The sequence below is a fragment of the Mya arenaria genome, chromosome 7 (genome assembly GCF_026914265.1).
Source record: "Mya arenaria isolate MELC-2E11 chromosome 7, ASM2691426v1".
NCBI lineage: Eukaryota > Metazoa > Mollusca > Bivalvia > Myida > Myidae > Mya > Mya arenaria.
This window is the reverse complement of record NC_069128.1, coordinates 44151356-44223444: the sequence shown is the minus strand read 5'-3', so window position 1 is coordinate 44223444 and position 72089 is coordinate 44151356. Positions and strand designations below refer to the sequence as shown.

The 72089-nt window shown below is 32.9% G+C and overlaps 2 long non-coding RNA genes across 2 annotated transcripts in view; one reads left to right on the top strand and one right to left on the bottom strand.

Moving 5' to 3' along the window:
- Positions 1–4478, top strand: part of LOC128240557 (uncharacterized) — a 9392-nt gene extending 4914 nt beyond the window's left edge. Inside the window, exon 3 of the long non-coding RNA XR_008262191.1 lies at positions 4362–4478. This is a non-coding gene — a long non-coding RNA (uncharacterized LOC128240557). The remainder of the gene's footprint in view (positions 1–4361) is intronic.
- A 53261-nt stretch (positions 4479–57739) lies between these two features.
- Positions 57740–67445, bottom strand: LOC128240556 (uncharacterized). The gene is made up of 6 exons (XR_008262190.1): positions 67399–67445; positions 63110–63253; positions 62753–62863; positions 61671–61748; positions 60681–60783; positions 57740–59779 (listed from the first exon to the last, which is right to left on the bottom strand). It is a non-coding gene; the product is annotated as an uncharacterized LOC128240556 (long non-coding RNA).
- Between the last annotated feature and the right edge of the window lie 4644 nt (positions 67446–72089).

The following is a 72089-nucleotide window of genomic DNA, read 5'->3' as shown; positions in this document are numbered from 1 at the left end:
TGTTTTACTCGATAGAAAGTAGGCCCAGTATCTTTTGCATTGCAACACTAAGAAAGTAAATATTTATTTTTTGTCTTTTACCAATTCCATCAAAGTCTGTGAGTGGCTCATGATGCTTAGGCCTGCCAATTTAATGGTTTTCGAAATCATAAATTGAGACAACTTATAACTTTTGTATAAAATCTTCAAAGCTTTCAATAACTTAACATGTCATCCACCTTTAATATTGTCTCAATTTAAAAATAGTTTTCACTCAACAACTTACTTATTAATCAGGATAATAATTTGATAATGACTATCACTATCATTCTGTAAGATAATGTACTGGTACATAAATTTAATCCCCAATATATCAGATGAGTGTGATAGTATATGTATATGCTCTTAATAGTTGTAGCCCGGAATTATACTTAGGAAACAATAGAGTCATTGGACTGTTACACGAATTTCAATAGCTCGAAATTCGCCTTTTATTTGTACCAGCATGGGAAAACCCTGTTATGTGAATACATATAGCCCGGAATTAACATTGGGTTTTCCCATGCCGGTAACTAATAAAAGGTGAATTTCGAGCTATTAAAAGGAGGATTAGGTCGGAAAAACCAGAATAGCTATAATTCCGGGCTACAACTATTCCGGGCTATATGTATTAATATATATATATATATATATATATATATATATATATATATATATATATATATAAATGCATGAAATCAATGTGGGATTTTCATTAAGTTTTGGTTAAACCATCTTTGTAACAAATTACAGTTACTTCCAAATTACATCTTATTCTACATAATACAAACTGGAGGACAGTTCTTTTTATTTGGTAATGTTAAGAGACTTGAAGACAAAAAAAAATGTTTAAATTCAGAAAACCTTACACAAAGTAGAAACCTTCTATTAATGTCATTATCTTGAAAAAATGAACATGCCCTTTAGCAATTGTATCAATCTGTGAAAATCTACATTTTGCCTTCGACATGTTATACAATTTAAGGATATTTACATGGAAATTAAGTTCAATTCTAAATTGACAGTCATGTATTTCTTCCAAAATTTTCATAGTATAAGGAACATGAATTTTTTATGAATTTAAGTGCATAACTGCAGATAATGATCATTATCTTAAATCAATTACAAGCCAATTCATAGTCATGCATATAGCCCCCTTTTCAAAATATGATAGTGATTGTCTCAAATGACCAGTCTTTCTCTGTGGAGGATGGGGGCTGTCAGTCATAAGGAAACCTTTAAAAGGCAAATCATTCAGCCAATCAGATGTCAGGTTCAGTGAAAGGGGCGATGCCAGGTCAAGTAAAAGGGGTGGAGCTAAAATAAATACTGACATTCAATGAAGATAGATCCCCCTTTGGCCTCACAAATATGTTTCAGTCACACTAGGGGGTGTGACAGGGTCAAGCCATAATGGAGCCATAGGCAAGCAGACTTTTATTAACCCAACAACAACAACAGGTGTAATTCTTACCAACTGAGGAAAAAACTTTAGAGGTTTTATTATTGCTCATTTTTTTTATACAAATTAAATATCTAACAATGACAAATATAAAATATGATAATTCAAGCATAATATTGACACCAAACATGACACATCTTGCAAATGGTCTTGAATAAAATTCCTACACTTTTTATAATGATAATACATGGGACCAATATCAAAACCATTATCCTGTTAAATAGGACAATGGATTTGATATTGGTAATTCGCAGACAATACAATGTAATTAAGTAAAAAAAATACACAGTATGCACATCTGGCTTCAAACAAAAATTGTTGCTTAGGCCAAAAAAAAGTATTCATAGTTTCCATTTAAATATCAAAAAAGGTAGGCATACGGTAACTGTTGTTTTTTTTAGGACCACGTTTCTTTGGCAAACTGACCTATATCAGGGAATTATTAAGGTCTTTACTAAAAAAGCACATATTGATCAAAACACCAAAAACAAAAAAGGATCAGAAGGATAAAAATAGGGTCAGTTGGGCGGAAACAAAGATTTTTGAATCCTTATTTTGTCAATGATGTCATGTCAGTGATCAAAATGATAACACAATTTAAGCCCTGCATTCTGGAATGTGGGGCTAAATTCTTGATTGTGTTATAGTAGGGCCAAAAATAAAATGATTTGGTTAGGGTTACATCCTTTTTAAAAACAGAAAGAGTAAAAAGTATAAAGGATTACATTTATAAAATACATAATATATATGCGTTTTCACTTTAAAATACATGCATTGTTACAGTCTTGTTTTCAGTAAGTAACTTTTCCTTAAATGCATTCTTTGGAAAGTAATTTAAGGTTTATTATTCAAAATATATGTTAGTCAACTTGTGTATGTATTGATTTCCAACTTTTTTATTTTTTGTTTCAACTTTATGGTTTAGAATTTTTTTGCGTAAATACCTGCTTATGTGATAAAAGACTGCTGACTAAAGATTAGATTTCAGATTTTGATATTTCCATTCCAAATTTAATGTTTTACAGCTTAAACTGCTACTAACAGTTTAAGAAAAATGCATAAAACATAAATTTTGGATGGAAGTATGAAAAGCTGCAATCTGATATTTTGTCAGCAGTCTTTTATCACTGGTTGGCAGATATTTACGCAAAAATTTGCTTGTTCGAAGACAAAAATTCAAAAAAAAGTTGTCAAAACGTTCAATCTGTGAGGTTGCAGCTTTAATATAAGACTAACGTAAATATTAAAAACACATGAGGCCCCTTTAATATTAACATGTCAATATCAAAAAGAAGATGAAAACTGAAAACTATGAGAAAGTGTTTTTATAATTAAAAATAAATTGCTTAAAGCAAATATCTGAAATTAATAATTGTCATGCAAAGCAGCCTTTAATGAATATGAATATTAGATTTTGGCCTTGAACACCTTTTTAAGAAGAGTGTTTTGAAGTAAGGATTATCATAATGCTGAACATAATATTGTACTGTAGCTTTGTAGCAAATCCTTATGATTAAAGTCACTGTGTCTTCCTTATGCTGTGATAAAGATCTCCATAGTAACATTTCTAAACCTAATAAATTAAGTGAAAAGGGTGTTTATTGGGGGTAATAAAACACATCTTGATAATGGCCAATTAGTTTTAATCTTTCAAGTGTTGGTAGGATGGGAGGGGGGTCTTAACTTTTTGAACTGCCAATATTTTCCTGGTTATTTTGTCCACCATGTCAAAATGATCTGGGTTGTTTTGTCAACCCTGTCTAAATGGGTTGGACGTGTTTTGTCCCCTTAGTCAAAAATGACATGGGATGTTTTGTCCTACATTTTTATAAAGGAGTTTAGAATAAATAACACATTAGTTTTCGTGCTTATATAAAATAAATGCAAATGACTTTCATTATAAGTTTAAAAAATACTCTTAACGCTGCATTCTCACAGATTTACCATTTTTACAACTTTTTTTATTTTTGTCTTGGAAAGAGCAAATTTTTGCGTAAATATCTGCAACCCATTGATGTAAGATTGTTGATAAAAAAACAGATCTTTGATTTTCATATTTTCGAAAATGTTTTAGAGCTTAAACCCTTACTAACGGTTTAAGAAAAATGCATAAAACATCAATTTATGAACTTAAATATAAAAATCCGCGATCTAATTTTTTGTCAGCAGTCTTATTAACTGGTTTCCATGGATTGTAGCAAAAATTGGCTTGTTCCAAGAAAAAAATTAAAAAGTTGTCGAAATGTTTAATCTGTGATAGTGCAGCTTTAATTATGGTAGCTTTTCAGTCATTTGCCTATATATGTCTATTTGATTCAGTAAATACTTCATATAAAGCTAGGCTTATTAGGATATGCTTATTTTTCATTGGGTTCTATTTTTAGCACATAACAGCTTCATTACAAGAATATATTAATTATTATTAAAGCTGCATGCACTCTCACAAATTTACCGTTTTCACAACTTTTTTATTTTTTTTGTCTTGGAAAGAGCAAATTTTTGGGTTTAATAGTATCTGCAAACCAATGATAAAAGACTGCTGACATAGATCATATATATCGCAGATTTGCATATTTTCGTTTGAAAGCCAATATTTTGTGGGTTAAACTATTACTAACAGTTAAAGAAAAATGCATGATCTAATTTTTTGTCAGCAGTTTTATATCACTGGTTTTCATGGATTCTTGAGAAAAAAAATACTTCCTCTGTTGGCCAATTGAGAACAAAATCAAGAGGTTTTGGGTTTTGCTGTTTATACGTTAGATGGAATTTTTCAAAAGCATTTATTTATAGGACTTATGAATTTATGTACAGCATTCTGTATATTGTCAAGTGTCCTTTTTTTAAATTATATACAACATGTATAAATTTAATGTTTCAGGAAATAACCACCATCTCTCTCAGAGGTCATCTTTCTCATTATTGTGGGGAAACCTCAAAGGGCATCAGGAAAACCTTCATCAACCTCTTTGTGCCCAGTGGCTTGTGCAACAGTGTTCCAGAAGTATAAATACCTTTTTAATTTGTGTATATCAATTGTATAATGACTTGTTTTTATATATTAAATATATATATATGATTTATTATATATATATAGATGGTTAATCTTATGACTTCCTGATAGTATTTAAGTTGTGAAATATTAAATAATCTAATCATAAAAAATGCTTGGAAATGACAATAAAAAAAATATATTTGTCGAATAGGAAGTTTCACCTGTCCTGTTTATATTACAAATCATTTTAAATCAGACAGAAAATTCAATATACTTGTTGTATCTCACTGTTTATTTGTCTTCACATTTTGTATTGTCACATCAAGCCTGTTTGAACATCCTAGAAAAGATAAGTGTATAGAAGCGGATATGATATAATAAATATGCATATAAATGTGCTTGGGATTATTTTCAGATTATCATTAAAATGGGGATAATGGATGACTGGCCACACATATGGGGCTATGGACAAGCTTCAGAGCAGGCTGCCAGGTGGTGGTGTTAGAAATTATACTCCGGGTCCCGGCGTAAGCACATTGAAGGGTCCCAGAGTGACAGTTCAACCACCGCACACCTATCCTTTGGCAGAACCAGTACTAGGTGCCTTCACCTCTGCAAGGAACTGACAACTTCTGTACATGCCAGGTGCAGTGGTACAGTGCGAATGGTCGTAGAAAGGATTTCATAACCAATCACAACAGAGGTGACCTGGTCCGCCCGGGAATCGAACCCGGGTTGTCCAATTCAGAGTCCAACGCTCTACCGATTGAGCTGACCGGGCGGACATATTAGCTACATTAGATGACAAGCCATCTATGCTGGACATTCTTCACAATAAAATGTGATGTCACAGGAGCTGTCTATCTCAACAGCTCACACTGTCCGTATTTGACTAAAGGAATGAATGAAGTCACTGCAGAAGTTAGATTGAGGAATGTCCATGTCACTACCCATCATTTGGAAGGAGTTGGATAAAAAAAGTGTGGCCTATGTATTGAAACAGGTCCGATTTCCGCTTACGGACCGTCTTGATTACATTTTTGACCAACATGATGGTCTAAAAGAACACTTACTGGTAACTGGTAAAATCATGGCCCAGTTGTTCCAAGAGACAGGCGAGTGGGAAGTTACTAGACTCCATTTCTTTATGGGTTGATCTGAGGTTCCAGTTCAGTTAAAGTACTGATAAACACCAAGTGTTTGCCATAATACAGCAACATTTGATTTGTAACTATGTATTTGTTTGAATTGTTGAAACAGTACTGTTTACTAAATAATGTGTATGTATATGAAGAATAATATTATAAATACTTTGTAAGAACCTTTTGATATTAAGTAAAATGTCGATAAGTCTAAATATGTATCTGCGAATCATTTTTGTATATCTGTAAAGATTACATTGCCTATATTCCTCAATTTATATTTTTCTTTTAGCCAGTCAATAACTTTTCTTAAGTTCTATCTTCAAAATTGTCGGGACAGGGATTATAGCCCTTAATTAACCCAAATATGTAACATTCAATGCAAAATTTCTAATTGGCTGCATTTAGGCAGTTCAGATGCAGGAACAAACATCACTTGGGTCTTTAATAATAGCTTTCCATCTGACATTGAAGATCCAATAAAAGGAATTTGTCATGTGACTGTTTATTAACTCTCAATTTATTGAAAGTGAAATTACTTACATGATTTGTAAGAACTAGATTATAATGATATCAATTGATTGTTTAAATTAAATAAAATAGATGATTACAGACATGAACTATTTTTATTTCTTGTTTGTCAATATGAAGAGTAATGCAATGGCTTTTGAATTTCATAAAAAAGGATGGAAAATGTATGTTTATTGTTTAAGCAATTAATTAAGTAATAAAAGTATTTTTTTTTAATTTTTTTTCAAATTGTGCTATCTTATAATACAGATCGTTATTTGTTTAATTTTGGTACAAATGAAGTATATAAGGTATGTCTAATGTTACAAATAGCAAAAATTCAAATGCAAATCATGGTGACTTGACTAAATGTGAATGCTAATTGAATCAAAATAGTTAATAAATAATAATGTTCATTTGAAACAATTGAGAGTATAAGTTTGGTTTGTGTATGCCATATATTCCCGGGGGGGAAGGGGGGGGAATGAAAAAATAAAAAGTATATTACTATGCGCAGTGCTATAATAATTAATAAGTAAATGTTTTTAGCTCACCTGTCACATAGTGACAAGGTGAGCTTTTGTGATCACAATTTGTCCGGCGTCCGTCTGTCGTCCGTCCGTCTGTACACTTTTACTTTAAACGACATCTCCTCATAAACCGCTTAGCCAATTTCTTCCAAACTTTACAGGAATGTTCCTTGGGTGGTCCCCTTTGAAAATTGTTCAAAGAATTGAATTCCATGCAGAACTCTGGTTGCCATGGCAACGGAAAGGAAAAACTTTAAAAATCTTATTTTTCAAAACCACAAGGCCTAGAGCCTTAATATTTGGTATATAGCATCATCTAGTGGTCCTCTACCAAAATTGTTAAAACTATCCCCCTGGGGTCAAAAATGGCCCTGCCCCGGGGGTCAATTGTTTTACATAGACTTATATAGGGAAAACTTTAAAAAATCTTCTTCTCAAAAACCACAAGGCCTAGAACCTTGAAAATTGGTATGTGTCATCATGTAGTGGTCCTCTACAAAATTTGTTCAAATTATTTTCCTGGGGTCAAAAATGGCCCCGCCCCAGGGGTCACTAGTTTCATTACATAGTGTTATATAGTAAATCTTTAAAAATCTTCTCCGAAACTGTAAGGCCCAGGGCTTAGATATTTGGTATACAGCATCATCTAGTGGACCTCTACCAGATTTGTTCAAATTATTGCCACAGGGTCAGAATTGACCCCGCCTAGGGGGTCCTTGTTTTTACGTAGTGTTATATAGTAAATCTTTAAAAATATTCTTCTCCAGAACCGTAAGGCCAGGAGATTAGATATTTGGTATACAACATCATCTTGTGGACCTCTATCAAAGTTGTTCAAATTATTGCCACAGGGTCAAAATTGGCCCCGCCCTGAAAGTTATTTGTTTTTATATAGTCTTATATAATAAAACTTTAAAAATCCTCTTCTCCAAAATATAAGACCTAGAGCTTTCATATTTGGTATATAGTGTTACCTAGTGGACCTACACCAAAGGTATTCAAATTATTGTCCCGGGGTCAAATTGGCCTTGCTCAGGGGTCATTGGTTTTACATTGTCTTGTCACTGAACATCTTTTCCTCTGAAAGTAAAGGTCAGAATGACTCCATACTTGATATGTAGCATCCTTACATGGTCCTTTCTCAACTTTGTTCAAATGGTTTTGTTTGGCCCCTTTTAGGGGTCACCAGAGCAAAAAATAGAAAAACCTTTAAACAACTTGATCTTATTAACTGCTTGATGGATCTTCAAGTCTGAAGCATCCTAGCATGGGCCTCTGTCAGGTCTTTTCAAATAATTTTGTTTGGCCCCTTTTAAGGGCCACCAGAGCTAAAATTAGTAAAAAAACTTGACAATTGGTTATAATCATCTTCTTCTCCTGAACCGCTTTGACAATTTTGATGAAACTTCATAGGAATGATCCTTGGTTGGTGCTTTTTCAAAATTGTTCAAAGAAATTAATTCCATTTAGAACTCTGGTTGACATGGCAACCTAAAGGAAAAGTGTCAACAATTGGTTACAATCATCTTCTCCTAAACCGCTTGGACAATTTTGATGAAACTTCATAGGAAGGATCCTTGGTTGGTGCTTTTTCAAAATTGTTAAAAAAAATTAATTCCTTGCAGAACTCTGGTTGCCATGGCAACCTGAAGGAAAATATAGGCTGTCGTGTCCGCGCTGTGACTTTCTCTTATATGGACAGATTTTAAAATGAAAATGCCATATGTTTTCAACATACCAAGACAATGTGTCGTGTGCAAGACCCATGTCCCTACCTCTAAGGTGAAAGATACACTAAGTGTTTATTCACAATGGAATGCTTAATATGAGGACATAAAGAGTGTTGGCTGTCATTTAGTATGATTGTGTTTTTTTTGCTCAGAGGCAATTTAATATAACTTGCAATATGTATTTGACACATAAAGGCAAGATAAACTTTTTATACGCCCGAAGGGTCGTATTATGTTATGGCCTCCATCGTCTGTCCGTCTGTCTGTCCGTCTGTCCGTTAGCAATTCCGTGTCCGGGCCATAACTTGGTAACTAATAAAGCGATTTTCAAATAACTTTATACAAATCATCACTACATTAAAAGGATGTGTCGCGCGCAATTTCCAGGTCCATACCTTAAAGACTAGAATCACCATGGGGGGGCGTTAGCAATTCCGTGTCCGGGCCACAACTTTGTCACTAATAAAGTCATTTTCAAATAACTTTATACAAAGCATCATTACATTAAAAGGATGTGTCGCGCGCAATTTCCAGGTCCATACCTCAAAGACTAGAATCACCATGGGGGGGCGTTACAACTTTGTCACTAATAAAGTCATTTTCAAATAACTTTATACAAAGCATCATTACATTAAAAGGATGTGTCGCGCGCAATTTCCAGGTCCATACCTCAAAGACTAGAATCACCATGGGGGGGCATTAGCAATTCTGTTTCCGGGCCATAACTTGGTAACTAATAAAGCGATTTTCAAATAACTTTATACAAATCATCACTACATTAAAAGGATGTGTCGCGCGCAATTTCCAGGTCCATACCTCAAAGACTAGAATCACCATGGGGGTGCATTAGAAAATCCGTGTCCGGGCCATAACTTGGTAACTAATAAAGCGATTTTCAAATAACTTTATACAAATCATCACTACATTAAAAGGATGTGTCGCGCGCAATTTCCAGGTCCATACCTCAAACACTAGAATCACCATGGGGGGCGTTAGCAATTCTGTGTCTGGGCCACATCTTTGTTACTAATAAAGTGATTTTCAAATAACTTTATACAAATCATCACTACATTAAAAGGATGTCACATGCAATTTCCAGGTCCATACCTCAAAGTCTAGAATCACCATGGGGGGACGTTAGCAATTCCATGTCCAGGCCATAACTCAAAGACTAGAATCACCATGGGGGGGCGTTAGCAATTCTGTGTCCGGGCCACATCTTTGTAACTCGTCCGTTAGCAATTCCGTGTCCGGGCCATAACTTGGTAACTAAAAAGCGATTTTCAAATAACTTTATACAAATCATCACTACATTAAAAGGATGTGTTGCGCGCAATTTCCAGGTCCATACCTCAAAGACTAGAATCACCATGGGGGGCATTAGCAATTCTGTGTCCGGGCCACATCTTTGTTACTCGTCCGTTAGCAATTCCGTGTCCGGGCCATAACTTGGTAACTAATAAAGCGATTTTCAAATAACTTTATACAAATCATCACTACATTAAAAGGACCTCAAGCCGAATCTTCTTCAGGCGTATAATGCTCCGTTTCGCGGTGCTCTTGTTATGTACTTGTTCATAGATCAATGTCACATTGGGGGGCATTTGTCACATACTTTGACAGCTCTCGTTCAATATTCTTTGAGAAACAAGCTATATTAATAACAAAGGTTAAACTCTTTTACTCAGGTGAGCGATTTAGGGCCATCATGGCCCTCTTGTTTTATGTATTATTTATTTATCATATGCATTGACAATTGATTATAATTTCATAATATATTATTTATTCTTTTATTGTATGTTTTCAAGATCATTAAATAAATATAAGTAAATATGCATTCAAATTTCTGTATTTAGTCTTAAATAATAAATGTTGATATTGTTAAAACCAAAATCCGCTGGACTTTAGACCAATATTCCCTGGAATTCAGACTAAAATCCACTGCAAAGCCTCTCAAAAGTATGGCATGCACGTATTTGTGTCTGTCTTTTACCTTAAAGGTTGTACCCACCAGGAATACTTTTTGTATCCTCTCAAAATTCAGACTAGGAAACTGACTTGAGGTTGAATATATAAGATTATGTTTTTCATCATCTTCAGACAAATAGAAAATAGCTATCAGCTAAAATCTTATTCAACAATAAATGTTTGAGAATGCTAAATATTAGCAGTACACAGGGTATAAATCTTGTGAAACACATAGCAATAACGTGCTAAATAATGCACGTGAATCTAGGTAACTTGTAGTAGTACAAGTCAAGTATCATCTTGGTTTATTACAGCAGAAGCAGTGATTACGAACTTCGTAATCACAGCCCCAGAAACAGAAGCGTTTTTATTAAATCTCCCAGGTTGCGGAAACATGGCACATCGCAGGTGCGGATCCAGGAATTGATGTTAGAGGGGTAGTAACTTAGGGGCGCAACTTTTGACATGTGCTCCTCCCTCAGAACCGAAAGTATATGGCATAAACTGTTTTACGGGAATTTGGGGTTACTCCCTCATGTATGTAGTCGGAAATGGTGCATTATGAGCTTATTTTATTACCTTTGTTTCTCCGATATTGATGAAAACAGTAAACTTCGATTATTTTAGAGGTGGCGCACGCCGGGCGCTTAAACCGCTAGTGCTTCGACCAAATTCCTTGAGCTACACAGTCGGTCCAAGGCCAATTCCCCGCTATTTTGGCGCGAACACAAAACCACCGACTGTCCCCCCGGACCTGGGGTGGGGGGGGGATGCTTACCATTGACTGGTGCATTACTTTAGCGACAGCGATAGGTTTTTATATTACTTTTTCCCTGTTTGAATGTAATATCTTAATTGTCTGTTAATATGTTCACTGATAAAACTTTTGCGGCCTGGCACATTGCATCTCATTAGTCATGGCAGTATTCTTCAAGTTCAGGCTTCTTTTTTTTCAAAATTCAAAATGTTTATTTTCTAAACCATTCATTGATTTATCAACACCATATTCACACATTCTCATATACAAGAGGTTTGATAGTGATAAATCAAATGTGTAACGCATGGCACCATCACTCTGGTGAACGAGAATAATTTCATATAGCACAATGTACATGAAATAATGACAGTATGGCGAGTCGTTCCTTCACTATTTTTACCCATAAATACCATAAATTAAGCCTTTTCATACAATAGATCTCCATCACCTCCCCGACTCCTTTATAATTTGTGTAAGTATATGAACATAATCATGTGGTCTTTAACAAAGATAGAAGTGTAAAAAAGTTTATATCTTCGACTTCAAAGAACTTCATTAATGCTAATTCTTGACCAAATTTTAGTTGCCTTTAACCTTGAAAATAATCGGTTAAATGGCAAGATGTTTGTTATCAAGCTTAACGACAGCGTTTTTGTGACATTGATGAAAGATGGATTTTTTTTGTTTGTCTTTTTTTTCAATCGGATAAAAAATTGTACTAGTATCTGATACAGGGTTAATGAAGCAATACGATGGTTAGACGTCATGCTAACCATTGTATAGTATAACAGCGATGAGGAATATGGATAAGTCGACAGTTGACAGGTAAGGACATTGTAAGAAGTGTCATTTTGCTAATTTTTGCTTTAAATATGGCAATATTTTTCTTTATTCCCATTTCCTACATGTTCCCATTACAAAATCTTACCTGTCCTTCCAATTGGAAATTTCCCATTTTAAAACTGAACTTTATTCTCCAATTGGAATTTTCCCATTAACCAAATATTCCAATTGGAATTTTCCAATGTTCATACTTTCCCACTTTGAATGTGGGAATCCTCCAATTGGAAAGATTCACTCATGGGAAGGATTCGCAAACAAATGCCTTAAATGAATCTATCGGTTCTTCATTTTTAATGAATATATTATTTTTCATGTAGTGAGTGTAAAATATTCTTAATTAAACAGTCAATTTCAATTTTAAAAATTATGTTCCAAATTCTCCCACAATTTTAATAGAGCCAGTTTTCCAATTGGAAAAGCTTGAAAAAGCCATTTTCCAATGGGAAGGCCATTTTCCAATGGGACTCCCATTGGAAAAGTTGACTTTAAATGCCAAAAAAACATATTTCTAAATTAAATTTCAGGAAACAAAAAATATCTCTTATTAGTATTACCTAACACATTTTAAAAATACAAAAATAAAAAACATTGGGTGAAAAATAAAAAAAATAAGTTTGCAAAAATTCCGGATTTGCAAACTTAATCCGGATGCTGTTTATGTATGTTTGATATACATACAACCCTACGTACATGATGCTGCATTAGACAGAGATGTATATGTATGGTTTATATACATACAACCCTACGTACATAATTCTGCATTAGACAGAGATGTATATGTATGTTTGATATACATACAACCCTACGTACATGATGCTGCATTAGACAGAGATGTATATGTATGGTTTATATACATACAACCCTGCTTACATGATGCTGCATTAGACAGAGATGTTTATGTATATTCTATACATACAACCCTTCGTACATGATGATGCATTAGACATAGATGTATATGTATGTTATATACATACAACCCCGTGAACATGATGATATCTACGTTTATATCAATAAAATCATGATTGCCACCGAATATTTTGAACTGGGCATAATGCAATCGCGGAATCCATTCGTTTATCATATTCTATATAAAAATACAACTATTTTAACTCGTATTTCAACATGGTATAAGACCTTTTTATGTATGTCAAAAATGTCCAGTGGCAAAAAAAGTCTTATTGCATGTCAAATTATCAATGTATACCCCCCAAGATCTTTAAATGCTCATTGACATCAACGAATATTCGGAACGGTGCAAAATTGTATACTTTTGACATATATTATACTTAATGTCTTGTGTCTTCTAGTGTCTTTTAGTGTAATTGTCCACATTTCCCTAATTATCTTGATTTAAGACAATTGAATCAAAATTAGTTAATTGTAACACAAGTATCACCTTTATGCTTTCAATATAAACATATACTCAATTTATTATAAAATGCTAATAGACAGCCCTTTAAGCTTGTGATTGACATAAACCATTTTAAAAATAATAATGATGTATAATGTTTGTTATAAAAGCTTATGATTTAAAACAATGTTCTGTATGTTAAGCCATTATATTACGTAATTTTGCGTTCAGTGCACTGTATAATGTATATATTCATGATTTTAATGCAATAAATGAATCTAATGAAAAAACAAACATTAAACAACTATATTGCCAACAAGTTATATAATTTTCTACATTTGAGAAAAACGAATAAGAAGAAAATTATTTCCTTTGTTTATAATGGAATATCAGCCAGGTAGTTTAATTTGAGGTCGTACAGGACAGTAGGCAGAAGTCCGTCTTTACTGAAGTGACCGGACAAAGCATGGTTTTAATCCTTCTACAGAAGGTAAGTCGTATTGAAAATATGATGGTTGTATTTATTTGAAATAACGAATACTTGTATTATTATGATGATTCAAAATATGGAAATATGGCACATGTAGAAATAATGAGTTAATTCAGTTTATACATAATTTGTAACGGCATCAAAAATATGTGTTAGATGAATTTATGTTCGCTATTTTAACATAAAGTTTCCCTAGTTTTAGTTTTTAGTTTAATTATGGATTGTTTGGCTTAAAAGATATTGAATTCAGAATGTTGGCATAAGTTTTTCTTAAAGAATACTTATTTAATTATTTCATAGTTCAGTTGTTAAGAAACTGAGAGATAAGTAAGAATGTTTAATGTAAATTTCAGTGATTTGTTCTGTATTCGCTAAAAAATACAGATATGTAAAAGATTCTTTAAAACATAGATTAGCTGTGTCATTATCATTAGAATTGTAAATTGCTTATCATTCTGTAATACAATTTTGTTTATTTGTGTTTTTAAGCAAGTCTTTATTTAATTTATTCTTAAATATTGAAACAAATATTCAATTAGCGTTTTTGCCTGTTCTTTCATCAGTTCTCCCAAGTGCTTTCTCTACAATGAGATTTCCAAATTACAAATTTGAAATGATGTTATGTGTGGTCATTTATTTGAAAGTGTTATGGAATGGTATTCAGGGAAATATAATTTTCTACGTTTGAGTGAATTTCCCTTGGATTGTAATGCAATAATCGCTAGGTGGCGTTGTATGTATGCACGAAATGTTCCATGTTCTATATTAACGAGATTATGATTCTAATCTTGGTCTCTTAAAGTTAGGGACATGGCATTCTTTTATTTTGGGTCTTAAAGGGTTGAGGCTAAAATGTGACTTAATGTTTTCCAATAATCACTCGATGTTTTAGCTCGAGTCCCAGCGTCTTTGAACGATCGTAGTTTTACTGTGTCTGGTTTACGTGAATATTATCAAGGATTTTTTTGTTTTGATTGTATACTGTTCTTTTAATGGCAACCCAATCCTTTCAAACAACATGCTTTTTGTTTTAACATTGATATCAGTAATAAAAGAACAACACGTACCAGCTTTTACATTTAGCTTAATATTAAAAACTTTTTATTACCACTTTAAGTATAATAAAGCAATGCACTTATATTTATTTTGCAATAATAAAGATTGATATGTTACAATTCGTTTTAAAATTACTGATGTTGATGTACTTGTATAGAACGTAGTCATTTAAGGGTAACTTACATTTGAAGACATCTTTGGTTTGTGGAAAGTTCGCCTGAATTATTGCTCTTTCCTTAAAGAAACGAAAACATACTGCAATGATATATAACGTATCTCTATTTTTGTCTTTTTGAGATATCGAGGACCCCTTTTATTTGCCCCGTAATAGGGACCATGGGGTCGGGGCCATCCCCATGGGCCCTTACAACATTCAAAAACAGTAATATTCAAAGTGCATACAGTTATCAAGTAACAGTTTTTGACAAAAATAGGTATTTAGAATAGCAGTACTATATATTGCATATGTTTAATAAATCTGAGTTTGAAATGTTTTTACCTTCGAAACTTAAAGAGGTAAAAGCATAGCAGCAGAAAAAAATGCACTTCAAAAGTGCGTTTTTAATGATTGAGTTCATTATAAAAAATACATTGTACTCGTATGATTTTATTTTTCTTATCCGAAATACGATATTATTTTACTCTCGAGAGCAAAATGAGTAAAATAAAGCAAGGATGTTTATCAGCAATATATAAATGAATAATAGTAAAGCTGGTAGACACTAATACACTAAGTGTATATATGACAACAGTCCTTAAGGTGTTTAAGTGTCACACATTCTGCAAAAAGAGCAAAACGGTGACATCAAATAATAAAGTACTCTTTAACTAGTTCTACTGACCGGTTATTGCCAGTCCATTTTAATTAAACCATAGTTATTTTAATGTCCAGTAGCATTAGCTTAATATATGTGTATTTATGTTCATAATATATGCAGTTTCTTCTTTTCCACATACGCCACTTTGTTTCTAACAGTATAGTGTTTATTATTTTGCATTTTGTTGGAAAAATAAAGAGTCCAAGCAAGGCGGTTGATAGTTGATTTGTTATTTCTATATGTTATGTGTTTAAGGATATATTTTCGACAATCGGAATTAATTCCTGCCAAAAGGTTTGAGCGTGCTTACATTTCCAGAACAGATGAGTTAAATTTTCTTGTTCACTGTTGCAGATTTTACATAGTCCGTCTGAATAATTCATTTTGCTAACTTTTTGCTGCGTGAAAATCGTTTGGTGTAATAATTTGAATTGCAACTGTTTTGCTTTTAATGACGCTTTTGATTTGTATAGACAACTCCAAGTATTGGTCCACGGAAGGGAAATATTTATAATATTTTCCCATTTTTGTTCACTTCCTAACTTTGAAGAGTTACTATTAAACAGTTGGTGGATGTCCCTTAATTTTAAATCGTAGTAGTCTATATATTTGCCTGTTTTTCGGTGGAGTTTGATGTTGTAAACATTTTGTAACTGCCTTTTTAAGTGTGGTCCATTTTGATATCCAGTTTGTTTGTATTTTAATTGCGTGTATGAATCTTTATCATCTAGAAACTTTTCCTGTTCAGTACTCCAGATATGTTCGAGATTTATTAATTTACTCTTTGTGAAGGATGAGAAAAATAACGGATTATTGCGAAAGGTTATTAAATGATTTCCGAACAGCCGTGTATTCATGTTTGAGTCATTATTTGTCAACAAATGGACAAAATCACAACATTCACTAGTAACCTTTATATAGACGAGATTATTTCCCAGTGGCAATCTCATGTTTTTAATGACAAACATTTACATAAAAAAAGGTTTCTTCGTATCTGTTATATTCTGATTGCAGATAAAATTTGCTTATTGTGTTCCAGTTTTGTGGTTCGGATTGAATTAATCTGTAAATAGATTTAACATTTAATGCCTTGCAAATTACGGTTATACTTGGCACGTTCAAGCCGCCTTGATCGCGTTGTATTTGACAAGTAGTTTTGTTTATTAACGTTGTTTATTTTCCCATATAAATTCCGAAATAATGTTATCGATCATTTGCGAATACCTGTCCGGTATACCGTTTATTTCGATTTCATAAAGAAGCTGAGATATAACAAACGTTTTTATTATCAATACTTTCCCTTGCAGCGTCAAGTTGCGTGATCTCCAACAACAAATTGGCTGATTCGCGTTTCTCTGTTATCCGTTTTGCGGAAGGGAAATTTTATACCCTCAATATTGTTATCCTGACGATTGCAGTTGCCATGGCTTTCTCTTGGAGGATATAGATGGGGGGGGGCGATCGGTCACCCCTGCTTAATACAACGAGACAGACTGAAAAACTCGGAAATGAAACCGTTATTCATCAAATGCTATACGCTCGTATAGCATTTGATGAATAGCCTAAACTTTTCACAAAAATTGAACTTTTCAAGATAATTTTCTACCCATAACCCCTCAACCCGGTCGAAGGCTTTGGTTTGGTCGAGAAATATTATAATGCCTTCTTCATTAGATTTGTTGACGTATTTTAATACATCTTGTATAAATCTGTTCGCCTCACTTATGTACCTGCCTTTATCATAGCCTTTCTGATAGGTGTGAATAAGTTTTAGATGCATCGGCTTAAGACGCTCTGAAAGACATTTTGAAATTATTTTATAGTCAACGTTAAGCAATGTTATCGGACGCCAATTTTAAAGCAAGTCTCTATCGCCGTTTTCGTAAATTAATGATATAATACCTTTATATTGAGTGTCAGGTAGTTTTTTAATATCACATATTTCATTAACTACCATCAGGAAATCTTCTCTTATAATATCCCAGAAAAATTGCTACCATTCGGCAGTGATTCCATCCTCCCCGGGAGATTTCCCACGTTTAAAAGTTTTAATAACGTTGTCAAGCTCAGTTATGTTTAAATTTGATTCTAGTTTATCTTTATCTGATTCGGAATGTTTTGTTGGTAATTTGTTCGTAAGTTTGCCCATCGAGACGGAATCAGTACCTTCCGAATTTAATAGCTTTTTATAGTATTTCATTTGTTTTTCTAATATCGAATCTATACCATATTTAATTGTCCCCGGGTCTGTTTTTATGTGATGCCATACTTTATTTTTGCCGCCTTGTTTCTCTAAACTAAAAAGGTCTTTGCGTTTTGTTAAATTAAATTGGCTTTCGATCGTAGTTTATGGGCTTCTAACTTTGAATCATATTAATCCGCTATGCGCTGCTTAATATTTGATATTATTTTCTATTATTTCGGGAGTGAGGTCTTCAGATAGTAATTCCGAGAGTGTTTCTTCTAGTTTTTTTTAATATTTGTTATGGAGCGGCTTTTTGACTGGGAAGATTCTAAAGTGTTAGCTCTAATTTTAATTTTTGACATTTCCCACCGTTCACTGCAACTAGCACATTACGTTTTATTATGATTCCATGATGACCAAAATGTTTTGATTTGAGAAGCATATTCTGTGTCGTTTAATAACCTTGTATTGAACATCCATAGTCCCGGTCCGTGAGCTACCTTTTCGGTATTTATTTTAATTTCAATTGTGTATTGGTCTGTAAAAATACACGGTACAATTTTTCATTGTTCAATTTCGTCATCAACACTTTTTGAACTGAGAAAAAAATATATACGGGTCTTTGCATTATTTCTTATAAAGGTGAAGCACTTGGTGCCCTGATTTCTTTGACGCCAAACGTCTTCTAAATAAAGTTTATTGCACAGGGCTTTTAATTCTTGACACCCTTCATCTGCTTTTACATCAACAGTTGCAGCCCCTTCCCGATCGAGGCTATTATCGAAAGTACAGTTAAAATCGCCTCCAATAATATGGTTACATTTGTTTCCTAACGAGTGCTTTAATTTATTGAAAAACATTGCCGGCATTTGGCGTAAATACATTAGTAAGCTGATAACATGAGCCTTCCGAGAGAGTTGCTCTTAACGATATAATTCTACCGTGCTCGTCATAATAGATTATTTTCAACTATATGCAGGTCAATATGTTATAAATAAAATTGCGACACCTCTTGATTGGCTACTGCCTTTATTCCAAATCATTTTTCTCTCCCATAATTTAGCCCATAGAGAAGCTTCAGATTCATTTGCACAGTGCGTTTCTTGTAAATATACAAAATCATAAGTCTTCTGCTTGAGATAGTGAAATATTTTCTCACGCTTAATTTTATTCCGTATTCCGTTAACATTCAATGAGCCTATGCGATAAGCCATTTAGTAATATAAGGGAATATCAACGTTGTTATGTACTATCTAATTTGCCTTGCTTGGTGAGCCTATCATTAAACGGTGACGGATGAGAGTCTTGACTTCTTAGCTTCTTTGGTCTGGGGGTGGCGAGATCAAGCTCGTCCGACATATCATCTACCAGAAAAGCGGTAAAAGTTGTCGTATAAACGATCAGCACCAACATTGTTTACATGAATCCCAGAAGGGTAGTTTGCATCATACAGTGACTTCCCATTTTGTCAAAAGATTTCGTCATTATCGATGTAGTGGTAACGTCTAGTGGAAATGCAATGCTGCAAGATCGCTTTGTTTATAAATTTTGCATTTTCATTGAAACGTTTGATCGGAGAGCTTTTTCTAAGTCTCGGTATGATGCTAGAAAACCCTACACTAGCCTTGGGCTATCTACTTTTAACAGACACGAGTGCATCAATGGCATTTAAAACAACCGTATCACGTTTAACATGTTTCAGGTCATTGGTACCTAAGTGAACATCCACTGAGTACACATTGCTTGGTGCTTGACTACTGTTCAAAATACCTTCGATCTCATCTAGTTTTCGATCCCGATTTCGATAATTTCAAAACATAGCCTTCTTTTATGTTAAGTCGGCACGTGTTTGAGTCACCAATCACTAGTTTTGGTAGAGTCAGGAGATGTGTGTAAGAGCACTGACTTCCGGCTTCGCCAGGCTCCGCCTGCTTACTGTTTTCTGATAATATGTTGCCGGGGGAGGGGCGTTCCCATCCTCGATTGCTGCGGGTGACGGAGTCTGTGTAACCCGCTGACGTGCACACTTCCGGTGTTGGCGTGAAGAGGTTGTCTGCAGCTGTGGTGTTTGTGGGGCCGTTGTTGTCCGTAGATCGACAATCTGGTAGGGGGTTACCATCCCCGCCGGCGTTGGAGTTTGGCATCTTTGATGTGCAAAACCATCCTCCGATGAAGAGTCTGACTTCTCCGACTCTAAAATGTCTCGACCCTCAATTATGTCTGCCATATAGTTCCCAAAGAGTTTTCTTGGGCACCTCATCTGGACATGACCTTCCTCGCCGCCACAGAAACAACAAAGTACATCACGATGACATTCGCGTCGCTGATGGTTTCCATGGCAATTCCCGCAACTAATATTTCGTGTGTTCGTTTTTTCTGGAATGTTTTTACATCGAAAATACGGATGAGATGTGTCCCCGCAGTGGCGACACGTGGTTCTGTTGTTATCAGCGAATATTCGGATGGTGAACTGGCCTATGTCGTCCTTTAACGGTAACACACTTGATGGTTTTTAAGTACCTGCTACCGTTGCCGATGTTTGTCCCTTTAATATTTCATCGGGTAACACTACCCGACACAAAAAAAATAGTTATCTACATACTTGGACATGTGAGCGGTGATAATCGAATCCGGCCATTCGTACGGTGAATCTTTCACCGTTACGTTGGTAATCAGGTTTTCAACATCATGTATAGATATTACCCTATTTTTAATGTTAGTCGTCCCCAAAATTAACTTGTTTTTAGTAGAAGTCAGTGTTATAATACACTCGTTTTGCTTTATATAGATAGATTTTATTTCGCTTATGTTTTAAAAAAAGTTCTTAACCTGCAACACGTCGTTATGACTGATTCCTCTTAGATTATTTGTCGAAAATTTGACGGACAATGGTCTTGTTAGTAAGTCCGCCATTTTGGCCCTCTACCTGGGCGCGGCTTTGGCGTAGAGAAAACTGTAAATCCGCTATCTACACAGTTCACGGGAAGCCCACTCAGGTAATCCAATAACACTATGAATTGATTTTTGACAAAGAAAATTGGCAATAATGAAAAATTAGTTTTCGGTAGAGTAATAAGCTTTGAAAGATAATTGTACCGAATACATGTGTAGCCATGGTTCGTCTTCAGTTCGATAAACGTGTTTTAAAGGGTAATTTGTTTAAACATCAACAAAGAATAGGTTGATTTGAGATTGTGCATGTCTTGCTGTTTAAGAGGATAAGAACATGCCATTTACAAAACAGAATTTTCATTGTGGTAGCGGAGTAACTTTCTTAGAATTTGATATTGTATGCGATAAATCAGACTTAAAATCTACACAAATTGTTTAGGTTTATTCAGATTTCGCATATTCTGGTCGTGTATATGTATATAGATATCAAATGTTACACCCTGTTTCCTGTTCGATATAACCATCATGTATGTTCTGTATTTCATATTTGTAATTTATATAACTATTTTTGTTTTAGTCATAAAATATATCCTTCAGTAGGTTTATAATCGGAAATTTATGTATTGCATAGTGGGCACTATCCAGCAAGTCGTACGTTTATTGCTCATTTCGTTTTATTTGAATAAAGTAAATTATTTGTTATCTTAAACGTGAGATTTCTTCCCGATTGCAGAACTCGGTTGTAAAAATGTTCAATATTAAAAGTGCTTAACAGGAAACGACGTCATGAATATAAAAAAAATATAAAAAATGAAATAACATTTAAAATTATAAGAAGTTAATCAACAATATAAACAGCAAACATCTTTTAATTAAAGTGCTAATCCTGAGATTTTTAATTTTTATATGTGTATGCAATCTAATTATTAACGAAATAAATTAGTAAAGATATATCAGGGTACAGCATTTCTACAATGCATGCAGTGAGGGTATTGATATTGTTTTGTGGTATTCGTCTAATCAGCAACGCATTTTAGACATACATTCATATGTGGCTGTTTTCTTCTTCGAAACACATGCGATAAAACTAATCCGACACTCGTCGAGAATTCAGTTCAACCAGTCAATGTGTTAGTTAAGGTGTAACGCATCACGTGTAGAAATATATCAAAACATTTTAAAGTCCTAATGTGTGATTTCAAGTTACGTTATTTCTCATCGATAACTCCTATGCTACCTACAAGTGTTAAATCTGTTGTACAACTACTGCATGAGTTAACTAGTTTCTTAAATGAATAACAACTTGAGGTATATAATATATGACTACTTATTTCATGATTTATGTCTATAAATATAGACTAATCTAAATTTTTGGTAGTTTATTTTCGAAATAATATTGAATAAATATACCATTAATAATATTCCTAGCGTTGCATTAAAAGTATTATATATGCAAACACATGGTTGTTAAGTATATAGGATGAAAAGTAGTATATATGCAAACACATGGTTGTTAAGTATATAGGATGAAAAGTATTATATATGCAAACACATGGTTGTTTAGTATATAGGATGAATAGCATTATATATGCAAACACATGGTTGTTTAGTATATAGGATGAATAGCATTATATATGCAAACACATGGTTGTTTAGTATATAGGATAAAAATTATTATATATGCAAGCACATGGATGTTTAGTATATAGGATGAAAAGTATTACATATGCAAACACATGGTTGTTCAGGTCCAAAAGATGCTCGTTTTACATTTTGAAAGTCTCTTTAAAACACTCACTTCTGAAATATACTCGTATTATCCATTAAAAAGCCTTGTCACACGTACAAACAACGTCTTTTTGTGCACACTAAACATGATACAATAGGATTGAAAAGTAATGTAATCCTTAAGGTAAAATTAACAATGTAGATATAAAGACTCCTGTTACAAGCCAACTGTTGCATTTACATTTGGAAAATAATTGTAAAGCTATTTTGCGTACAGAGTCAAGTATTATACTTGCATGCAAAGGTAAACGCGCGGTGATTTTTCCATTAACATAACGTACGTCAATGGGGTTTGTGGCCTAACAGGACGGACATTAGACGTTTGTTTACGGGAGTGCATTTCCAAGCTCAATGATCAAAAGGAATAATTGTGTCTACGTTTATCAACGTTAAGATTTTACCGAAAGGGAAAATTTGAAAAGGTTAGCCATACATCCAACCCTACATAGTTTATTGTACTAGGTTAGATTCAATGTCAACAAATTACTTTTCCACAATAACTGTTACAATGAACCCAATATAAATTGCAACATGAAAACATCGTTGTCAGACTCTTATCCCAAACAATTTACTAGTTATTGTTTGAGAGATATATCGCAAATTAATGGGTTTTTTTATATGAAAAAACTCCAATGAACTGAATCAAATAAGTACATAAATAATATCATTTAGATGCATATCAAGATATATTTTTGGTTACCGAAAATTGAATGGCAAATCTCGAGAAGAAAAACTACTGAGTATTTTTGACATTATTGGAAGAAGTGTTGTATCAACACGTATATAAGAAATCGTGTTTTAGGTATTTATGTCTACCCCAGGAAAAAATGAAACCAACAACATTCGTTTACCTTGCCTAAATATCCATTAAGCTGGGTATCATGTATTTCCGTCAAACCGATAACAAATATTTTAGTTATAACCCTAAATGCAAATGGTCGCATTACTTATGTTGTAGTACAGGACACCAGGAATATATCAAGTTTTAAAGATGCACTCTTACTCACAATTAAGTTTTACCACAATTAATAATATTGTTTTAATATTCCAAAAAGGATGAATACATGTCAATACCAATTGTTCTTATGAAGGATACCAAGTTAAATTTGAAAGAAATGTGCATAAAACACGGTATTTTAACCGTATGAGACTAAAATAGACCACAGTAAATCTTTTAGCATTCACTAATCTTTTAATATTTTTTCACTTTCTGCTATTAAATACACGGTAACAATCTTGCTATCAGTAATTAATAGTTTCCATAAATGTATGATGTTGTAAGTTGTTTAAGGTTTATCAGTCAAAATTGATGTTTGTTATACATGTTTATGTATTGATTTTGAACAAGAGTGCCACTTTAAGGTACAGTCTCGACTCTGCGACTATTAAGTATTCATATGTTTGAGTGTATTATGCAGAAGCTTTCATTTTCAATGGAGTTAATTATTTGGGATGTTCTGTACGGATCCTCATCGTATTCCCATGTCCCACAAGTATTTGCTCTCTTTACGCCGAAAGTAAAAATATTTTTTAAAAAAGAACGAACTAGTTATATATGAAACCTTACAATTGTTATTGTTATTATAGTTAGTGCAATTTTCTTTCGTATGAACATAGTCTTTTTGTGCAACATCTTACTTTTTCTGATTTATCAAGGTCTTGCTTCACTTCTTTCAGCTCAATACACAGTGATTTTCTTATCTGTAAACATGTATGGAGTTTGTTACATTAGTAATCACTTATCAGTATGATTTACAATAATACATTTGATATGAAACATTATTTTTGCGCAACTCTTTACCTTTTCTGAATTATCCAGGAATTGTTTAACTTGTTTCAACTCTTCATACAATGATTTTATTGTATGTAAACATGTATGGATATTGCTACATAAGTAATCCGTATGAATTACCAGTGCGATAATACATATTATATGAAAAGATACATTGTGTACAACATCCTACCTTTTCTGATTTACGAAGGTCTTGTCACTCGTTTCAGCTCATCACACAGTGAATTTCTTGTGTGTCAACATGTATGGAGTTGGTGACATTAGTAATCAGTGTGAATTACGATAACATATATAATATACAAATAAAACTAATACGAATAATACGATCGGCGTTTTAAGTTTTTGAAAATAACAAAATATCATCTCAACTCTGCACAATGTAGATAATAATTATAACAATTAAGTAACACAAATTATGTATACAGTTAATTTCTAGAAAGCCGATGCTCATATTTAAGTGTTAACTACAAATGCGACCCATGCCAAACTTTATAGAACAGTATTTGACTTTACAGTTTGATTGTTATTAAGCAGGTAATTTTCCCGCCAAAGTATGCCAAATAATTATTTATAAGTGATGCAATAAAACTGAAAATTAACAGCGTGTACTACCACATATAAATATTCAACATATCACATTTTGGATCAAAGTTATATCTAGTGAAATGAAAAATGATGAATAACTTTACCAAGGAAAACCATTTGTTTTTATTTACATACAATTGTCACAAAGCATTGCTTTTACATTTCCGGATTCATCACCACTACGTTGCTAATCGTTTTCGAATACCTTTCGTGTCGGAGACATAACAGGCGAAACTAGTAGCGTAATTCAATGGTGCTCTTTAGATGTTTATTGATATTCATGCAAAATAATCATACATTTAAAATGGAAATGTGCAAAGAAAATACTAAATTAAATAACAAACTCGTATTAAAACAACACGTTCAAATATCAGCCTAATAGAAACACTAAATAGTATACCGATGCACACGTATAACACCAGTCTTGTATACACACACCATTCTAAATATATGGCGGCAACGATGACAAAGGGCCTGAACATTTTAATTAAAAACTTACCTGTTTGGTTAACCCGATTGTATGATTACGACCAAATTAATACAATATCTTTCCCAAGCCCTGACGATTGCGCTCGTTAATCATATTTTACAAGTGATTTCCCTTTTAATCAGAATGGACAATACGTTGGATTTCCCGGAAAGTGTTTGCTATAATTTATCACGGGTTTCAAGGCAAGAGAAAGACTGTGTTATATTTCTATGTTTTATAATATAACACATTCGCACGCATACCCTGTCTAAAGACACAAGGCTAATATCAAACATACCGTTATCTTGAGACAACCACCGTACCAAATAACACAGACAGACAAAAACTGTTACAGATTATTTAACGGAAGGTTCATACAAACATTAAATTGAAAGTTTAAACTTGTACAAACCTTTTCTGATTCGTCTAATTCATTTATTGTCCTTTCCAACAATGCTTGAGCTCTCGCAAACATAGAACATAATATGATACACGTTTTTAAAAATGATTATAGCATCGGTCAGATGTGGTCAAATTTGACATTCTTATAAATAACTCGTTGTTTCAACATTAGTACGACCTACAGAACTAGAACGGTGTATGTGGGACAACACGACGGACAATATTTGTTCGTTAACGGGACCCATATTCAAAACTAGAAAAATAAATCCTATAACTTCTTTCATAAGCATTTTTACTGGAAGTGACATATAAAAAGCGTAACCATTCATCCAGTCGAACTTCTTAAATTTTGATACCGGGTAAATGATGTATAAACATTTAAATCAAGATGTTTTATTGTACTAGCCTAAGGTTGGATTTCATATCAGCACACTACATTTTTAAAACAAATATCATGACAAATTTGTATATAATAACATATGTTTAATGCATATCAAGATATTTTAGTACCGATAAGGCTCGATCAAAATGATAAACGAGATTGTTGCCATCACTGAAAGAAGTAATGGATCGATGTATATAAGAAAACGTGTTTCCTCTAATAATGTTTCTCCTCGGAAAATCGAACAAACAACATTCGTTTACCTTCCCCAAACACCCAGTAAGTTTAGATTCATGCCCATTTAAGAAAATAATAATTATTAGTTTTAGTTATTAACCTTAAAACGATCGGATTCAGTATGTTGGAGTAGAGGAAAGTTTTGATACCCTAAAACAAGAAATATATATCAACATTTTAAGGTACAGTCACGGCTGTGTGAACCATAATTATGCATCTGTTTATGTGTATTGTGCAAAACCTTTCATTTATTGATCAACTTAAATATGGGCGTGTACTGTTCGGATCCTCATCTGATTCCCACCATGTACCACACTTATTTGCTCCTTTAACGACAATAGTAAAAAAGAGAATCATTTATGGCTCAGCAAAATGTTTGAAAAAAAAACAAACGACTATTTTTAGATGAAACATGACCAATTTTGGTCGTTATGATAGTATGTGCAATATTCCTTCGTATAAAAACATCCTTTTTGAGCAACACCTTACCTTTCTGAATTATCCAGGTCTTGTTGTACCTCATCACGCTGTGACTGTCTTGTCTGTCAACATGTATGGAGTTTGTTACATAAGTAATCAGTATGAATTACGATAATACATTTTATATGTTAACATCCTTTTCGAGCGACATCTTACCTTTTCTGATTTATCCATGTCTTGTTTCACTTGTTTCAGCTCATCACGCAGTGACTGTCTTGTCTTTAAACATGTATGAAATCTGTTACAATTATAATTAGTAAAAAATAAGATAAAACATATTGTTCATTATAACATTAAATCAAAAGTTCAAACTTGTACAAACATTTTCGGATTCGTCTAATTCATTTCTTGCGTTTTTCAACAATGCAGTGAGCTCTCTCCATGTCTAAAGTTTGCAAACATACAACATAATATGATACACGTTTTTAAATATGATTATAGCATCGGACAGTTGTGGTAAAATTTGATATTATGATAAAACAAAAACAAAGCAAGATATACTTCTACAAACCATATCATAAATTAAATTTCATGTACGAATTAGTAAAACATAAAGTGCAGAGAATTTCATTGATTGATCAATCAACAATCAAGTATTAAGTTGGAAGTATGCTATCGAGCGTCTAAGCAACATCATCAGTAAGCAATACCTTGTTTATTTCTGTGATGAATGCAACAACGCCGTTGGCATGTCCATCGTCGCTTCCTGTAACGTCTTCGTGTTGTTCAAAAACTTCCTCCAAGTTCTCAAACACACATTATAGAACTACTTTGTTTTCTTTAAAATCAATCCCTTTAAACGTGTGTTTGTGTTTGATTTCTTTGAGGTCGGATCTAGCGTCCGAAACCTTTTTCTCAAAATGTCTACTCACAAGGTAAAAGTGCCCAGCCATGTTATTGTCAACAACATCATTAATTTTGCTTTCTTCATTGTCACACCACTTGGTTTTCTCATCACGTGTCTTAGTAATATGGGAATAGGAGTTTACATTTTTTTCATATATCTCACTTATTCCGTCTTTACAGATTCTTGTCAATTGATCTACGCGTTGTTTTATTCTATTTCCTGATTCCATACACTCTTCCATGCATTTATCAATATTATTCTTGTAGCTCTCCTTACTTTGTTCTGCTTCATCTTTAATAAACAGAATTTCTGCTTTTAGCTCATTGAACATTGATTTCATCGTGTTGATTTTTTCGCAATCAATGCTTACATCTTCATGCAGCAAGTCAAAGACCTCCTTCAGGCAAGAAGAATGACTTGAATGGAAGCATCTGCCACAAAGCATGGAATCATGAATTTTACAAAGAAATATCGTTCTCTCTGTCGGATGCTGCTTACATCTCTCTTCGGTTATGTCTCGCTTAGTGACCTTTGTGCTATCATTTGTTTTTTATTCATACTGACCATGTGGGTTTGAAACACCTTTACTGTCTTGTGAACATTTATACAAGTTTCTCCAACGTTTCCACAGGTTTTGCAATATCCAACTGCATTTTCGTTACAGCACATTTCACACTGAATCTGTTTTGATGCCATATTGAATATAAAGCTAAGAGGACAGAATGGATGAATCAAAACATTTTTAAACAAGCTATGCACAGAGTAATATGTCAATAAACCATTACATTGTTATTACTTTATCGTCATTTGTATACATTGACCACTGATAATATCAGTGTTTGAATAATGGCCAAATTTACGAAAAAACATTCTACATGGGGATTTATAAAGCTTATGCTTAAATAGAAAATACTCCACCTCTAAAGCAACTTCATTTTAAAGGAACAGTTTATACATACCGGTGTATAATATACGAATGTGAAGTGGACAATAATTTCCTGTTTAAAAGTTGTATGTATCATTTTACCAAGGTTGATTTATTGCTGTTATATATATCGTGTTCCTTTGAGTATTGAAGCATGTACAGATTGTGCCCGTATTTTAGTTGCATAAACAAATTTAAACTATATACATACATCGTAGATCACTGGAAACATGAGTGCGTATTTTGCCAAGATAGAATAAAATGTGCATGTGAAAAACAAAGCTCAAATGGCGTATTATTTTGTGACGTCTTATTATTAAGCAAGTGAACAATGACTTTCATTGCACAACGACATTGTAAAAACAATCTCATAACGTTTATGGAAATTTTGACTGTGAACTTGAACGAATTCAAACTTGAAGCCGTGTTTTGTGCTTAACAAACTGCATACACATTTCTTATCATGACACTAATTGAAAAATACTGCAAATAGACTTTAATTACTTAACATAAAAAGACATTGTTTCAAAACATTTATGTCGATCCTGAACCGTTTGCTTGGTGATTCATTGACAGTTCTGTAAAGTATTTTGTTTTTACATGAAAATTGTGGCCTACGGTCACTTTTGACACAGTTTTACTTATCAGATAAGCGGCACCTTATATTAAGACGCCGTGTTCGACTCGTTTGTCTAAATTGAAGCAGCTACTACATGTTGTAACCTTGTTAGACATGCATGCATCCCTTTTTACACAGATCAGTTTTCAATGGTTATCTGTACAAATTCATGCTTTTCATGAGCAAGGATGAACAATGGGATGAATTATGGTCTTGAATTCAACGTTTAAGGTCCTCAAAAATGGACTCCTTCCTTTCCTTGCTGTAGACATAGCTATCATTTTTGGCAACACTGAACCATACAATGGGAACAAGAACGGCTTGTCATTCATTCCTCATATAAGGCGTGCGATAAAAGCTTACTTTTTATTAAATTTCTTAATCGTATTTTTAACAACCAACGTACAAGAAGGAACCTTTATATGAGAAGCTTCTTCAAGACACGCCGACCTGCCTTTCCTCCTTAGGTGCTTTCTGCGAAGCCTTTGATTTCTGCATTTTCCAAATGGCTGTATTTGAAAATTGGACATCTGTTTGATTTACATCTTCCATAACTACCTTTCCTAGCTCGGCGCTATCTGTGAAGCATCTGATGTTTGCATCTCCTAAACAACTGAGCTACCTAAAATATTTGAAAAACAGTTTCCTTTTATTAAGCAACATAGAATATGCCGATACCGTTTCCTTTCATATTTGTTACATTAATTGAAATATGTTTATAGCAAATTAAATACTGTTTTAATCTATGCATTACATATTCGTTGCCGAAAATTCACTGTTAGATTACCATTTATCGGATGTATATTTTACGTTAGAACTGAACATCATTTTTCTGCGTTTCATTGATGTATGAAGTGTCGGAAAAAATTACACCTAATTTGCATAAACACCGAATGTGTTTATTTATAAATTAGGTGTATTTTGTCCGACTCTTCATGGAAAAATGAATGAATGTCACATAGGTTTTTTTTATCCAATGGATTTAAACATTTACTTGCACCTGCTCAAAGTTGTAATTATTCGTTCCTCAAAGCAAATTTAAACATGAATTATTGAAACATTTAATGTCGTTAATTGCCGTAATTCATTTTTAATAGTTGTGCAAATTATTTCCGTTTCTTTATAACGCCTACATACTTAATTAGTTACTATTTCATTAACTATGTATTGAACTTACCTAAACTAAGTTTTTTTTGAAAGAAATAATTATTGAAACCTATTCAATATCTATTCAACACTTATCTAAGGCCCCGCTTCGTCAATTGTTCATCCTCATCTCCATCCCCACCTTAGGGATAAAAAAAACCCTTCCCCCCTATCGCGTTTAATATAATACGGAAATATTCTGTATATGTTTAACATCTGCCTCTTGACACATATCCACTTCTTTGACTGACTTGGCTCCTATTTTTTTTCTTTTTGCCACTTGTCAATTTGGGCGTCGGAAGTTGGTAGATATTTTTTCTGCTGTGTAGATTTGTTCGACAACATTTGTGTCGTACTATGAACGCTACACTACAATAGGCTGCTTTCATTTGTTATCAAATACATTTCAATTGCAATGATATTTTTGTTGAGAAGCATTGTACTTGCAAATTTACTTATCAGATATTTTAAAACGTGCTTCACATAGTTTGAAAAGTGATAAACGCGCATAGTACTTCAGGCAATCTATTTTCGAAGCTTGAAGACGTCTTTGGTTTGACTATGTTATTTTTTCAAACTAAGGAGTATAAAAAGGAAGTTTTGTGGTGCACGTATTTCAATATTGCATTGGTTATCTACGATGCGTACGTAAATGTTTACCTTAATACGCGAACCACAATATGTTACTGGTCCAGAGAGTTTTTTTTTTATTTCTGATAAGGGACCTTATCGTTACGCTGTAAAATGGGGTAACAACGTTTACCTGCATAACATGTCACCTGTAAAAGCATGATGATTTATTTGAGTCTAACATGTAAACCGTTGTTTATCCCGTAAAGCGAGAACACATTAAATCAAATTATAGTACTGTTTGATAAATCTCTTGTTGCACTTAGCATGGTCGACATTTCTTTTGTTCAGTGAGGAGGCAGTATCTCCAAGTTCTCCAATAATTTTTTTCTAGTAAACACATAGCCGTTATTGGTTTAAATAAGGTTAAGCTATAGGTTGTCAATGGCTGACAATAGTTTAAGATATGAACCACTCAAAACGTAAAAGGTTGTCAGTATGTACTTGCACAAAATGAATGAGTTTGTGACTTGCTAAAAAAACTCCAAAGTGGACTTAAATCAGGTGCAAAATTTCGACAGCACGTTTTAACAGAAGAAACACATGCAATACTTAGATGTGTGAGGCAATTACTACAGTTTGTAAAAATATGCTTTTGCGTTAAGACAACTAGCATGATCATAAGTGCTCCGTTTCATGAATGATGAAGCCGCTTTTAAAGTGGACTGTATCATGATTGATATAGCCACTTTTGGAATGGACGTATCATGATGGATATATCTTCATTTGGAATGGACTGATTCATGAATTAAAGAGCCTGTTTTGAAATGAACTGCATCATGAAGCCGCTTTTAAAGTGGACTGTTTCATGATTGATATAGCTACTTTTGGAATGGACGTATCTTGATTGATAGAGCCTCTTTTGGAATGGACTGCTTCATAAATTATATAGCCTCCTTTAAGGTGGATTTTTCATGAATGATAGTGCCTCTGTTTGAATGGGCTGCATCATGCATGATAGAGCCTCTTATGGAGTGGACTGGTTCATAAATTTTAATTCCTCTTCTAAGTGGGCTGTATCAAGAATAATAAAGCCTCTTTTTGAGTGGACAGTTTTGATATGGACTTGAACCAAAGAAGTCCGCAAATATTGTTTGCATGACTTGTTCTACATTATTTCCTTGCCGGAGTGGTTGCTATTGTTTTTTGGGGCTCCACTGAACCATAAATCGGGGACCAGAAAACACTTGTCAGTTTGTGTTATGTAAGGTGCGAGCAGGCCGGTAAGCAAATTGCACATAGTTGGACGTGTTTGATTATTTTTTTCAAAATTAATGTTGATAGGAACATATGTTTCATAACTATGCAATACAGTATGTAGGACACTGTTTTTTGTCATTGGAACTATATTTACACCTCAACTTCCATTCCCTATATCAACTGCCTTTTGGCAATTGCGTTTATCAATGAACACAACATCTTCGGATATGTTCGGATCGCAATTCATCGCATTACAATATACATGATTTGTTTTATCTTGTTATTGTTTCTATGGTGTCAGCGGGTGCCGTAAAATATTTCCGGCTAAAGTCGTGTTGTTCTATTTACAGAATGGGTAAGAAAGGATTACTGAAAGGTTTTCTCAAATGAAATAAAGTATTTTTTAAAACAATTCTTGAGAGAAAATATGCACTTCGAACTACACACACTTTGACCAGCCCAATTGCGTTCATACCCCGATTATGACATCAATCCCGCAATTCATTCCTTAAATAATTGCTAATGAAAAATTCACAAAATATCACTGATTTTAGTAAGGAATAAGATTTAAATATACTAATCCGCATTTCTCGCTACAATGAACTAAAACGTTGAAGTTAACATTTTACGCCTTGTATTTATTACAAAGCAGAGCGAATACGTCTGCTTAATTCTTGTACAGGTGATTTTAACCTTAATGCATTAACCTTATTCTTACCGCTGAATCATGACCAAAATTTAGTTGGTATGAAAAAGACAACAGTGTAATTAAGCATAGGAACTATTTGAACAAGCCATGTACAACAAAAGGTAACTCAATAAGACTTCCAGTGGAAGAGGTATGCCATTTGTGAATACTGCGGTAACAGTCAGTAAAGACTACACACAAATTTCCTAGTGATATTCCATATATGTGAGTCTAATTTGTGTCCTACTCTTAGCAAAATCTAACATTTCCGTTTGTACTGTAGGTCCTTAGACGACAAGACAGACCTCAAGATTCCTCTTCAACATTGGTATTTCCAAAATTGGCTGTTAAAGGCTTCGAAATCCACCTAATCAGTGACAAATTAATGAGGGAGAGACACACATTATTGAAGGTAAATATTTATTGGCTGCATAAAGTTTACGTTATCGCCTAAGAGCGGTCGGTGAAACAATACTTCAATGGAAGGTTTAACTAACTAACGACTTCTTCAACATGCTCACTCAACAAAGTACGAAATGAAAGCAACTATTAATGAAGATATGTTTTTGTTTTAGCGATTGTAATATGATCCAACGTTTGAGAAGCAAACGCTAAATGTCACGAGTGGCGATCTAATTTATGCGTAAACGTTTGAAACATCATTTAATTATATTTTATCAGATAATAAATGCCGAATTTAATGCGAACGTAAAGGTCAGTTCGCGTTCATGTCTATGTTGAATAGCAGAATTTCAAAAAGAGAGACATATTAGCTAAATAAAGTCATTGTTTGAAACAGTTAACATCATTTTTATCACTGATAACGAGTATAGAAACCACTGGTTAGTATGAAAAAAACACGCCTGATCGGCTCAAATTAAGCCTATAAAGTTAAAACAAACTCAGTGATCAAAGCTTATCCCATTTCAGCAGTTTATTGCACTTTTTACGTGTACGGGAAACAACTTTTACAAGAAATACCTTTAACTTGGCTATTAGTACAATAACGTTTTTTCCTTTTGAATAAGGTAACAAAAACCCAAAAGCCATACCCTTTATTGGTGTCTAAATATTAATTAAATTTTATTTTAAGTTAAAGTGACACTCTTATTCTTATAGATTTTGAGTGAAAGGCCTTTACCTGTTTACTTAAAAGTGCATTTATAAAAAAATATGTTTGATTGATAACAAGACTGTAACAATGTAATTTACAGCTAAAATATTAAATGGTTGGTGAGTGGTTAAATATATGTGCTTTTTGCACCTTCCGTTTAAACTTTCATAAGAACCGTCGTATTCGACATGTTTATCTGTTTTATATTTAAGCGATTGTATTAAATTTGGTAAATCTCTCTTGATAGTAAGAGTAAGAGTGCATCTTTAATATATAAATACACATTAACTGTTAAATAATTATAAAATTCCAAAGTGATGAATAATTATGCAAGTAAACATATTCAATAATACAAAAAATAATATGTACTATGGTACAACCCATACTAATAAACATGCAGATAAAAAGTACATTCAAATGAGCCGCTATCATTTAAGTATAACACCAAGCACATGCAACCATTACATCATAATTATCTTAGCAAACTTATCTACTTGTCGAGGAAACACAAATACGTACACTGGTCAGCATATGCCATTGGCATAATGAGCTTAACTGGCGAATTACATGGCTGAACATTAGTGGGGTCAATGGGGAGAGTGTAATAAATATTGTGAAAATGCGAGTCCTACATCCAATTTGTTAAGTCTAAGTAAAACAATGTCTCCGTGATGTTGAAAGGATATTAACGCGGCATTAGTACTGAAAAGAATACTTATATACGTGGAAATACGAAACGTTTTGATACTGAAGTATGATTTACTGACAACATCATATTTCGCGGAAAGAAATGAAAAACACATTTTTAGCAACAATTCAAACAATCATGTGTTCATCAAACATGCATATTTACAATTATTTCTAAAAACTATGAATGAGAAGCAAAACGGATTTAAAATTGATTAATATATACAATGATATTACATAATAAATGTGTATTGTGCATATTTGACCTGTTAAATATAGATATCTGCAATTCAATGTGGTCGATAATTATGCAATTCAACATATTCAATAATACAAAATACAATTATGCATATGTTATACACTTCATGGATATGACACTACGTCAAATCTGAATGGTTTTAGTAAAGTAAAGACATCGTGTTTTTTTTTACTTTAAGTTTGTTATTCTGTCATAAAATATGTATTTGATACTGTTATTCTGATTATTGTATTGCAAAATTTGTTTCAGATATTGGCACATTACAGACAACTCATTTTGGTTTATCTTTTTCAGATATTAACTCAAAAAAATACATTTCGTAAAAAGTTTGCAACTATACTGTACTATTTCTTAAACTGCATTTCTGCAATTGCGATTATCATCCGATGTTCGGATAGCGATTCAGCGTATATCAATATACATGAATTAGTATTGATCTTGCTACTGTTTGTATTGTGTCAGCAGTTCCCGTAAAAAATAAATCAACATTTTACGAAATGTTATTTTATTTAAGGAATGAATTGCGGGATTGATGTTACTATCACGGTATGAACGCAATAGGGCTGGCCAAAGTTCTTTTTACAGAATGGGTGAGAAACGATTAGTGAAAGGTTTTCTTAAATGAGTATTTTTTAACAATTCTTGAATGAAATAATGAACTTTTGGTATAAAAATTAGTAAGGAAATGCGGGATTGATGTCATTGTCGGGGATGTGAACGTAATAAGGCTGGTCAGAGTACGCGTCCTTCGGACTCCACACACTTTAACCAGCCCTACTCCTTTCATACCGCAATTTTCCCCCAAAATCACATTTTGCTGCATGTGATTGTTCTGAAAGCATAATACTTTAGAGTGTCACTCTTATACAAAATCAATACACTCATATAAATAACAAAGTTTAGCATAACTTTTATGTGAATAACCTTTAACTACTTACTAAATAATGCATTAATGGATTTTTTTTACTGATGACAAGATTGTAACCGTGTTTTTAAAAGTTGAAAACGCAAAAATATAAAATGATTGATGAATGCAAAAAGATTTACTGAGAACTGCTATCGTTTCATAAGGTGGAAAAAGCATGTTTTATGCACCTTTCTCTCAAATTAAACCCGGTATCCTGCATAAGAACCATTGCTTTCGACATGAATTAACCTTTTTAATATTTTAAAGCAATTGTATTAATTATGGTAAATCTCATTTTGGAGTAAGAGTGCATCTTTAAATGAGGTGACTTTTATGACTCAAATCCACTAACATTTTTCTGTGTACTTTGTCCCCATTGTTTGCCTGGACTACAAACCCGCAAGCCCCAAAACATCCAAGGCTTTTTCAACATTAAAATGTTTATATTTTCGGGCTAGTTCAAGAAGATTGTACCATTATGAAATATTACCAATCTAGTTATCCATTTTTTACCAACGTAATTTCAATTAAGATGACTGTAAATGCGTGACTGTACATTTAATACTTTTAACAGATAATTTCTATTTTGAGATGTGTCAAAATTGTACCATGCTTTAAACATTACCAAAGTTTGTTTATTGTTAAGCATTGTGTCAACAGAAAAAACAGCCTCTCACAAATACTTCATATAAAGGCTGCATTTTAATTAGTTCTTGCTAAATGAATGGTAATACATTAACATCAAATTATTTCTGGTATTAGTGTGAAAACATACGAAAAGGCAAAAATGATCCAAGTGATATTTATTTTAAAATCAGTTGAATCCGTTGTTACATGCTTTGCACTACCAGACGGTGAGTATTATATTTTAAATAACATGCTGTTTGGATGTCTAAATATCAATAAAGCCACTTACAACAATTCCCAATCTAAAATCCTAACTCAAAAAGCTGTCAAATTGGTCCTGCTTCTTTTTAAATATGCCATTTATCTGTGTGCAGCAACTTCAGGTTGTTACCATTCTTGCTCTGGATATATCAATTCATCCGTTTTAGGATGTTCACCTTCCTTACGTCGAACATTCCATTCTAATATAGGTGCGGTATCATTGTGTTCTGGGGGTCTCCAATTTATGCTAGTAGGCTGCCATTCCGTTGTAAAAGGTCTATGAGGTGTTGGATTATTCCAACTAAACGTCTTGCCTACTTGGCATCCTAAAATATTTCAAATTAGTTGATACAGTTGCAACCAGAAAGGAATCAAACATATCGCCTAATCATTTTAAATCAGAATTTTACATAAGATCCGGGATAAATGGCTCATATTTTAAAACATATGCTTAATCAGTAATTGAATAGTTTGAATAATGTTAGGACCTTGTTTTACCAAAACTAATATATGTTATTCTGAAAGGCAAATATGAGTGCAAAGACTTCATGTTAAAAGTTATTGAAGTTGAGGTGTTAATATATACAATGTTTGGTTCACCGAGATAGAAATGAATCTGAAACAAGAATTATTTTCGGAGTTCATTAATGTTATCATTGATAAGCGGACGTAAGTGAAGACTTTAAAAAGCTGTGTTTTAAATCGGAGCTTGTCTCGTATTTTGAAAATTCAAAACTACTCTTAAAGGATGTGAGTTTCCTAACGACAAAGTGGTCTCTCCCAAAAGGTAAATGGTTAGGGCACTACGAGGGGATCGTTTCCCAGTGATCTTACATAATAACGAGCCTATAGCTGTCTCCGCAATACAATTTGAACTCAAGAATGAACACTTAAAAGTACAATCCTGAATTATATTTTGAGTATAATGGCTTAATGCCCATTATATCATAATACTTTTTTTCTGAGCAAGTAATCTCTCTTAGACCATTCCAGCGATAGCGCTAGATCATTGCACATTATGACACATTTGTAATACACTAGTACTAATGTAAGTGTTTTTGTTTTTTTTAATTTAAGTGACATTGATGTAAATATGTAAGATAAGATTAATCAAGATGTTCTAAAAGGTATCACCTTTTCTGAATATGCAAAGGTTTGTTGCACTGGCTCATCACACAGTTTCCGTCTTGGCTGAAAGAGTGGAAGAATTAGTTGTTGTTACACATGTTATCTGTATGAATGACGAGTATTGTAATGTAAAGCATTCCTTGGAAAAGCGAAACTCAAATTGTCTTATGCCGTACACATTGATAGTAACTGGTTTGTTAACGAGGATTTTATGCAGATATGACAGTGGCTGATGTGATCAGGTGGCTGCTTATTCTACTGTAGACCTTTCCTACACTTCACATTGTTGTTTTCTTCCAAAAAATGACATAACAAACTTAAATCATTGTTAATAAGATTCATATGTAAAATTTACAAGTGATTTATTTTACCTTAATGCGTTGAAATGTACGTAGAGCTAGGATCTAATATTTTCTATACCATTAATACTCGGGACAAAAATAGCTAAGAATACATGCCATTTTAGTCCTATCAATTTTCAACAAGAGTATCAATGTTTTTTTGTTGTTGTTTGTTTGTAATTGCACTTACCATTTATTTAATATTGTTACATACATTTTGGAAATTAACAGCATATTCACTTCGTAAAATACAAACAATCAGTGAAACTACCTATCATGCACCACGATATATTTTCAAAACAATCGCTATAAAATAAAGGGTTCAAATCATTACATTGCATTTACCCTTAGTGAACGTAATTTCGATTGAAGCATTTCTAAATTTGTATTTTTATCACCTAATAACATTTTGCTTTGAGTATCGCTTAACACGTACTACTGTATTCAGTAGTAAGTATAATTTCCTTTGTATGCATAATAATTAATATAAATGTCTACGTTTCCTACGGGATTCGGTGATTGCTTTCATCGTTTGAAGTTTAACCAACAAAAGTATCAATATGACACATGGTATCATAGCTTCTCTTACGACGAGTCAGTTGTCTTGCATCTAAAATATTTTTTATTACCATTTGTTTATTATTAAAAATTCAATTAAAAAAAAGCTGCGTCAATCTGCTAGTTCAGTTTTATGTTTATGTTTGCTGTAATGACCGTCTTTGAAAGAGTTTTTTTGTTGTTGTTGAATGTTAAATTACTTTCGCAAAACCTTTTTTTCTTATATATTATAATACTTTTTTTCTGAGCAAGTAATCTCTCTTAGACCATTCCAGGAATAGCGCTAGATCATTGCACATTATGACACATTTGTAATACGCTAGTACTAATGTAAGTGTTTTTGTTTTTTTTAATTAAAGTGACATTGATGTAAATATGTACGATAAGAATCATCAAGATGTTCTAAAAGGTATTACCTTTTCTGAATATGCAAAGGTGTGTTGCACTGGCTCATCACACAGTTCCCGTCTTGGCTGAAAGAGTGGAAGAATTAGTTGTTGTTACACATGTTATCTGTATGAATGACGAGTATTGTAATGTAAAGCATTCCTTGGAAAAGCGAAACTCAAATTGTCTTATGCCGTACACATTGATAGTAACTGGTTTGTTAACGAGGATTTTATGCAGATATGATAGTGGCTGATGTGATCAGGTGGCTGCTTATTCTACTGTAGACCTTTCCTACACTTCACATTGTTGTTTTCTTCCAAAAAATGACATAACAAACTTAAATCATTGTTAATAAGATTCATATGTAAAATTTACAAGTGATTTATTTTACCTAAATGCGTTGAAATGTACGTAGAGCTAGGATCTAATATTTTCTATACCATTAATACTCGGGACAAAAATAGCTAAGAATACATGCCATTTTAGTCCTATCAATTTTCAACAAGAGTATCAATGTTTTTTTTGTTGTTGTTTGTTTGTAATTGCACTTACCATTTATTTAATATTGTTACATACATTTTGGAAATTAACAGCATATTCACTTCGTAAAATACAAACAATCAGTGAAACTACCTATCATGCACCACGATATATTTTCAAAACAATCGCTATAAAATAAAGGGTTCAAATCATCACATTGCATTTACCCTGAGTGAACGTAATTTCGATTGAAGCATTTCCAAATTTATATTTTTATCACCTAATAACATTTTGCTTTGAGTATCGCTTAACACGTACTACTGTATTCAGTAGTAAGTATAATTTCCTTTGTATGCATAATAATTAATATAAATGTCTACGTTTCCTACGGGATTCGGTGATTGCTTTCATCGTTTGAAGTTTAACCAACAAAACGTATCAATATGACACATGGTATCATAGCTTCTCTTAAGACGAGTCAGCCGTCTTGCATCTAAAATATTTTTTATTAGCATTTGTTTATTATTAAAAATTCAATTAAAAAAAAGCTGCGTCAATCTGCTAGTTCAGTTTTATGTTTATGTTTGCTGTAATGACCGTCTTTGAAAGAGTTTTTTTGTTGTTGTTGAATGTTAAATTACTTTCGCAAAACCTTTTTTTCTTATATATTATAATACTTTTTTCTGAGCAAGTAATCTCTCTTAGACCATTCCAGGAAAAGCGCTAGATCATTGCACATTATGACACATTTGTAATACGCTAGTACTAATGTAAGTGTTTTTGTTTTTTTTAAATTTAAGTGACATTGATGTGATGTAAATATGTACGATAAGATTCATCAAGATGTTCTAAAAGGTATTAACTTTTCTGAATATGCAAAGGTGTGTTGCACTGGCTCATCACACAGTTCCCGTCTTGGCTGAAAGAGTGGAAGAATTAGTTGTTGTTACACATGTTATCTGTATGAATGACGAGTATTGTAATGTAAAGAATTCCTTGGAAAAGCGAAACTCAAATTGTCTTATGCCGTACACATTGATAGTAACTGGTTTGTTAACGAGGATTTTATGCAGATATGATAGTGGCTGATGTGATCAGGTGGCTGCTTATTCTACTGTAGACCTTACCTACACTTCATATTGTTGTTTTTTTTTTTCCAAAAAATGACATAACAAACTTAAATCATTTATAATAAGATTCATATGTAAAATTTATGTAAAATTTACAAGTGATTTATTTTACCTTATTGCGTTAAAATGTACGTAGAGCTAGGACCTAATATTTTCTTTGAAAGGAATTTAGGTGTGTTTTTTTGTTGAATGTTGAATTACTTTCGCAAAACGTTTTTTTTTCTTCAGATTTTCCATAAATTCCTTAAATTCAATCACACTCCAGGTAAGTGCTGATCTTTTAAAAAATAGTCATAGTCTGTGTAAATCATACATATGAGCCGTAAGAGGGCTGTTAAAATTTCTTTCCCGTTTCAGCAAATGTCCAAGGGACAATTCGTATGTTATCTCTTACACCAAAATCAATTTAAGGCATCAACATTCTTAACAACATTTTAACTATGAAATTTTGATGAGTCGATATACTTGTAGATATAACGTGCTGAAGTTCCAAATCCCAACGACACATAAACAACCTGTATGAAAACGAATATAAACATTCTCTATAGAAAATGTTATTTTTATATTATATTTATGTTAATGTTATATTTGTATACGCAATACATTGTAATATATTGAAAATGAGTGCTTTTCTTAACAATACTTAGCATATCATAAACACACTACCACACAGACGAGTGTGATATATTATGTCAATTTTGATTATGAAATATGAACGCATTTATAATAAGCATTAAGAAAAAAATCAAGATCAAAAACATTTCATTGAACATATATTTGTATACGCAATATTTTGTAATTGTTGTAACGTTTGAAAGAAAATGTTTCTCTTTTCTCTTATAATCCAAATACAATGCATACAAATTCATCTCACCTTCTCTACCCTATCAAGCTTTTGTTTCATTTCGTCGCATTCAAGCTTTCTGGCCTGAAACAGAGCAAATATTTTGTGACATGCATATGCTCTCTGTGTGAGAAATGTTAATTATAAAATTATGTCCCGTGTCTTGGAATATTCACTGAATAGTGTCTTTCAAAATCATATACCCCTGTGGCGAATGTTTTTCTTTACAAAATGTATTGTTATCATTGCTCTGCTTATAAATTCTTTGCAAATATATTGGTTTGTTATATCAAATAAAGAGTGCCCATGAAAAGTGGCCATCAATTATTCACGCATATATGTCCATGCTCAGACTGTCTTTAAACGGATGTAAAGCATTTAAATTGATAACCGTAAAAGTTGTATATCGTGTGACTTGGCCGCAATTCATAGAGGGTAAGATATGCAGTATATGAATACTAACTTTTAAATTCACTTTTATTTTCATTCATATAATATCATATATTTTGCTATGATATGAGTTTGTTTGTCATTTAATATTAAAACACACGCTCATAAACAAATATGTGTATACGCAATATCTTGTTATTGTTGCAACGTTTGAAAAAAAATGTTTCTCTTTTCTCTTATAATCTAAATACAATGCATTCAATTTCATATCACCTTTTCTGAACTATCAAGCTTTTGGTTCAGCTCATCACATTCAAGCTTTCTGGCCTGAAACAGAGCAGATATTTTGTGACATGCATATGCTATCTGTGTGAGTAATGTTTATTTACGAAATTAAGTTCCGTGTCTTCGAATATTCACTCAAGGCTGTCTTTCAAAATCATATACCCTTGTGGCGAATGTTTTTCTTTGCAAATTATTTTGTAATCATTGTTCTGCTTATACATTCTTTGCAAATATATTGGTTTGTTATATCAAAATAAAGAGTGCCCTTGGAAAGTGGCCATCAATTATTCACACATATGTGTCTTTGCTCAGCCTGTGTTTTAACGGATGTAAAGCATTTTAATTGATAACCGTCTAAGTTGTATATCGAGTGACTTGGCCGCAATCCATAGGGGGTAAGATATACTGTATATACATACGAACTTTTACATTCACTTTTATTTTCATGCATAAAATATCATATATTTCTTGCTATAATATGATTTTGTCTGTCATTTAATATTAAAACACACGCTCATAAACATATATTTGAATACGCAATATATTGTAATTGTTGTAACGTTTGAAAAAATGATTCTCATATAATCTAAATACAATGCATTCAATTTCATCTCACCTTTTCTTAACTATCAAGCTTTTGTTTCAGCTCATCACATTGTTGCTTTCTGGCCTGAAACAGAGCAAATATTTTGTGACATGCATATGCTATCTGTGTGAGTAATGTTTATTTATAAAATTATGTCCCGTGTCTTGGAATATTCACTGAAGACTGTCTTTCAAAGTCATATACCCTTGTGGCGAATGTTGTTTTTTTTGCAAAATTTATTGTTATTATTGTTCGGCTTATAAACTCTTTGCAAATATATTGGTTTGTTATATCAAAATAAAGAGTGCCCATGAAAAGTGGCCATCAATTATTCACACATATATGTCTTTGCTCAGCCTGTCTTTAAACGGATGTAAAGCATTTAAACTGATAACCGTCTAAGTTTTATATCGTGTGACTTGGCCTCAATTCATAGAGGGTAAGATATGCAGTAAATGAACACTAACTTTTACATTCACTTTTATTTTCATAGATATAATATCATATATTTTGCTATGATATGATTTTGTCAGTCATTTAATATTAAAACACACGCTTATAAACATATATTTGTTTACGCAATATCTTGTTATTGTTGTAACGTTTGAAAAAATGATTGTCTTTTGTCTTATAATCTAAATACAATGCATACAATTTGATCTGACCTTTTCTGAACTATCAAGCTTTTGTTTTAGCTCATCACATTGCTGCTTTCTGGCCTGAAACAGAGCAAATATTTTGTGACATGCATATGCTATCTATGTGAGTAATATTTATTTAAGAAATTATGTCCCGTGTCTTGGAATATTCACTGAAGACTGTCTTTCAAAGTCATAAACCCTTGTGGCGAATGTTTTTCTTTTCCAAAATTTATTGTAATCATTGTTCTGCTTATAAATTCTTTGCAAATATATTGGTTTGTTATATCAAAATAAAGAGTGCCCTTGGAAAGTGGCCATCAATTATTCACACATATGTGTCTATGCTCAGCCTGTGTTTTAACGGATGTAAAGCATTTAAATGGATAACCGTCTAAGTTGTTTATCGTGTAACTTGGCCGCAATCCATAGGGGGTAAGATATACTGTATATACATACTAACTTTAACATTTACTTTTATTTTCATACATAAAATATCATATATATTGCTATCATATGATTTTGTCTGTCATTTAATATTAAAACACACGCTCATAAACATATATTTGTATACGCAATATATTGTAATTGTTGTACCGTTTGGAAAAATGATTCTCTTTTCTCTTATAAAGTTATCATCTAAATACAATGCATTCAATTTTATCTCACCTTTTCTGAACTATCAAGCTTTTGTTTCAGCTCATCACATTGCTGCTTTCTGGCCTGAAACAGAACAAATATTTTGTGACATGCATATGCTATCTGTGTGAGTAATGTTTATTTATAAAATTATGTCACGTGTCTTGGAATATATACTGAAGACTGTCTTTCAAAGTCATATACCCTGGTGGCGAATGTTTGGGGTTTTTTGCAAAATTTATTGCTATCATTGTTCTGCTTATAAATTCTTTGCAAATATATTGGTTCGTTATATGAAAATAGAGAGTGCCCATGAAAAGTGGCCATCAATTATTCACACATATATGTCTTTGCTCAGCCTGTCTTTAAACGGATGTAAAGCATTTAAATTGATAACCGTCTAAGTTGTATATCGTGTGACTTGGCCGCAATTCATAGAGGGTAAGATATGCAGTATATGAACACTAACTTTTACATTCACTTTTATTTTCATACATAAAATATCATATATTTTGATATGATATGATTTTGTCTGTCATTTAATATTAAAACACACGCTCATAAACAATATTTGAATACGCAATATTTTGTTATTGTTGAAACGTTTGAACAAAAGATTCTCTTTTCTCTTATAATCTAAATACAATGCATTCAATTTCATCTGACCTTTTCTGAACTATCAAGCTTTTGTTTTATTTCGTCACATTCAAGCTTTCTGGCCTGAAACAGAGCAAATATTTTGTGACATGCATATGCTATCTGTTTGAGTAATGTCTATTTATGAAATTATATTCCATGCCTTGGAATATTCACTGAAAACTGTCTTTCAAAGTCATATACCATTGTGGCGAATGTCTTTCTTTGCAAATTATATTGTTATCATTGTTCGAATTATACATTTTGTTTGCAAATATACTGGTTTGCTATATCAAAATTAACAATTAATAAGATTTCGCTGTTGTAAAGCATCCTATTATGTATGTATTTCAACAAACATATTTACTAGTATAGTAATACAAAACGGTGGTAAAATTAAATTGTAGACCAAAGTCACGTGATGCAGGTGTAACAGGTGAAAAAATTCCTGACAGTTTTTATGGAATAATTGGATTTTAAATAGATTTGTGTTCAATTAAAATAGTGTAAATGGATTATAAACTAATATTTAATCAATATGTGAGCTTTGATTTCGGTTTTGATGGATAAAAGAGAAGATAAAAGCCAAAAACGTAAAGCTAGTGACAGTTCAAATACATCATGCACATCATGTATCGAGCAGGATTACAAAGCAGGGCGGTACACAAGTACTCCGGAGTTGATAAGTGTTAGCGATCTACTAAAGGAAGCAAACTCTGTTCTATTTGATGAAAAAGATACAGTTGTGAATCTGGTCAATTTGTTTGACATGAGAGGTATATCAATACACAGGAAAGTGTACAGTACTGACATGAGTCTAAGAAAGTTCTGATATTCAGGTAAACAATATTCATGTGTTTTTTTTGCTTTGAAACAGATTAAACGCATAACAATCAAATTAAAATGCCGTGCTGACTATCAAAATCTTAATATGAATTCCTTTATTAAACGGTGTCAAAAATACAATGAAGCCAAGTAGAAAAAACTTCAAAAACAGACCCTGTTACGAGACAGAGGGTTATGGTCTAAGCGATGTGATAAAAAAACACGCATCAAAATGCGGGAAATTGGAAAATACTTATTGAATGGTTTTATATATGAGCCAAAACTAGGGGATAATCGTTATTATGAAAACAATCAAATCTTTAAATTTATTTCTTTTAACTAGTCATACTGTGCGATACCAATTCTCCCATTCCTATTCTAATACGCCTTTGACATAATGTAAATATTGCCATTTTTACTTTTAATTCACAGGGTTTTTTTCATTTTTTGTAAGTTGGCATCATATTAAACGGTTAAGTAACGGTTTCACAACGATTGTTTGGAAAATTAAGCTGCTAAACAAAATCTTCTAGTATGTTTAACAATCTGGAGGCTGCGGCCTTTTTTAAATATTCTAATCGATCTGCATTATGACCCATAACACACAAAAACACAAAAGAAACGTTACTTTCTGTACTTTCTAAATACGTGATTCACAACGCTTTTTTAATGTATTACTGAATGAAATAAATGATCAGTGATTGGGCTTGTCTTATTTACTGCTGTTTGTTTTAATCAATTGACAGGTAAACATTGCAAATTGTGAAGAAAAAAAGAAATTATTCAGCGTTCATTTAATTTTATACATCTATGTCGTATTAATTGAATACTTATGTGTCTTTTTCATCTTAAAAAAAAATATGCACTAGTCAATTGTAACCACTGCCCCCAAGGTCCGTGGAAAAGCGGGTCTTTAACTGTCGGTTCAGCCAATCCCGGGTAACATCCCTGCCATGCTGAGACAAACTGCTTTTAAAATCCCCCCAAAATGCCCAAGCATCGCGTGAACATCCTAGATAAGGTCCTTTTACTTCTGTTTTCAGCATGAAAACTAAACTACCATCATTTCCCCACTCGACGGTCATTTAAGTGGACTAACCCCTGGATATGGGGGAGCCGTGGTAACAATTGACTGTTGCATTACTAGCTTTTGTATTGTATATAAGGGTTTTAATGCTTGTTATTTATGGTAAGTATTTGATGGTTGTTGGAATTACCAAAAGCACTCTTCGAACTCTTCTTCGTTTCATATAGCTTGGATTCTAGGCCTCAGAGAGTAGACAACTGTAGAAAGGCAAAGGCACGTAACTTGAAGGGATTAACTCTGCAGACGCATTCTATTTTGTCTTAGATTAATAACTGTTTTATTTAAAATTTCAATTGATTTTGATGGCTACACTAAAACGCTGTTATTTAAGTTTTCAGATCCACTTTCTAGCTTTAAAACATAATGCTTGCATGAAGTAAGCTTACCACAATAAATGCAGTCTTATTCGCCTCTGCATGTCAGAAAGTAACTTGCTCATGTTGATAACGTTTGATTACATCGTAACTGAATAATGGCATTTCGTTTTGACATAAACATAAATAAAAACTTTACACCTGAAACCGGTTGTGTCACTATTTCAGGCTTTGCAAATCTCAATTAAATGTCTAACTGGGGTCGAACATGCGTTCACAGTCCATGGTTGGGTTCTTAGTGAAAAATCCCCCGATATGTAACTAGCTATTTAAAAAAATACATATAAGTGCAAGCTACATTGTATTGAACAATCACATGACATAAAGGATCATGGTTTACAATTGTGTGAACTGTCAGCTGTTTAACCTGAAAAAAAACCCACAGATACAATAACTTTCAATTATTCACCGATTTTCACCGTTTATTTTTTAACTACTTATACGTAATAAGTGCATTTCAACTCTGGGAAATTTGAACAATGCAATACATATTCGGTGCCGAACTAAACTTACAAATTTTCAAATATTGAAAATACATTCTAAGACATTTCATAACAGACTAAAATAGAACATTTCGGTCATTCAAAACAACAGAACACTCAAGGTTTTAGCTTGGTCAATGGGGTTTTCGAGCAATTGCAGTTTTACTGTACGAATAAACCCTGGTAAGAACTTAATTTGACTCATAGTGAATAAAGGGTCATTAGGGATAAAAACGATTAACTTCTGAACAAACAATAATTATATCTTGCTAATCTCCTCGGTCATGGAGTTATGCAGCTGGTTCATTAAATCGGACTGTAAGTATCTTTCATTGGGGCCGCGTCTATAGGGATACATGTTTGGAATTGTCAATGGGAAGTATATACGGATACATTTTAGTTATGAAAAAAGAAGATTTGTTAGTGATATCAACTCTTATTCAACTTTACTTAAAAGTTGTCGCCAATAATCGTTTTGATGCGTGTAAAACTTCCAAAACGTCATATAAAAAGAATAAGCCTAATGTTTAAAACAGGAAATGAAAAAAAAGTTATTCTCTCTTTTTCTTGTATTGACTGGTCGCCGGTCATACGAGTTCGTTATTTTAGAAATTTACTTTCTGTGATTTATATACACACTGTGGTAGTAATTAAATAAGCATTTGAGAATATACGGGCATATTGTGAATAATAGTTTAGATTATACATTTGATAACAAATATAAGTGCCTTAACACGACATTAATTGACTATAAGTGATATAAAATGGAAGTAAAAAGCTTATTTTACACGATTTTACTAACAAACATAAGTCGCAATAACGAAATTTACACAATTTAAATTGAACTGATTATAAAATGAAAGTTCAAAGCGTAATTCACACGATTTAAAACAAACATTAATGACTAAAAGTAGGCCGAAATGATATCTCGGCCGAATCGACCCGACACCAATATGTTTTTCGGTGATAATGCAATGTACCAGTCTAAATATTTTACTGTATAACAACGGTTAGAATGTCATTCACAAATGTACAATACTTTTCATTCATAGAAAGTTGGTTGTAGTACCAAATAGCACATGGGTGTCAAGTCATTGAGTACATACAAAAACACGAGTTAGCTCAAGATATACACGACCAGATAAATATTACTCTATCTAACTTCTGTTAAACAAACACTCGGACTTGAGTGAATTACTTGTTTAAATTTTTGTTCTATCAAATTGTTAATAACAACATATTTTATATAAGCATTCTGCCTGAAATTGCAAAAACAAATATTACTAACTAACAATGATTTATCTTTATGTTCGCATTTTATTTTTATGCTTCTTGCTAAATTTTACCTGTTTGCTGTTTGTATGTTAGAGGCATTATTGCCTGAATGCATTAAAAGTTGTTGTTGCTGTTAATAATTAACGCATGCTGGAGACGACCGAGTAACTACGTTCTAGAAAGTTGATTAAACCGTCATAGTTCGGCTATGTCCGTGTTTATTCGGATTATCACATGACTTTATGACCAATCTGGTATCGATATTGTTCACGTATTATATTCAATAAAACCCATTAAATTGCGTCTTTGATGCCTAGCATCAACATTCGACTTGTGTGTTTCTGGTACGGATAGAAAAATCAGACCTGAAGGCACGCGCGTAAGCTAGTAACGAAGCTTGCCATGCACCGTGTCCAAGGGTTGGGTTTTTATATTTTGACCTGAAAAACATGATCGATGAGTTTTTTCTTGCATATCTAAAAATTGAATTGATGGAAAAATTAACGGAGATAATCCATTTATGTACATTTCACCAAAAAGCACGTGCACCATTGATTACTAACCTCATAAATAAATTAAAACGTCATAAATTAGTAATTAGCAGTAATTTTAAATCACTATTGAAGTCAAAAGTTCATCTAAAACTGAAACGTTTTTACGATAATTCATTTACAATTTAAATTTAAAGTATTGCATACTTATATATCTTTTTGTGCTTTATTGAAATAGCGTATTATACAGTTTATAAACCATACAATAAAAGAAATAAAACGATGCGCGTTGTTAAACCTGGCTCACCTAATAGTATCATAGGGGAGTGTAGGACGGGTTTCAGCCAGGAAACATGGCCGGAAACACACGTCGGGTATGCAAGAAAACTTTCGTGAGGACGAAAAGTGGGTCCAACTCCCTGAATGTGATGTTCCCCTCCAAAAAAAAATAAAGTGCCTGTTTAAACCAAAGCCCCCACCCCCTTACACAATTATATATTTATACATATGATAATTAAAATTAAAGTGATTTCATGTTATGCGTAGCATAATAGAGGCATTGTTTGAGCGGGTTTGATTCTTTTAAGTTTATCTTTTCTGTTTGTTTTATTCCTAAATGACATTGTTTCATGCCGGAAGTAAATTATTTCCGGTCGCAACCATGATATTATATCATTTTCTAATTAAACAACAACATCTGCGTGTTAGTCGATTTTGTGAAACTATTTTTTTTGCCCTTTTATTTGCGCATTACATTAAGAACTAATTATTTAGACAGTCAAAAAATATCTCAAGGCAAATGGGATATAAAGTGTGTCAGTTACATCAAGGTTTTTGACTTATCCTTCAATACTTCTACATACATTTCAACATTATATATTTACATTAACACTTCATTCCCTAACGATGGTTGTTGTTTATCAATTTTACATTATTTCTGTATAAAGTACAATGTCATTTCCCATCGAAATCGCGTGCGTTAATTCGATACTTATGTCCTGTCATTGGGCGCGATAATACTAATAGGCGGGGCATATTTACAACGGAACTATTTTTTTCAATGAAATCGTAGTAAACTTATTGGCAACATGCAAAACTGTAATCTGCAGTAAAGCAGTTAAAACAAAATAAGCAACCATAATTTTATTGATTTTAGTATAGATGGATGGAACAGTTGGTGAAATATTACATTACAATGATGACGACTTATTTCGGAATTTGGAATTGACACCTGGTAAAAATAAAGCATCTGACAAAACATGATATCGAGGAAATGAAACAATTACATATTGTAGTGCACCCAGAAACGTCAAGAAGAAATAGCTCAGTTCAACACTAAGTATTCTCGCGTCCTCTGGCTTTCCTTCCGCGAAAGTCCACTTTACCCCACCCACCGCCACTGTCGATTCGACAGAGACGTTTCATCCTCATTGAATGTTTACTTCCAAAGAAATGACAATGTACTTGTTGCTTTGTCCAACAACGTATTCCAACATGATTCATACACCAACTGATTCTTCAAAAATAACGCTCAACAAGTAAACTGACTTGAATTTCTCTCTAATTTGAAAACTATATCGTGACTTAACAAACGAATTTGTAGGTAGCGATAGTTTTGTTGTTTTCTTGTTACTGTTATTTTTCACTCAAGTTGTATATTTCTAGTTGTAATACAGTTATAGTACGTATTTATTATATAATTGACCTTGAAAAAATAGAAAATAAACATATAAATAAGGAACTATTTTATTTGTGCATTCATTGTCGTATAAAGTAAGATTACGGTAGCTGTTCTAATTTACACACCGTTGAGAAGAACGAGAGAAAGAATAAAGAGAAAATGATCTTGCATAATCAATTTATTTTCGCGGAAATGTAGTTTGAAATAAATGTAAATATCAGTATCAAAATTCGACATGTTGTATTTCATTGGGATATGGGATGCAATGGCCCAGTTCAAAATGCTGGTGGAGTCCTTCGGACTCCATCCATTTCCAAGCAAGTGTATTTCTGACTCCTCCAAAATTCTTCTTTGTAGTTAATTATCTTGGAGTTGTTAAATACGCATTGTAAAATATTTAAACTTAATATATTTCATCTATTTTGTCTTGATCTTTGAATCCATGGAATAACACTATGTGACTATATCAAATTTATGACTACATATAGAACTGCTTTATGCTTCAAATAATTGTTTACTGGCATACCTTCACAGTAGTTGTTAGTACTTTTATTCTGTTAAAAACATTGCATTAATGTCATTTGCAGATTCTGATGTGCCAGCAGCCTTAAATGGTCAAACAATCTGACACTTGGAGTGAATGCAGCACAGAATTCCATATTTCAAGAGATTGCAGATGTAAGTCACCCTTGTCAAAATTGTTTGTGTGTTAATAATACAAAATGTGACATTTACAACAAAAATGTAATAATTGAGCATCATAAAGACAATTGCAAAACTCTGTTCTGTTAATTTTGTGCCAAATTTATTATTTAAAACCAGATACTTTCAGTTTTTGCTTGTTTGTTCGGTTTCATTTATTACATGATTTTTTTTGAAGAAGAATCAGCTCAGTATATAGTAGTTATGGTGTTTTGACTGTCAAAGAATCCAAGATCACTATTTGTATGTTGTTGAACTGATATGTAATATTAAAGATCCAACTTTCAGTACAGAAAACATTGATTGTGCTTTTGAGAGCACTGAATTGTTTTTAATAACATAATTTGACACTGTACATATTGCAAGCATTTTTTTTAGATAAATCTATACAAATTAATAATAGATGCATATTAACATATGTGAATAATTTAATACCCTCATGATGGCATTCTATATAAATGATATAATAAAATCATTTTAATTGTTTCAATTGTATTCATATATAAATGTAAAATATTATTTGATGGTTAGAAGTCATTTGTTTTTAATAACAACTTGATAAGTTCAAACTTCTTTAAGAAAGTCCATTGCTATGAAAATTTGGTTTTGACTGTTTCAATGCTTAATTCAGAATATACTTAATGTCAAAAATGTTATGAGAGATCATAACATATTGGGCCTTCAAACATCTAGAAAATTTTAACACTAGTTTATTCGTGAAATTTTATTTCCCACCAGATGTAAAAAACAACAACCTTTTAATCAAAAAGCAAGACAAAAAGGTCATTGTGGGTGATCTGTAAAAAATATGTGATCATGTATTTTTTTACTGTCACAGGTCTAAAACAGATCTCTTTTAGTGTATACCTGATTAATTGATATTGATATAATTTTGATAATTAGACATGATGTTTGTCAGATTAAATTGTCATTTCCAACAAAAATTATATTAAAGATACTTTTTTAAAATGTTCAACAAAAGGCATTATTCTAACTAATTATTGGCAAGCATTATATATATATATATATATATATATATATATATATATATATATATATATATATATATATATATATATATATATATATATATATATATCTACTTAGGGCATTAAGGAGACCGTATATTTTTTATGGCATTAAGGAGACAATTTGTATATTTTTTGTTTTATACTTTATTTTGCTTTTTTGTTAATAATTTAGTATTAAAATGATCATTTATTATGAGTACAAAATTTAGGCTTCTTAAATTAATTAACAAAAAATATACGTAATTTGCGGTCTCCTTAATAATTTGTAAGTATGTTGCAGGTTTTAAGGGGACCGGTATATATGTAGAAGGGTTTATGGAGACCAGTGTATATATAATATTATTTTTGAGGCATTAAGGGGACCATCCATATTTTATGGCATTAGGGGGACAAATTATATATATCTTACTTTTGACAGTGAAGGCTCCCGTAACCTTAAGAGACAACTTGGTAATAGTATTTTTTATAATTGTGTATAATAAATCCACAAACAATAACCAGTCGAACGGGAGGACTGCAAATTTCATAGGATATTCATCAGAAATCTTTTACAGACCATCTCATTCATTAAATGCAAGTCAGATTCAGTCACTTGGTCTCTGTACCGTTTGATAAACAAAATATATAATGACCAGTGGCTGATCCAGGAATTCTCGTTAGAAGGGGGCGTTACTTAGGTGCGTTTGCAGGAGGATTGAGTGTTACTCAATCAAGAAATTTTTAACAATTTGTAGTCGGAAATGATGCATTATGTGTATATTTTATTATTTTCTTCTCATATATTGACACAAAAAGTAAACTTGGACGATTTTAGAGGGAGCGCACGCCAACTGCACCCCCTTCTCAATCCGCTAGTGATTGGTGACTTAATATTTGATATATTATGGTTAAATAGTACTTTCAGTTGAATTATATAGAAACTGTAAATGCTAAATACAAGTTCTGTGCTTGTAAAAACAATACAAGCTTCGTCTGAATACGAATGTGTCTGTTAACACTTGAATAGTTAGCTCATGATTAAAGAACATTGTTCATTGAGTTCATTGTGACCCATGGAAGTTTTTTATTAAATTCCAACTTCCCCTGAAATTTTACTTGCCTAAAACTTTAACCTAAGTCAATCAGGGGCCATAACTTGTATTAAGGATATGGAGTTATGTAACCTCATTGGCTGATGGTCCTGAACAATTGTGTGAAGTATTAAGTCAATTGAATGAAGGGTATAGAACGCCTTAACCAATCGGCTACGGAGACGGTTTTAATGCATGTACTCAATTGCAGATTCAGGGGGGGGGGGGGATCGGTCCCAGCGGGACTGTTCTGAGGGAGGGACGGATGTGGAAAGATTAAGCCCATGAGTTTCACGTACCCCTTCTTAAGTCAATTCCTGGATCTGCCACTGATATCTGTAATCAGATTTGTTGTTTCATAATGTTATAGTTCCTTTAAACAGTTTAAACCTGTTATGACATCAACATAAACAGACGCATGTTCAGTAAAAAAACATACTCTGTATATAACGTTCTCGTACTCCAGAGCAATGATGCTATGCATTATATTTATCACCATCTGACTGACTGACAAACTGCCAAAACTTTTCCGTTTAAAGAGACTCTCATGTTTTGGCACCAAACATATTTTTTCTCGTAATGCATCTGAAAACACTTACATGCATATTTATTTTACTCCTTGGTACTGAAATTTCAGAAATAATAGTAACCAGGTTGATTTTCTTTTATACTTCAATTGCATTTTTAAAAAACGATTGAAATATTAAAAAATAATCTTGTTCAAGTTGGGAGCAAGCACATATGGGTGCAAATAACACATAGAATAAAAAACGGATCGCTTATCCACTCGCCCACAGGGACTCATACTAAGGTGTTGAATATTTTAACCTTAATGGGAGATATTGGTTTATCACGTGATTATGTCAATACACTGATTGTGCAATAGCCTTTTGTTGAATCGGGTTAGTAACGCATTTCCAAATATTGGACTTCAAAGACTATATGTTAGCACATATCAACATTTATTGAAGGGTTTCAGCCATCAATAGCTTAGTTTTAACACTTCGTTTGATACGCAATACTTTATTTTACGCAATACTTTATTTCGTAATAACAATCTATAAAATCCAAGTAAAAGATGCATTTTTAAAACCCTTAACGCTTCGCTTATATTAACTCAAAAACTCATGTTCGAAAGATTTAAAAAAAGTATGTCATAATCATATCCTCTTTAGCGGCTGAGGAAGCCGGTCCAAACCATTCACATACTTTCCGAGTTTCTTAATACGAGGGTATAGCCAAAAGTTCGTGGAATTGCTTAATACAATAAACACATTTTAATATTTTTCAACGAACGTCAGCTCGCTATAAAATCTATTTCAGCTGTAAATGACATATAAAACTTCAAACTGATACATAAAATATAAAGGAAACTACAGCTTTTTCATTAACATGAGGTCAGTATCAGTTCAAACGTCAAAATCTGACGTCAACGTCATAACTTATCAAAGTAAGAGCCGTTCGCCGCAATACAACGTCGATGTCTCGCTACCCACTGCCGGTAAATGTCACTGAACCACTCTGACTTGTAAGAATACAGGCGTGTCTGAGCTTCACTCTGTAGTGCCTGAAAGTCATTGAAGCGTTTACCTTTAGTTCACATTTACGTTTCGGAAATAGGGCAAAATCGCATGGTGGTAGGTCTGGCGAATAAGGGGGGTGGGGAAGGATCTCCGCTTCAAGCTGGATTGTCGCGGTAGTCTGTGCCTCCTCCGATCTATGCGCTGATGCATTTTCCTGGTGAAGAATCCACCCATCATGCAACGCATGTGGTCTCTTAAATGCCATCGCCCTCTACAAGTCACACCTCAAAACCTTAAATGGAGAACATAACTGAGGCTTATAACATTTGTCGCGTATTGCGTACTTCATCAAATATTATAATTAAAACTAACACTTATTCAATCCCATATTTTAATCATAAACTTTTTAAAACATTGTTTAATGCAGATTAATGCAGTCCTAAATATTGATAAAAATGAATTTTGTTATATATCACTTTACCTTCGAGTAGGAAGCATCCGTCACAGATTGGCTCTGCGGAACTGCATGGAGTAGGATAACACCTTGCACATCAAAGAAGACAATGGACATATACTTTCCTATCGAGCAGGATGGTCGTGCCTTCTTCGGAGGCGGGGAACCGGTAGTCTTCCATTGACTACTTTGCTGTTTTGTCTCAGGGTCGTAATAAAACAGTCAGGTTTCATCGCAAGTGACTATCTTCTCAAGAAAACGGATTCCTTCCTTTTAGTACCGAGCTAAGAATCGGCATGATTCCCGTACTCTTTTGCTCATCTCATCTTCTGTCAGCAGCCGTGGAACCCAACGCGCACTCACTCGACTCATTTTCAAACTGTCTTTAATTATCCTCCGTACCGACCCATAACTCATGTCCAACATCTTGCATATTTCATAAAGAGTGACTCGACGATCAGCGTCAACGATGTTTTTCACGGCCTCGACGTCACACTCTGTAGTTTGTGAAACCGGTCGCCCAGACCTCACGTCGTCACAAATGCTTTGCCACCCCTCACTGAACCGCTTGTGCCACTTGTAAACGAGCATTCGCTTCACTTGAGTTTCACTCGATGCTTCATTCATCAGTTTAAGTGTTTGCGATGGAGTTTTCCCTAGGTTCACACAGAACTGTATCACTGCCCGTTTTATCAAACAAAATTTAACTATACCGTTCAAGCTAAAATGTTTCCTTTGAAATAAACAAACAAACGCACTGACTTAAAACTTGACTTCATCACACGTTTTTAACGTCACGTCAATTGTGCAAACCTTCGCGCCGTTTAATTGCTTTCAATGTGAGTGGTCAACAAAACAAGATATTGTCATGCGTTATTTTAGCAACTGCGGAGGAATGCGCGACCACCTGTTTCCATAGTGATCACTACGTTGTCGTTATAACATGCTTTACGATGAAACTCGCATTCTTAATTTCAAATTACCTGATTATTATTGTATGAAAGTTTAAAAGATATGCTGCATATTGTTTTCATTTAATCAAGCTTTTCTGGTTATTGAAATTCTGGCTATGCCTTCGTATATAAATCTCTTATAAATTTGCCAAATAAAATTCAACATGGGTAAACAATTATAAAAAATAACGTATTTTATGTATTGCAACATATTTATAAAAAAATAGTCACTTGAATCAAATGAACATTTTCAATGTACTTTCTTTCTCGTGGAAAGTGGACATTTCATCTTACTCCAACAAGTGTGGGGTATGGTTGACTCTCTTCGTGACTGAAATCATTTTTTTAAACACTTGGTGCATTTCAAATGTAGTCCATATAAACATCCCCTTCAGATTTTTTGACGATTGCATTTCCATGGGAGATCACTGCGTAGGATAAACATACAAGTGTTGTTTAGCCACACTGTGGTTTCAATTATGTCAGGGGCGTAGCTACCCCTCTATTCATGTGGATTCATAAATGTGCTGGGGGTTCGGGGCAAACTTGAAAAATTTGAAAACCATGGTGCAATCTAGTGCATTCTGGGCGTTCCGATGTGCATTATTTAGTACTGGAAAATAACCAGTTTTAGATTCATGTAGTCAAGTTCGCATACTGCAACTTTGGTTTTTTTGTCAGAATCATGTGGATTCAGCCGCGTATTCACGTATAGGCGGCTACACGCCTGTATGTTGTGCATATGAATGTATAATTTGGTTTAAATGATGCATCCTTAATATAACACCTCCTTGCTGCTACACCAATAGAAACTTCATGGGATGTTAATAGTAAAAGAACTAGCACTGACGTTCCCATTTTTGTCTGGGTCATTTAAATAATAGCAAACAATTTACAAGATAAACAAACTAAATTTGTTTTGACTTCTTTAATGAATTATATAAAAACATTGTACAAAGATATCATGACACTTTTAAACAATAAGTATGGTTGTCAATTAAACAGTATGCTAGCTTTAAAAATTTAGGCAAACCATTGGAATTTTACAGCGGTCTTAAAAGGTGTATTTAAAGCTGCAATCTCACCGATTGATCGTTTTGACTACCGGTACTCTTTTATTGTTTGTCTATAAATGGACAATTTTTTTGCATAAATGTCTAGACCCAATTTGAAGTGATATAAGACTGCTGAAAAAAGATCAGATTGCAGTTTATCATATTTATGTTAAAAAATGATGTTTTGATAAAAGCATTACGAACAATTTAATGTTAATGAAATTTTCGGCAGTTTTACCAAACATTTCTGATTGGTTCTATTGTGAATTATCTAATATGACTGAATTAAAGGAATGATAACCTAATCAGCAGATTTTGAGACAATTTTGTGTCTTAACTGACAATCTATAAGAGTGCAGCTTTAAGTGTTGATCTAAAGCTTCATATACACATTGTTATATTGTCAATAACTGTTTAAAAGGTCTCATGTACTAAATAATATAATAATTTTCATACAATATCTAAAATTGATCAAAATAAATAAAGTACCATTATACCTATTTCTTAATAGTGCCGTTTCTCATCTGACAATACCATTCAAAGCCATCATTTCAACTATGAATTTATTTTTAACTTTCAACTTTTCTATAGCATATGCAACAAAATATACCAAAAATACAAGCCATGAACAATATGATTGTTCAACTTGCATTATCTTTGACCTTTTGAAATGACCATTTTCCAGTTTTGTCTATTTGTAAGTTATGCCCTGAGGAATAAAGTATGACTGTATGAATCATAAAAAAGGAATAAAAACACTAAAAATATGCCCCAACCCCTGTAATTTCTAATACAGTAGTAAAATCAAGAAATTAAACATTTAGAGCTGCACTCCCACCGTTATACCGTTTTCACACCTTTTTTGTTTTGGAATGAGCATTTTTTGGCGTAATTATCTGCAAACCAATGATAAAAGATTGCTGACAAAAGATCAGATCACAGATTTCATATTTCCGTTCGAAAATTAATGTTACTAACGGTTTAAGAAAGGTGCATAAAACATCAATTTTTTAACTTAAATAGAAAAATCTACCATTTAATTTTTCGCAAAAATTGGATGGTTCCAATCCAAGACATAAAATGAGAAAAGTTGTCAAAACGTCCAAAATGTGAGAGTGCAGCTTTAACGTTTGAAAGTAACTCTGTTTGCCTCGTGCCCCTAAACAGGGTTTAATTATATTATATATCCCTGTATATTTGATTGTATGATTGCAGTAATGGATACTGGTCTAATTATCTTCTGACAATTTTTCACCAATTTTAAAGAAACAGAAAACACATATTAAGCTCATATAACGCTGTACAATTTAATCTCATTCATTAGGTTGAGAAAAATTCCCTAAAAATATTAATTGTGGAAACATATCTTATTTAAATACATACAGGAAATGGCGACATCATTTACCCATTAGTATGAAAAATGCAGTTTCCTGATATTTGAATAGCGGTTCTTTATTTAAGCATCTCAATTCATTTAAAATACACATAGTATGTATTAAGTTTCAAAGGAAACCAAATCATTTTAACGATTGTTTTCACAAACTTCTTTTCCTAGTTTCAACTTTTGAGACTTTTTGATGAGCCTGCACCTTCCCCCTCTTATGCTGTGGTTTCAAGCAATAAAGCTACCAGCTCAAGTTGCACAACTGGTGAACAAGACTGCTGATAGTCGACAAACTGCACACTTGATGCCATGATAAATTATGTCCATCGACTTCCAGAATGAAGAAATGACGCAGCACAGAATTGATTTCAATTGGACCTTTCTGTACTTTCATCCCCTTGTTGTAGTCAAAGACTATATCTAAGTGTGCAGTGCGGGATCTTGAGAAGCCTTCTGCTCCTCTGATGAAGTAAGTTTGGCAGAGTGTGAAACTCCTGTCTACTCATATGCCTGGACACCTGTGATCTATGTCTTCTTGTGTGTGCCAACCATCACCTGAAATTTTTTTAGAGGAAGTTAGTGCTTGATTACAAGTCAATGTGACAAAACAAGGTCTTTCATTTATGCCACCAAGAACTAGTATTCCAACTTTCATAACTCGTATGTTAATTAACTCAAAGCAATTGAGCAGAAACTGTTTGGTAATTAATTTTAAGTCACTGCTTCCACTTATACTATCAGTAATATTGAACGTGAACCGACTGACCCAAATGCTATTCTAAATATCTTTTATGTGCAGAAACCTAAATCCTATTGACACAAAAGTAATCCAATTGTATGTCTTCACAAAACATTCTACAACAATATTTGTCAATTTACCTCAAAGATTGATTATTGTTTTTTAGTCAGACAAACACAGAGATGGCCCTATATCGCTCACTTGATTTGAGAAAGGATTCTAACTTAGTTATTGTTTGGACACTTACTGAACACTTTTGGTCTGACTTTATTATGCAGCTGGTGAAAATATTAAAAGTCCCTGTATAATGGGCTTACAAAAACATGAAGAAAAAAATGTATTTGTTTAAAAATTACAAAGGGCCATAACTCTTACAATATTTAAGTTTGTATTTAGCAGAATAAAAAGCTTTTCCTAAAATACAACCTTAAAACTATATTTACAAGTAAAACAAAAAAATTTGCAAACATGTTTTTTGTATCTGGTTTTTGAGAGAGAATGATCAGAAGAAAACATCACATATTCACAATCATATTAAAAAAATATTTAGTCTTTTTAAAAAAATTATATTCTATTTCAAAAACACTGCAAAAGACAAGACACTTACGTTTCAATTTCTTGATTTAATACATTGATGATTATCAATTCTTATGAAGCGAGATGGGTCTTACACTGTAACCGGTGCAACCTGCATGTTCTTAGTTGCTCAGTTATTACCTTTCTTGAAATTCTCCTCTTGATCTGAGCCACGCCAAAATGATGGGAGATGCTTTTGTTTTTCCATTGAAATGTATAGCACCTCTGTGTTTCTGTTTGTCTCCTGAAATAGTAAAAGTTTATTTATAATAATAACAATAATAATAATCAGTGACTTTTATTGAAATTATTTTCACAGATTGTGCCTTGCACATTGGGGAACAAAGTTGACTTCTGAGGAGAAGATTTTTCCATATAAACATATAGGAAAAAATAGCTCCGCACCCTGGAGCAATGTTTTTTATGAATCAATATCCGGTGAAGAAAATTCATACAGGGTATTGAAACATTTTTTACTTCAAATGAAGACTTTTAACAAAGATAACTTAACTAGCTCTTCATCATATTAAATAAAAATTAACACAGTCTATGACGCACACAGAGCCCCACATTTGATCTTTTACCATAGTTTGATTGAGAGTTAAGTTTCACATCGACAAGTCTTTACAGGTCTATTAAAGCTGCACTCTCACAGATTGAACATTTTGAAAAAGGTTATAATTTTTATCATGGAATGAACCAATTTATGCGAAAATGCATGGAAACCTGTGATATAAGACTGCTGACAAAAAATGTCTTTGAATTCCCATCAAACATGTCCAAACCAAATTCAAACTTTGGGTAATCACTGTCATTCACGATGAAATTCAGCACTTCTTGCCCAAAATATATACGTTTACTTTAAGTGGAACGCAAATCAAAACAAACACATTTGTCCGAAAATTAATCAAACTTTAAATGGGATTTGTTCACGTAATTTTCAAGAATCAGGAAGTGAAATAAATGTTCTCATGTTGCCAATTTAGTCTCGATCATCTAGACGCTTGTATCCGGATCTATATCGTTCTTTGACTCTAATTAGAGTGGCTGCATGATTGAGACTAGCCGGTTCTTCGATAATTGTTACGATCGAACAGTGGTTGAAAATGTAAAGTGAGACCAGTTTTTTACCTGTTATTGAACAAACTGTTATGTTGGCAGGACTGTCCTCCTCAGCAATGCAAAGAACAGCAATGACTGGCTGGCACTCTGTAAAATGGCGATTTAAACATTATGTCCAATTAAAACTGTCCCATTCTAAACAATCCATCAGCAATATATATAAATGAGCTGCGCCATGTGGAAATGTGTCTTGGGAAGTTGACATCATTCCATGTAATGATGTCATAAAGATGAGCAAAAGACATTACTTACTATGCAGTAAAAGTTCTTACTTTAACAGTAAAGATATTTTTTTTGAGAAAATTAATCAAAGTGAGCTCTTTTATGTTATGTTTCTACAGTACCGTAAGTCTTGTACACATCTATGTTACATATATAAATAATAAAAAGGAATAAAATGACGAGTTGTGTACACACTAATTCCTCCTTATGTACTGTGTAACTCAAGAAAAACAATCCATAATACTAATAAATCTCTAGAATTCCCTTACTTTTCTCGCTGTACAAAAATGAATGAGGAGTTGCAAACAAGCAGGGCCATAAAACTTTTGCTATTTAAACTGTACCACAACAGCAATTTAAAGACAGTGATACTCATTGATGGAATAGGCACTTAGACAGCTACATTTTCTGAGAAATGGAGATCAGACTAAATTCTCCAGAGATAATTTATAGCTTTATTTGAAATAAAGAACATGTTACAGTGTTTGAGTTAAACTTGTTACTTATCCCTGATTTAACACAATCATTACCTTCAAAATGGTGATAAAATAAAAACAAATATACCTTATTAAACACTGTTTACTATCACATCTGTACCCCCCCCCCTTCCCCCTTACATACTTAAGCGGCTCTTACCAAAGTAAAGAATGAAAGGTCCACAAGGCCAATTATAATTATACTAATTTGATTTTAAATCACCCAAAAGGCTTTCTACACATAATGGTTCCTTAATTTAAATCTAGCCTCCAAAGTTGTGATTTCATTGAAAGACTTGAGATACCTTATTTAAAAAAAATGACGAAAGGAAAGCTTAAACGCAGAAGTCTGGACGGGTATACGAGCCTGGAAATAAATACACAAAAGCTCACCATGCTGCTAAGGATTCTCATATAATTCCCGGCCCAAGTTCAGCTGGAGATGTTGATTCCACACGGCTGGATAACTGGCCCAGTGCACCCAAGCTTCACCATGGGCAGTATCTGCAAGAGGAGGGTGTACATCTGGGAAAACGCATTTATAATCAATTTGCGAAAGTTCTTATCCGCCATAAGTAGTGAACATGTATGTGGCTTATAGATCATCTGAAATGAAGTTTAATAAAGGAGACAAGGTTCGGTCTGGGATCTAAACCTGGATTTTGATGCTGAAATTGTAAGTTTTGTTCAAATGAAGTATAAACTTAAAGTGAGTACAGAGATATCTTGAAGCCCAGATTTATCACTTACCTGAAGTTTGTAGGGCTACAATTGAGAGCTTTGCTGTAAACTGCAGGAACTGTCCCCATGAGCCTTTTGTCTGTAAGGGGAATGGTGGCTTAGGTGATTGGTGGTACCACTCTGCATTTCTTATCCACACACAACACAGTGTATCTGAAAATGACAGAGAATGGCCATGCCATATGAAAGCTATGCTAGAAATACGCAGTTATGAGTGTATCATTTGACATTTCCACACAGAAATTGTGAGGCCACCAATACAGCAGTACCGACATCAATGACGAAAACATATATATATATATCTGTCATGGAGCTGTGCTGGTTCTGTGGCGTCAAAACCACTGCAACTTGGCAATTCACTAGAAACATCTTTTCAGAAAAAAGAAACAACCAATACAGGGTAGCCTTTGTCACCCAGTGAACACCCAGAGCATCTTGTTACTTTGAGCATCTATTTACTTAGAAGTACAATGTAGCGTCATTAAGATCTCAATTAACAAAAAGTGTATCTGAAAGCTTTAAATACTGAACAAAGTGTAACTTTGAGGCGGTCTGCGAGCAAATACTTTCAAGAGCAGAAATCTCCCAGAAGTTTGAAAAAGATTATGCAAAGCTCTAGCTTGATGATTTTGGCCCAATTTCAAATGGTTACTCAGTAACACGATGGCGTAAATTTAATCAAACATCAATATAGTTACACAGGAAAATAAGAAATAGCTTTAAACTCCCTCACATTCATGGCAGAGTGCCCTAAATGGATGATCTGATCAGGGTCCCATGGATATCTTGACGCAACTTACCATAGCCGCCATGCGTTTTTGTTCACAAAGCCGGCACACACAGTTCATTCTCAGTTTGCATGTTGTGTACTGAAAAGTTCAAGCTTTCCATGACACTCGCAATAAACCTATCCATGAATTAAAACAAATTAACAAATAACTACCAGGTAATTATGGAAATATAAATGTCATTTTTTACTTAAATTAATGATAAATACAACTTATGTTGCAGTCAAACTGGATAAAATATCAGGAAAATGTGTCCTGTTCCAAAAAGTGTGTTTTGAAGTTGCAGACAATAGTCCAAAGGCCAAGAATTTAAGTGTTCAGATAGGGGCAGGCAAATCTTAAAAAAAAATGTCAAAATTTTAAAACTTAAATAAAACTAAAATTATACAAACCTTATATAAATCATGTGTAAACTTGAAAATACATACAAGAATACAATGTACACATAATCAAATGCTACCTGAGAGAATCATTTTTTTCAAGAACTACTTGAACGGGTACTGCAACCCGCAAGCCTTTCGTTGTCGGCCGACACCTTTAAACCTCTTTCCCACACATTAATTAAACACGTCTTATGTTTCGTCAGTGCCGGTTTTGATGACCAGTATAAATCCAAAAGCAGTTTTTCTGCCAAAATGTACCCAAATGATTTGGATGAATGCTTAACAAGAAAGTGCAGTGTACACAATCAAATGAAGTATTTAGTGTTCCAGAAATAATGAGCAATCTGAAATCTGACCCCTTACATTCCTTAAATATTCACAAAGTGTTAAGTTCTTGTGTTTGTTATCTTTTTATGATTCAATTGGTAAAAAAATGGTGCAAATGTGAGAAGCCCTGAAGAAGAAAACTGATATTTTAATAGAAATAGTGATGAAATCACTGACATTATGTTTACTTAGCAACTAAAGCAACAGACCAACCAGACCTACCAGTATGCTTATCTATATTTAACTGCTAAATTTTAAAAACCCAAAACATACAGATAAGATATGTGGCGCAGTTGTTTACATTGTGTGATTTAAATGCATATATTTTTGTTGGTGATTAGTTTAAATCCAACTGAAGCGATCTCTTATCAATATAAACCTTAGTTCATCCAACAAATTAAATATTTGAATGTTAGAAGATTTGTTTTCATAAGATCAGCAATAATGTATTTTCTTTAATTGTCTCAATGAAAAATGTAATGTTCAAGTTTATAGGCACTGTTTTATCTGAGAATTTCCCTGGGTGTGAACCGCTTACTGTGTCCAAGTTATCCAAGACATTACTACAATATGGGCAATTTGCTCTGCCATTTTTATAGATAATTGTGTATTCCAAAGGTATTCTTTTGGTACATTGAACTCACAACAATATTCGAACTCCTGACGTCCAGCACCGCTGTCAGATTATCTAATCCAGCCACTATGCCATTGCATGCTCTTTACTGAACGAAAGATAAATGAATACTCACAATTTTGAACAGTATTTTTTTGGTCACAGAATTTAGAAAATTTGTTACCTGATGATCCTGTAAATTTTGTGTGGATAGACTAAATACTGTTCGAATTTAGCAAATCAAAACTAACATTTTGGGTTTATTCAGTGTAGACCCTAAAATATCAATTTTGATTTATAAGTATGTAGGTTTGTTCAAAAGCTCAGTACAGTTTACTTTACTTGTTAAGTTATCCAATTTCTGTAAATAAATATTACTTAACTTGACTATAAAATACTGTAGGGGGGCGTGTCGTAAAGTAAAGAAAAAATCCAAATAATTCAACAGTCAACTGCAGCATGGGCCCCCAAGGTCCTGCTAATAGCGGGGACTTTGACTTTCGGTCCAGCCAATCCCAGGTAAAATTCCCGCTCTGCACAGACAAACAGCTGGTAAAAGCCCTCTCAAATGAATTATGGTCATTTCGTAACCGCTCATTGTTGGTCATTTCGTAACCATTGTGTTAGTCAATTCGTAACCGTTAAGAAATCGAATGTTCATATCTTAACCATTGACTCCTATAATTATGAGGAATTAATTTAATACCATTTGAATTTACAAAATAAGTTTACTGTAAGTATAAAACATAAAAATAACAACATAAACAAAGTTAAATCTAGTAGTTGTATTCCTTCTTTATTCCTAATAGTGTAGTGCGATTTGCCAATAAACTCTGAAACTATGACAAATAGAAACATTCACACTAGCCATTTTTTTATGTTGCGAAGGAAATATTATAAGTAGGCTGAATATTAAATGTAATAGTTTTTTTAATTCATAGATGTTCTACCATTGAGAGGAATTGTGACCTTAAGCCAATACTTTTTAAATATATAGACCATATAACTTCAGAATTTCATTTTTTTTAAATTGCATAGAAGTATTGTAAAATGTAGTGAGCTTGCCGAATGAGAGTATGTGCTTTTTATATGCTTATTGTATTAAAAATGTGCCGATATGTTTAATTTTGTATCTTGTTATTGGTAATTAATACCATAACTAATAATTTAAGGCTGTTTTTTGTCGGTTTCTGATATAAAGTATGCAAAATATGGATCAATTGAGAAAAGAACAGAACAAAATTTTGTTCGTTTTAAACAATTCAAACAAATATAGTCAATGAAATAGGTCAAGAATGATCATTGATGTAAACGTAATTTTACTCAAAAATACATCGCAATCAGTCTTAAATTATTGTTTATAAGTAAGCAAAATGTAAGAAAATAATTGACATATTTTGGTAGTATAACAAATCATGTCTAATTTAGCATGATATATATATATATATATCTAATAACTATTGAGTAAAATAAATTATTGGCTTGCTACTAGTGAGAATTTGAGTAATGTCTCCCAATTGGTGTCTTGGTTGCTGTGCCATATACATCCAGGTTCGAACAATACACTTAACGAGGTGCTAAGTGTACTATTTATCACGTTGTTAAATGGTGGTTACCATATGAGCAATTGATTTCTGGACGGTTACGAATTGACTAACAGAATGGTTACGAAATAACCAAGATTCAGCAGTTACGAAATGGTAAGGTTACGAAATATTTATTTGTTGCATTTATTATCAAATATGAGAATTTAAGACACATGCAAAAAGCCACAATACGAATTGGTGATAGTGTTTGTTCTGTTCTGCTATTCAAAGGTGATTAGAATGACTAATGACATGACAATGACAAACAAAATGTAAGGCAATTGTATCCTTTCGTCTTTTATTTATTAAAATCTGAGATGTGAAGGGAGCAAATCCCTTTTAAGATTGGAACATACCAAATAATAATAAGCGACGATGTAGTGGTAAACCAAGCTTGCTAGAAATCAATCGAGTTTCTCCAAAATACAAGCAAAAATTACACCGGATGTTGATACTTGTGATTTAGTTTCGGATGAACAAAATCCGGATAAATTATTTGCTTTTCATCCAAAGGGTGGACGATTTATACTACTGCACAAAAGTCATAAAAAATAAACGAAAAAAAACGTTGAATATGTATTTTAAACACTTATCAACTTACCATTCTCTTTCCGTAAGAGATGAACGCCATACTGCATAATTGCACGGAGATGGTACCACGGAGATACCCGAAAATTTCCGTTATATTCCGGAAAGTAAATTTCTGTATACTTGAAAATTTGGATGCTGATGGTACACGAAATATCGAATTTCCTTATTTCTGTTTTTTATGGAATGAAACTTCGGGATAATATACAATAGGCTTTAAATAAAGTAAAACAAATAAAAAATGCTTAGTATATAGCTATTTTTGACCAAAATTATGATTTTTTCCCTGGTCGCCTTAATAGCTATTTTTATGGATACACAAATATACGCACACAAAAGTTTAAGAATATTTTTTTTAATATTAAAAGAGAATAAGATTTAAAACAATGAAATGATCTCGTAAATAAACATTCAAGCTTATCAACTTACTGTTAATGGACATTTTTATTGACATTTGATACATCAAATCTTAACTGAAAATATTAAGGAGACCAATTTTTGTCGCCTTAATTCAGCGGTCCCCATAATGCCTAGATTAATATATATATGGTCACCTTAATATCTGTAGTAGATATATATATATATATATATATATATATATATATATATATATATATATATATATATATATATATATATATATATATATATATCTACTACAGATATTAAGGTGCCCATATATATATATTAATTTAGCCATTATGGGGACCGCTGGATTAAGGCGACAAAAATTGGTCTCCTTAATATTTTCAGTCCAGATTTGTTGTATCAAATGTCAATAAAAATGTCCATTGACAGTAAGTTGGTAATCTTGAATGTTTATTTACGTGATCATATCATTGTTTTAAGTCTTATTCTCTTTTAATATTAAAACAAAACTTTTGTGTGAGTACATTTGTGTATCTATAAAAAATAACTATTAAGGCGACCAGGGAAAAAACATAATTTTGGTCAAAAATAGCTATATACTAAGCATTTTTAATTTGTTTCACTTTATTTAAAGCCTATTGTACACTATCCCGAAGTTTGATTACATAAAACATAGAAACAAGAAATTCGACAAATCGTGTACCATCAGCATCCAAATTTTCCAGTATACAGAAATTTAACTTTCCGGAATATAACGGAAATGTTCGGGTATCTCCATGGTACCATATCCGTGCAGTTATGCAGTTTGGCGTACATCTCTTACGGAAAGAGAATGGTAACTTGGTAAGTGTTTAAAAATACATATTCAACTTTTTTTCGTTTATTTTTATGACTTTTGAACAGTAGTATAAATCGTCCACCCTTTGGATGAAAAGCAAATGATTTATTCGGATGTTGTCTATCCGAAACTAAATCACTAGAATCAACATCCAGTATAATTTTGGTTTGTTTTTTTGAGAAACTCTTTTGATTTCTAGCAAACTTGGTTTACCACTACATCGTCGTTTATTATTATTTGGTATGTTCCAATCTAAAAAGGGATTTGCTCCCTTAAAATCGCAGATTTTAATAAATAAAAGAGGAAAGGATACAAATGCCTTACATTTTGTTTGTCAATGTCATGTCATTCTCATCACCTATGATGAATAGCAAAACAGAACGAACACTATCATCCATTCGTATTGTGGCTTTATGCATGTGTCTTAAAATCTCATATTTGGTAATAAATGCAACAATAAAATATTTCCCTTATTCTGCCACAGTTATGCACCAGTCAATTGTAACCATGGCCCCCAGGTCTTGTTTATACCGGGGATAGCAGGGGGAAATGGGCCATGTTTTTACTTTCCAGGTTGACCGGCAGTCCTGAGTGAATGCGGTGTTATTGTTTTTGCGCCGAAAACAGGGAATGGGCCTAACCTAGGATGTCCCCAGGGGCATTTGACAGTGATCTGGTCATTTCGTAACCTTACCATTCTGTTAGTCAATTCGTAACCGTCAAGAAATCAATTGGTCATATGGTAACCACCATTTAACAAGGTGATAAATAGTACACTTAGCAGTTAGCCCCTCGTTAAGTGTATTGTTCGAACCTGGATGTATATGGCACAGCAACCAAGACACCAATTGGGAGACATTACTCAAATTCTCGCTAATAACAAGCCAATAATTTGCACACCCGATAGGCATTTCCGGTGAATTCAGCTGTGCCGGAAAACTCCATCTGGCATCCCCCATGCCAGATGAGTCACGCGCTGTGACGTAATAATTTCAATTTCTTTTATTTTACACTTTATGAAATCATAATTATGAGATTTAAATAGATGAGTTCCATTAACATTAACACTTAACAGAAATAAACTTTTAAAAGAACAAAACAAAATAACCTTTAAAAGACGTGATATCGAAGGAACTGATTGACATACGCAGTGAATACAAATAACTGTCATGACGTCATTAATCATCATCGCACACGCTTTTTGTGATATGTACAAAAATGCGCTTTTTATGTATTTTCTTCACACAAAAAATGTAATTTAATGTATGCTAGAAAAAAATTATCAATATCGTTACCTGGCAACGCAGGTGCCCTCGGGTCAGATTTTTCTATCCGGAATGGGAACACATGACAGATATTATTAATATCATGGTAAATTAGAAATAATTTGTTATACTACCTAAATATGTTAATTATTTTCTTACATTTTGCTGACTTATAAACAATAATTTGTGACTGATTGCGATGTATTTATGAGTAAAATTATGTTTACATAAATGATCAAGGGTCATTCTTGACCTATTTCATTGACTATATTTGTTTTAATTGTTTAAAAGGAACAAAAGTTTGTTCTGTTCTTTTCTCAATTGATCCATATTCCATTCTGCATACTTTATATCCGAAACCGACAAAAACAGTCTAAAATTATTAATTTCCAATAACAAGATACAAAATTAAAAATATCGGCACATTTTTAATATAATAAGCATATAAAAAGCGCACACTCTCATTCGGCAAACTCACTACATTTTACAATACTTCTATGCAATTTAAAAAAAAAATGAAAGTCTAAAGTTATATGATCTATATACTTAAAAATATTGGCTTAAGGTCACAATTCCTCTCAATGGTAAAACATCTATGAATTAAAAAATATTACATTTAATAAAAAATAGCTAGTTTGAATGTTTCTATTTGTCAGAGTTTACTGGCAAATCGCACTACACTATTAGAAATATAGAAGGAATACAACTACTAGATTTTACTTCAAATTTTAATGTTTTATACTTACAGTAAACTTATTTTGTAAACTCGAATGGAATTAAATTAATTCCTCATATAGGAGTCAACGGTTACGATATGACCATTCGAATTCTTAACGGTTACGAATTGACTAACACAATGGTTACGAAATGACCAACAATGAGCAGTTACGAAATGGAAAGGTTACGAAATGACAATAATTCATTTGACGGGGCTTTTACCAGCAGTTTGTCTGTGTAGAGTGGGAATTTTACCTGGGATTGGCTGGACCGAAAGTCAAAGTCCCCGCTATCAGCAGGACCTTTGGGGCCCATGCTGCGATTGACTGTTGCATTATTTGGATTTTTTTTTCACTAACTTTACGACACGCCCCTCTGCAGTATTTGATAGTCGAGTTTAGTAATATTTATTTACAGAAATTGGATAACTTAACAAGTATTTAGTAAACTGTACTGAGCTTTTGAACAAACCTACATACTTATAAATCAAAATTGATTTAGGTCTACACTGAATAAACCCAAAATGTTAGTTTTAATTTACTAAATTCGAACAGCATTGAGTCTATTCACACAAAATTTACAGGATCATCAGATCACATTTTTTTTTAAATTCTCTGTTTGCCAAATAGGGAAGACAGGTTTAAGTGGGGTTAAAAGGTTGCTTTCTGTGACCAAAACAATACTGTTCAAAATTGTGAATCTTTATTTATATTTCGTTTAGTAAAGAGCATGCAATGGCATAGTGGTCGGATTAGATAATCTTGACAGCAGTGCTGGACGTCAGGAGTTCAAATATTGTCGTGAGTTCAATGTACCGAAAGAATACCTTTGGAATACACAAATTATCTTTAAAAATGGCAGAGCAAATTGCCCATATTGTAGTAATGTTTTGGATCCAGCTTGGATAACTTGGACACAGTAAGCGGTTCACACCCAGGGAAATTCTCAGATAAAACAGCGCTTATGAACTTGAACTTACATTTTTCATTGAGACAATTAAAAAACATTATTGCTGATCTTCTGAAAACAAATCTTCTAACATTCAAAATATTTAATTTGTTGGATGAACTAAGGTTTATATTGACACTAGATTGTTTTAGCTGGATTTAAACTGCGCCACAGATCTTATCTGTATGTTTTGGGTATACAATTTAGCAGTTAAATATAGATTAGCATACTGGTAGGTCTGGTTGGTCTGTTGCTTTATTTGCTAAGTAAACATATTGTCAGTGATTTCATCACTATTTCTATTAAAATATCAGTTTTCTTCTTCAGAGCTTCTCACATTTGCACCATTATTTTACCATTTGAATCATAAAAAGATAACAAACAAACACGGATGAAACATTTGAAAATACAATAAATTTCAATTGGTTTCTATTTTCTTGTTCATTTTTGCTTGAAATTATTCTGCTTGAATGTTATTTTTGTTGCTTAAATTAAAACTTAACACTTTGTGAATATTTAAGGAATGTAAGGGGTCAGATTTCAGATTGCTCATTATTTCTGGAACAC